This window comes from Lontra canadensis, unplaced genomic scaffold (genome assembly GCF_010015895.1).
Source record: "Lontra canadensis isolate GAN:19392208 unplaced genomic scaffold, GSC_riverotter_1.0 scaffold50, whole genome shotgun sequence".
NCBI classification, from domain to species: Eukaryota; Metazoa; Chordata; class Mammalia; order Carnivora; family Mustelidae; genus Lontra; species Lontra canadensis.
The window spans coordinates 10,170,298-10,242,386 of NW_022631044.1; the positions used below are offsets into that span (position 1 = coordinate 10,170,298).

The 72,089-nt window shown below is 39.8% G+C and overlaps 1 long non-coding RNA gene across 1 annotated transcript; it reads left to right on the top strand.

The window, feature by feature from the left end:
• Window positions 1-935: 935 nt before the first annotated feature.
• LOC116877228 lies at window positions 936-44,551 on the top strand. Its single transcript, XR_004384584.1, has 4 exons — window positions 936-1,023; window positions 11,870-12,036; window positions 38,623-38,694; window positions 44,463-44,551. It is a non-coding gene; the product is annotated as an uncharacterized LOC116877228 (long non-coding RNA).
• Window positions 44,552-72,089: the final 27,538 nt, after the last annotated feature.

Sequence of the window (72,089 nt, forward strand, 5' to 3'; positions counted from 1 at the left end):
GTAGTAGGTCTCTCCCCTCCCCGCTTTCCCGGCCCTTGGCTAACCCATGCAGCAGCCGGTAGCTGGCCTGCCCTTCAACCTGGGCCTGGCCTTCCCTTCCTCCTCCTCCGCAGTCCCACGTCTGCAGTGGGTCCGGCCTCAGGGAGGGGGTGGTGGTGGTGGAGAAAAACTTCGCTTGACTCCTGCAGCCCACTAACCACGGGTGCGGGGAAGATTAAGACGCTCCCAATTCAAGGACAAGCATGAACCAGTCACTCCCCTCCCACCGCCCAGGTCTTCAGACCGCGCCGGGACTAGGGCGTGAGAGTGACAGGCCCGTGAGCGCGCTCCCGCTCGGCCTCCCGGCGCGCGCTGGGCCCGAGGAGCCGGGCCAATCAGAGCGCGCTTCGCATCTACGCCCCCAGCTCCGCGTGCGTCCGTCCTCCGGTAAGGGCAGTTTCCTAATACAAAAGCCTGCTAGCGGACCTTCCCTTTGCTACGTACTCTCCAGTCCTCGCCCATAGAAACGCCCTTCCCCGAGGCGGCCTTGAGGCCCCTCCCGAGGGAGGGAAAGCGGGTGGTGGGGGAAGGGTGGGAAGTGAGGAAGGGTTTTTCACTTTCAAGAAAACACCTTTCCCTCTTCATACTTTTCCCCGTTCGCCTCTCTGGATAGAAAGTCCCTACACCGGCTTAAGTCAATAGCAGATGCTGTGTTAAAGGAAAGCGGTATTAGTTTTTCTTTCAAATGGTAAGTTCTCGTGAAGTAATGCGGCCTCCGTGCATTACCCAGAATTCCCAAGGTCCCGCGTGGCGTGTTTCCGGTCTGCGTGCTGAGGCGGAGCCGCAGGCGAGGCTCCCGCGTTCACGAGCCTTTTCACCCCGCCCCGCCCCTGCAGGTCCTCGCCCCGTGCCCGCCCCCCCACCCCCCCCCGCGTCCGCCCCCCCCCCCCCCCCGCGCCCCTCAAAGTAATAGTTTCCTTGTATTTTATGATGGTAAGAAGAAAACTGCTTTCAAAAAAGTGCCTGCTCCTTGCAAAACTGATAGTAAGTACATAAATGTTTATAAAAGAAAGTTGAACTCACCACTCACCCACAATCTCATCACCCAGAAATAACAGTATTAACACCCTGCTATTTAAAATTGGGAGACTTCACCTAGGCACATAAAGTTTTGTTTTGTTTTGTTTTTAAAGACAGAAGTGTCTCATAGCGTTCCGGGTAAATTTAAATAATCATTTTTAATGGCTGTATGGATATAATTTGTTCAACCAGTCCCTAAATTGTTGGACTTTTAGGGTATTTACAGTTTTTTTACAGTTTTTCACATGTACAAATAATAGGAGATGTCATCAAAAGGAATGAAATCTCGCCATTCGTAATGATGTGGATGGAGCTAGAGTGTATTATGCTAAAGAAAATAAGAGAAAGACATGCCATATGATTTCACTCATAAGGAATTTAAGAATCAAAACAGATGAACAAAGAAAGGAGAAGGAGAGAAAAAAAGAAGAGAGAGGCAAACCATAAGAGACTCTTATCTGTAGAGAACAAACTGAAGGCTGCTGGAAGGAAGTAGATGGGGGATGGGCAAAATGGGTGATGGGTATTAAGCAGGGGACTTGTGATGAGTACTGGGTGTTAAATATTTATTTATTAATTTTGAGAGAGAGTGTGTGTGTGCAAGCAGGATAGGAGCAGAGAGAGAAAGAGAGAGAGAGAAAATCCAAAGCAGACTCCGTGCTCAGCACGGAGTACCATGAGGGGCTTGATCTCACTACCCTGGGATCATGGCCTGATCCTGATCGGAAATCAGGGGTGTGCTGCTAACTGACTAAGCCACCCAGGTGCCCTTGTTTTTGTTGTTATTGTTGTTTTTAGAGATTCGTTTATGACAGAGATAGTGAGAGAGGGAGAAGCAGGGTACTCGCTCAGTGGGGAGTCCAATATATGGGGCTCCATCCCAGGACGCTGGGATCACGACCAGAGCTAAAGGCAGCAGTTTAACCTACTGAGCTACCCAGGTTCCTCACCCAGGTGCCCTTGTACTGGGTGTTCTATGTAAGTGATGAATCACTAAATTCTGCTTCTGAAACCAGTATTACCCTAAATGTTAAATAACTAGAATTTAAATAAAAACTTAAAAAAAGAATAATACTCATTTTAAAAACTCTGCTAGATAATTATTCTCATAGATAAATCTGTACATATTTCTGATTATTTCCTTATAATAAATTCATGGAAATATCATTACTGGATGAAAGAAATACACTCTTTTTTTTTTTAAAGATTTTATTTATTTATTTGACAGGCAGAGATCACAAGTAGGCAGAGAAGCAGGCAGATAGAGAAAGAGGTGGAAGCAGGCTCCCTGCTGAGCAGAGAGCGGGATGCGGGACTTGATTCGAGGACCCTGAGATCATGACCTGAGCCGAAGGCAGAAGGCGGCTTTAACCCACTGAGCCACCCATGCGCCTCAAGGAATACACTCTTATAAGAAGAGTCTAGATGATGTTACCAGACTCTCCCCATGAAATATATTTATTACTTTTCTACCTGTGTCTTCAACTTCTTGCTAATCTTCAGTACTGTTAGGCTTTGAGATCTTTATCACCTTTTGAACATTTTTATCATCTTTGTCATCTTGTTTTAATTTACATTTTTATTGACTATAAAACAACATCATTCGTATATTTATTGGCTCTGTTTTTGTGCATTGCTCGTCAACTACTACTGGTTTAAAACTGAAGTATTTACATTTAAAAATTACAAGTGTTTTTGTATATCAGGAATATTAACCTTTGAATGAAATGTAATTACAAATATTACCATATTTTTAAAGATTTATTTATTTATTTCAGATAGAGAGAGAGCTTGAGAGAGCACAAGCAGTGGGGGGAGGGGTAGTGGGAGAAGCAGGCTCCCCACTGAGTAGGGAGCCCAATGTGGGGCACAATCCCAGGATCCCAGGATCATGACCTGAGTTGAAGGCAGATGCTTAACCAACTAAGCCACACATTATTACCATTTTTTTTTTTTCTTAAACGCAGCTACATCTTCCACCTTATAGACATGGTGGGGGTTCAGTTTAGAGAATTCAACTACGGGTATTGTTTTATTTTAAAGACTTCATTTATTTGACAGAGATCAGAAGTAGTCAGAGAGGCAGGCAGAGAGAGAGAGAGAGAGAAGGAAGCAGTCTCCCTGCTGAGCAGAGGGCCCAATACAGGGCTCCATCCCAGGACCCTGAGATCATGACCTGAGCTGAAGGCAGAGGCTTAACCCACTGAGCCACCCAAGTGCCCCATTATTACCATTTTTTAATATGGCCTATGTTGGTCATTTGCTGAAGGAGAGAAAAGTCTTACAAAAAGGAAGAACATATGTCAGATGGACTAACATAGCAAAGAATACAATTCATCTCTAAGTTATTTGTATGTCAAAAGTTTAAATTAAAATGCAAAAAAAATAGATCTTAAGAAAATGATACTAAAATTCATTTGAGAAAGTACAGTTGACCCTTGAATAACACAGATTTGAACTGCTTCCATCCACTTATATGTGGATTTTTTTTGATACAGTATAGTATTGTAAATGTATTTTCCTTATGATTTTCTTAATATTTTTCTCTGGCTTACTTTATTGTACAAAATATGTGTTAACAGTTTATGTTGTCAGTAAGGATAGTCAGTTTATTATTAATAAAGTTTTTTGGGGTGCCTGGGTGGCTCAATTTGTTAGGTATCCAACTTTTGACCTCAGCTCACGTCTTGATCTCAGGGTGGTGAATTCAGGCCCTCTGTTGGGCTCCACACTGGACATGGAGCCTACTTAAATAATAATAATAACAAAGTTTTGGGGAAGTCAAGAGTTACGTGTGGATTTTCTACTTGGGAGGGGTTGGTGCCCCTAATTCCTGTGTTGTTCAAGAGACAACTGTAAATGGTCATAACTGTTTTTTTTTTTTTTTTAAGATTTTATTTGTTTATTTGTCAGAGAGACAGAGGAGAGAGTGAGGGCACAAGCAGGGGGAATGGCAGGCAGAGGGAGAAGCAGGCTCCCTGCTGAGCAAGGAGCTTGATGTGCACTGATTCCAGAATCCTAGGATCATGACCTGAGCCAAAGGCAGAGACTTAACTGGATGAGCCACCCAGGAGTCCCTGGTCATAGCTTTCTTTCTTTCTTTCTTTCTTTCTTTTTTTTTTCCTGGTCATAACTTTCAATGAAACTTACTTAGAAGGGGGAGAGGGAAGTGGAGTAGAGGAGAATGGACTCTCCTGACATGATTTGTACACTAAATATAAAGATAACTAGGAATACAAGAAAAAATATGTGGTAAGGTTATATAAAGTGTATACCATAAAATTATGCACAATTTTGTACTATGTAAAAACTCAGTATATGTAGAATTAATCAGAATCAGAACCCATAAGTAAGTAAAACAAGTAGAAGTTTAAGGTGATGGGATTTTTTTTTTAAAGATTTTGTTTATTTATTTGAGGGGCGCCTGGGTGACTCAGTGGGTTAAGCCTCTGCCTTCGACTCAGGTCATGATCTCAGGGTCCTGGGATCAAGTCCCGCATCGGGCTCTCTGCTCAGCAGAGAGCCTGCTTCCTCCTCTCTCTCTGCCTGCCTCTCTGCCTACTTGTGATCTCTCTCTGTCAAATAAATAAATAAAGTCTTAAAAAAAAAATAACATGAAGCAAAACGCCAGCCTAAGAACTACAACATTACCAGTAACTTGCATCAGTCTATGTTCTCTTCCCATTCTACTCTGTGTCATCCTTGCCATAGATACAGTGTTTCATTGTCTCTTTTATAGTGACTTTAAACTTACTTTATCAAATTAGAAGAGTTGTGATTTTGATTGAAATTGCATTAATTTTTTGGATTAATTTAGGGAAAATGGGCATATTATAAAAATAACTCTGTAGGTTTTTTTTTAGTGCTGTTTGTGTTTTTTAATCTACAGAACTCGATTGTTACCATCCTCATTTTACAGATGAGGAAATTCATGCATAGATTACTTGTTGAGGTCAGGAAACAGAGCCTGTGCTCTTTACCTCTATGTCATATTGCCTCTCCACAATATGGAATCTGCTCATCTGTAACAGACATGCCCTTCAGCTTGTCCGTACTACTCCCTCATATCCCAGTATGCATCTTTATCTTCTATTAATGAGTAGATGCCTACTTGACCCTCCCCTCCTCTGCTATAGCTGATTAGACTAGCAGGTTGGTAGAAAGCTGGTCCAATCAGATTGTTTCTCCCAGAAATTTGCAATTAGTCTTACCTGGTCTCTTGACCTAGAAAATGATGACACAAAGGTAAAGCAGGGAGAGAGGTTTGACCCACAGATAGGTATCGTAAAGAAAGTGGGCCCTGAGAGGCAGTCAGGAGAGAAGCAGAGCTAAGAAGCCGGAAGAGGGTGTCAGGGCAGCTGCCTGGGATTCTGGGGCTTTCCATGGCCTGGTTTGCCCCTACTAAGACCTTGTTACCCTTTCTGCTCTTGGGGATTTATACAAGGTATCTCTCTTCCTTCAAATAAACTTCTTTCACTTTAAATTCACCTGATTACTTTTCCTTTTGAAACCAATTATGCCATCTAAAAACATGGCCCCTTGATTTACCCATTTTCTTTTGGTTTCCCAGTAGCATTTTCTTTACATAAGTCCTGCACATTTCAGGGCACCTGGGTGGCTCAGTCGTTGAGCGTCTGCATTCAGCTCAGGTCATGATCCCAGGGTCCTGGGATAAAGCCCCACATCAGGCTCCCTGCTCAGTGGGAAACCTGCTTCTCCCTGTCCCTCTCCCACTCCCCCTGCTTGTGTTCCCTCTCTTGCTGAGTCTCTCTCTGTCAAATAAATAAATAAAATATTTTTAAAAATCCTGCACATTTCTTGTTCAGTTCATTCCCACATATATTTTAGTTGTTTTTTGCTCTTTATAATGATAATATGTTTACTGCTGTTCCCTTTACATCTTAATCTATAAAAATTTTACTTTCATCAGCTGAGACTGCTAGATGTCAGTGGTTTGTAAATGTGAATTAGTCTTTTAAATGCATTTTGAAATAGTGTTCCTACTAAATATATTTTTTAGTTCTATACTTTAAATTGTTCTGCTTATGACTCATGTGAGGATGATGATGATTCATCTGATGGAAATGAGCCATAAGGATCCCAAGAAGTATAGCATTTCCTGTAAACTGATTTAAAAAGTCTCACATATGAATAAGAAACATGGAGTTTTCAACAATGTTTAGCTGATATTAAAACAGATAAAACAAGGAAAGCACTTTTCAATAAGACTACTTTTTCAGATACAAAATAATAAATATAGGGTATTATTTGGGTACATATTTTGCATATAGTAGATAAAAAAATAGAGAGTAAGAGAAATCGATATCTCATACTTAATATAGGCATTCTCCTTTATCTAAAACCCTTGGGCCAGATGTGTTTCAGAACTCAGAATTATTAGGATTTTAGACAGGAATATAATGCACATACCATATTTTCTGTAATACCTCAGTGGGTGTGGAGTAGCATCTTATAATGAAACATATTAATATTCATGCCAATAAGAATGCATTAGTATTAACCCTAAGTATGATAAAATAAAGGCTATATAATCTATATAATATCTGCATATATATAGATTATATATCAGGTCAGATTTGCTGCTAAATGAGTTTGCCTTAGCCTTGTGAAAAACTTTAGGTTTCTAAAGCTTATCTGGATTTTGGAATTTCAGGTAATGATTTACAGACCTATGCAAGCAAATATGTTCAGATTTCAACAACTGGCCAGCTCTGGGGGTCAGTGAAAGACTTCTTTGAAGTCCTGGCTGTGTTAGATAGTCCTGTGATTTGGGATGTTTAGTCTGAAGGCAAAGAAGTACATTTTTAGAAGAACAAAATAGATTTTGAAATGATTATTGAAAAAGTAATGGGTAAAATATCTTAACTTGTATTCTCTTTTTTTTTTTCCCCTAAGATTTTGCTTATTTATTTGAGAAAGAGAGAGAGAGTGGGGAGAGTGGAAGACAAAGAGGGAAAATCTTAAGCAGACTTTGTGCTGAGCCCAGAGCTTGGAGCCTAGAGTAGGACTCCATCCCAGGATCCTCAGATCATAACCTGAGCCAAAACCAAGAGTCAGACACTCAGTGCTCAACATACTGAGCCACCCAGATGGCCCATTAACTTGCATGCTGAGCTTTGTCATCAGTCATTATTTCAGTGTGTGATGTTTTAGTTGAAAAGAATTGCAATAAGCACTAATAGTTCCTAGAAAATCTTAACTTAAAAAATTGCTGTATTTTTCCTTCAACTTATCAATGAAGGGATCCTTTTTTTTTTTAATGTTTAAAAATTTTTTTTCAGTGTTCCAAGAATTGAACGGATCCTTGATGTTTTTATTTCTACCACATAGACTCCTTTCCTTCTAAATATCCTCTGACTATGATGGTACTGTTTCAGTCGATTCTTTTTTAAAGTACCCAGATTAAGTAACCTATTCAGTCATCATACACATTGAGTGCCTACTCTGTGTCAAACAGTGCGAGGTGCTGAGGATACAGGCTGGTAGTAGAGAAGCACACATAAATAGGATACTGTAATATCGTGAGATAAGTGATGTGATAGGGTAAGTACAGTGTGCCAGGGAACACCCTGTTCTGGGGTGAAAGAAGGACTGAAGGTTAAGTAAAATATTAGGCAAGTGAATGGGGGAGGGAAATAAAAAATGTTCTAACAGGGATTTTCAAAGTGTTATTGGTTCATGGACCAGCAACATCAACATTCACCTGGGAACTTGTCAAAAATTCAGGTTCTTAGGCCCTATCACAGATCTACTTAATCAAAAACTTGGGGTAAAAGCTAACAATCTGTGTTTTTTTTTTTAAAGATTTTTATTTATTTATTTGACAGACAAAGATCACAAGTAGGCAGAGAGGCAGGCAGAGAGAGAGGAGGAAGCAGGCTCGCCTCGAGCAGGGAGCCCGATGCGGAGCTCGATCCCAGGACTCTGGGATCATGACCTGAGCTGAAGGCAGAGGCTTTACTCCACTGAGCCACCCAGGTGCCCCAACAATCTGTGTTTTAATAAGCTTGACCATCTAGGGCACCTGGGTGGCTCAGTTGGTTAAGCCTCCGACTCTTGGTTTCAGTTTAGGTCATAATCTCCTGGTCCTGAGATCAAGTGCCCCATCAGGCTCCATCCTCAATGTGGAGTCTACTTGAGATTGTCTCCCTCTCCCTCTGTCCCTACCCCTGCCTGCTCTCTCACTTTCTCACTCTCTCTCTCACACACACACACACTCATTCCCTCTCAAATAAGTAAATAAAAAGTAAAATCTTTTTTTTTTAAGATTTTATTTATTTATTTGACAGACAGAAATCACAAGTAGACAGAGAGGCAGGCAGAGAGAGAGGGAAGCAGGCTCCCTGCTGAGCAGAGAGTCCGATGCGGGACTCGATCCCACGACCCTGAGATCATGACCTGAGCCGAAGGCAGCGGCTTAACCCACTGAGCCACCCAGGCACCCAAAAAGTAAAATCTTAAAACAAAAACCAAAACCTGACCATCCAAGTGATTCTCATGTACACCAAAGTTTGAGAACCCACTGTTCTAAACAGCAAATGTGATAAAACAAGAGTGTATAGGCGATCTCGCCATAAATGAGGTCTGTATGGGATTCGGGTAGCAGAGTAGGGGGTGTCATGGACGTGCCAGATGAGATTGCAAAGGTGAGCATGCTTCATTTGGGGTCTTTTAGGCTATGTTAAAGAGTTTGGACTTCATTTATTCAACAAATATTTATACTATGTCTACATTAAGGGTATAATGTGCAAAACGGATTCCCTGCTGTCAGGGAACTTAGCAATAAATATATATGTTAGGTGGTAAAAAAAAATGCTATGACACAACAACTTGGATGAATCTCCAGAGAATTGTGCTGACTAGAAAAAGGCAACCCCGAAAGGTTAATACTGTATAATTCCATTTATATAACATTCTTGAAATAACAAAACTATAGAAATGGAGAACAGATTAGTGGTTGCCAGGGGTTACAGCTGGGGTGGAGGTTGGAGGGAAGTGGGTGTGGCTCTAAAAGAGTGACAAAAGCCCTGTGGTGATGGAACTGTGGAAATGTTCTGTATCAATGTCAGTATCCAGTCGGGATACTGTACTATAGCTTTATAAAATGTGACCATTGGAGGAAACTGAGTAAAGAATATGCATAATCTATCTGTATTATTTCTTACAACTGTCTATGAATCTACAATGTTTCAAAATAAAGTTGTTGGGTTTTTTAAAAGATTTTATTTATTTATTTGACAGAGACAGAGAGTACAAGCAGGGAAGTGGCAGGCAGAGGGAGAGGAGAAGCAGTCCCCTCACTGAGCAGAGAGCCTGACACAGGTCTTGATTCCAGGACCCTGGGATCATGACCTGAGCCTAAGGCAGATGGTTAATCAACTGGGCCATCCAGGTGCCCCAAGAAAGTGTGTTTTTTTTTTTTTTTAGTGTTATAAATCAGGATAGGGGACTGAAAGAGATGAGAGGATTTATTTTATTTGGGATATTTAGGAAAAGCCTAGCTGATAAAGGAAGTTAGAGAATAACATATGAATATCTGGAAAATATTCAAAGTATAAAGGCCATGAGAATATGCTTGGTGTGGGTAAGGAATAGCAAGGACACCATTGCAGATAGAGTGGGGTGAGCAAGGACAGCAATGGGAAATGAAATCAGAGAGTTGATATAGATGGTGGTTGTAGAGACAGATCGGATTCGGGCTTATAGGTCACAATTAAAGACTTTTCATTCTGAGTAAAATGGGAAGCTATAGAATAGTTTGAAGCAGAAAAGTAACAATCGAATTTACATTTTTAAAAAAATTTATTTGAGAGGGAGAAAGAGAGAGGGTGAAGCAGGCTCCCTGCTTAGCAGAGAGCCTGATGGAGGACTCCATCCCAGGACCCTGGGATCATGACCTGAGCCAAAGGCAGACGCTTAACTGACTGAGCCACCCAGGTGCCCTCAAATTTACATTTTAAAAATATCACTTCACTAGGTAAAAAACTGAGTGGCGGGAACATGAGATTATGTGGGTTTGGACTAAGGGGGCAGAAGGTTAGTGGTTTAGTTTTGGGCTTGTTGAGGTGCCTACAGATATCTCAGTGGCGATATTATATAGCCTATTGGACATGTAAACGTGTCTGGAGTTTGGGTGGGAGTTGGGCTAGAAATATGAATTTAGCAGGCAATAGCATATAGGTATTTAAAGTTATGGTCTGGTGCTCGCTTCGGCAGCGCATATACTAAAGTTATGGTCTGGATGAGAACTCCAACAATGTGTGTGTATATAGATTGGGAAGAGAAGAGGATATCTACTTTTTAAAGGTTGGGAAGATAAAGGAGAACTCTACAAAGAATGCAGAGAAGAAAAGGACATTGAGATAGGAGAAAAACTGCGGGGGGCGGGGGGAGGGTATCTTGGTATTTCAGGAAGAAAAGAACAACTAATAGAATGAAGTAAGAAATGAGATTTATCCTTTAGATTTGACTGCACGGAAGTCATTGGTGATTTTGGTAAGTGCAGTTTTGATGACAGTAGGAGGAAGACCTGATTGGAGTGAGCTCAAGAGAGAAAGGAGAATCACTAGAAATTAAATATAGGCAGTGCTTTGGAAGAATTTTGATCACAGGAAAGGAGGTGCAAAGAGAAAGTAGCTTTATCCTATGAACAATGGGGGAGTTAATGAGCTCTTGGTGTCCCCCCTTTCAAGGACAGTTTAAAGTATTTGATATGACTAGGCACCTGACTGGCTCAATAGAAAGAGCATGTGACTCTTGATCTTGGTGGTCGTGAGTGTGAGACCCGTATTGGATGTAGAGATTACTAAAAAACTAAACTTCAAAAGTAATACATACATACATACATAAAACACTTGATATGACTGCTTCATTAATGTGTCTTTATTAGCTATTACATTGGGAGAGATTATGCTAGCTAACATCTTTATGTACAGTGAAAATGTCATCAAAAGTCAGTAACTCACTAAAGACTATTGGATATCAGATTTTGGTTGTCTGCTTTAAGTAATAAGATTTGTTTTTTATCTGTGAGTGTTCATATACATATACATTTATACATATATGTATATACACATTAAATATATGTACTATATAGGTATATAGTGTGTGTGTGTGTGTGTGTGTGGTGTGTGTATGGATACAAATACACACACATATATTTGCTAAAAAAGATATTTATAGTCCCTTTCATGTAGGTTAGACTTAAAATACTCCTTGGTTCCAGAGAGAAATAGAGAAGTGGAACCAATTTTAGTAATTTTTTTTTCTTAGGAAGGAAGAGAGAGAAGGGGGGTGGGGGAGGAGAGGCAGAGGGAGAGAGAGAATCTTAAATGGGCTCCACACCTGACTTAGGGCTTGATCTCACAACTCTGAGATCATGGCCTGAGTGGAAATCAAGAATCAGACACTTAGCCAACTGAGTCCCAGTAGGTGTTTTCTAAATTACATAATTCTATTATTGGTTAGAATTCTGCTTTTAATGGACTAGTCTCTTAAAAGGTACAGACATAAAAACTAGAGGTAGGAGGAAGGGAAGGAGGGATCCTGTGGGAGGAAGGGAGGATCATTCTCTTGTGAGGCAGGAGTTTTGGACATTTCTGCCATGTGGGCTGAATAGTATATAAGCCAGTTTTCAGAGAAAATAGTTATATGTAACATTTACCAAAGATGTACTGTCAAACTACAAGGCTCTGTGCAGAGAGGTAACCTGCCCAAAGCCCTACAGCCTATAAGAAGTAGAATCAGGCAGTCTAGGTCAGGAACCTAAGAGTTTCACCATCAGTCTCAGCAGATAAACAGAAAAAAATGGCAGCAGTACTGCTTAAAATTGCCTAAGCGGAAAGCAAAAAGGGAAGTAATCATAAAGACAGCAAACCTGGGTGCCTCCTGGGATTCAAGAGCAGGACCCGAACAAAGTCTCTGGAAGGACTGAGTTGGTGATTCATCAGGAAGCAGGTAGGATGTTCTAATTCCCAAATGGCAGACTCCGTATGTACTTCAAGTGGTATATGTTTCGGGCTTCTACAAATAAAATGTTTTATCTTCAATTAGGTTCTTTTCCATAAATGTACAACAGCATACAATAGGCAAAATAACATATAAAAGCATAGCCTTTCATCAAGTGTAAGAGAAGCAGCACAGCACCGTCCTAGGTCCCTAAAGATTTGGGTTTTGTTCATTCATAAATGCTCATGGAAACTTTTGGGAGTGATGGATATGTTTGATATATTTAATGCCTTGATTGTGGTGTTAGTTTCACAGATGTGTACATATGTCAGAACTTAACGCTTTAAATATGTGCAGTTTACTGTAAATCATTTTTACCTCACCAAAGTTGTTTAAGATAGTGACTGAGTGCCCACAGGGTTGCTGGCACCAGGCTACAGAGAATATAGGCAGAACCCCATCCCTCAAAGGACTTTTACTCAAGTGTGGGGCCCGGGCATGGAAGCACACAAGTCACAGAGGAACAGAGAGAGGCTGTAACATAGAGAATCATGTGCTTTGCCTCCATTTCCTTATCACATCTGTTCCCCTACCTCAAAGGATATAGTAAAAATCCAATGAAAGCACTTTGTGACAAATGCTCTAAAAATATAAAGGGGTTGTTTTCAAAACAGGATGATTTTTTAAAGATTTTATTTATGTATTTGACAGAACACAAGCCGGGAGAAAGACAGGCAAAGGGAGAGGGAGAAACAGGCTTTCTGCTGAGTGGGGAGCCTGATGCGGGGCTCAGTCCCAGGACCCTGGAATCATGACCTGAGCCGAAGACAGACGCTTAGCCCACTGAGCCACCCAGACACCCCAAAAACCAAGATGATTCCAGTTAAACAACTTATTTAGAATCCTTGATGAGCCATTTTTCAAATAATGCCAATATAAAGTAATTACTGAAGGTGTTATATCTACACCCAAAGTAATAAAAAATAGTCAGACTTGACTTTGCCATTATTATCACGGTAATTTCATTTGTGTGACTTTAGGTAAGTGACTTCTTCTCTAAGCCATCTTTATAAAATGGAAATATTAAAATGGACCTCCAGGGTAGTTGTGAGAATTAAATGAAATAATGTATGTTAACTGTTTAATATGGAGCAATAATGAAAAGTACACCTGATTTGAATTTTTTAAAGAAAAACTATTCATTCCTTTTGAACTAGTTCACATCTAATATTTTCTCTTTCATTAAGCTATTTGTACACATAGGGAATTTTTCATAATAAGTTTTACTCCATAACAATATCACAGTAATTCCAAATTTGTTTCTGTCTTATTGTAGTTGTAGGTTGGAGGATAGAAAAGATGGAGAGTTGGATAAATTTGGTTGTCACCCTGCAGTCCTTGAGTAATTCAGTCTGTTTTTATCCCACTTCGATGGCTCCAAATAATTATGGGATGATAGTTTTATATGTCCTGTTTGAGGTTTATTTGGTCCCTCTGATTGTTGCCTTTGATAGTGGAAGAAATACTGATAAGGTCAGTTAGGGTGAAGAAATAATGTATACTCAACTCAGGCCATTAGTTCCTCCTACTTCAGTGGCTGATCCATAAAATGAGGTAAGGAATACAATTTTATTTTTATTTTCTCTATTTAAATTCAATTAGCCAACATATAGTACATCATGAGTTTCAGATATAGTATTCAGTAATTCATCAGTTGCATATAACACTGCAATTTTATGTTTAAACTTTTTTTCAATGGACTTTTTTTTTATTGAGGTATAGTTGACATACAATGTTATATTAGTTTCAGGCATATAACATAGTGACTTGACAATTCTATACACATTAAGCTATGCTCACTAAGGTAAGTATAGTTATAATACATTATTATAATATTATTGGTGGTATTCATCATGCTGTACTTTTCATCCCCATAACTTACTTATTTTATAACTGGAAGTTTGTACCTCTTAATCCCCTTTACCCATCCCCCTAAACTCTTCCCCTCTGGCAGCCACCAGTTTATTCTCTGTATTTATGATTCTGTTTCTGTTTGTTCATTTGTTTTGTTTTTTAGATTCCACATATAAGTGAAGTCATATGGTATTTGTCCTTCTCTGATCTATTTTACTTAGCATAATACTCTCTAGGTCCATCCTTCTTATCCTGAAAGGCAAGATTTCATTCTTTTTTAAAAAATTTTATTTATTTATTTGATAGACAGAGATTACAAGTAGTCAGAGAGGCAGGCAGGGAGAGAAGAGGAAGCAGGCTACCCGCTGAGCAGACAGCCTGATGTGGGGCTCGATCCCAGGACCCTGAGACCATGACCTGAGCCAAAGGCAGAGGTATTAACCCACTGAGCCACCCAGGCGCCCCGATTTCATTCTTTTTTATGGCTGAGTAATATTCCATTAAATATAATCCTATATATATCTATATGTATTACATCTTCTTTATCCATTTATCTATTGATGGACACTTAGGTTGCTTCAGAGTCTTTGTTCATGCTGTTTCCTCTGCCTGGAATGCCCTTCTCCTTGAATGATTAGCATCCTTTGGATTCAGTTTGTGATTTATCTCCTTATTCATTTACTGAATGCCTGCTACATTCCAGGCATGTTCTAGATGCTAAGGAGAGAGCAGTGAAGCAAAGAGACCTCTCCTAAGTACCCAAATGAAGCCCTCTTCCCCATTATTATCCTCCTTCCATCCTTGTTTGTGTCCCTTTTTAGTACTCACTGCAGTTTGCAGCTATTTTACTTCTTTGCTCGTCTGCTTCTCCCTCAACTGAAATACAAGTTCCATGATGGCTGGGGCCTTATCCATTTGTTTGTATCCCCCATGCCTGGGATGTGGTAGGTCTCAATAGACACTAAATGAGGAATCATCAGCATCTAAAGAAATTTTACAATGTCATCTGCTAAGAACTAAAGCTAAAGAAGATGTGAATTATGTTTAGTGCAGATTCAATATAGAAAATTAGTAGTTTAAAAAAATGAGTAATCTATAGCAAAGTCCTAGCTCATAATAAATGCCCATCAAGATAATATTTGAATATATAAATGAATGAATAAGTTTGAATTTATTGCCATAAGTCCCATATGGGACATTTGTAATAACTTGAATACCAACCAGTATTTTTTTTTTCATCTCACCTGATTTGATCTCATTTAATGTTCAAATTCTTGGCCAAGGAGCCAGCAAGTGCAATAATTCCCTTTAATAAACCCGTAAATTTATTTTCTATGGTACTTTTTTTTTAAGATTTTATTTTAAGGTTATCTCTACATTCAATGTGGGGCTCGAATTTACAACCCCGAGATCAAGAGTCACATGGTCCACCAACTGAGCCAGACAGGTGTCCCTTCTATGTTTGTTTTTTTTTAAAGTAGGCTCTACTGGGTGATGGACACTGGGGAGGGTTTGTATTGTAATGAGCACTGATATTATATAAGACTGATGAATCACAGACCTGTACCCCTGAAGCCAATAATACATTATATGTTAATTTAATTTTTTTTTAAAGTAAAAAAAAAGAAGAAAGTAGGCTGTATGCCCAGTGTGGAGTCCAACATAGGACTTGTACTCATGACCCTGAGGTCAAGACCTGAGCTGAAATCAAGAGTGGGATGCTTAACTGACTGAGCCACCCAGGCGACCTGAAAATCACCATTTTACAGCTATCTTAGTGATAACTGATTCAGACTATATTCAAGGATACTAAGGCAATTGGGCAAAAGACTCGAGCACAGAATATTCACACAATCTTACATTTACTCCACTGATCAGGTATTAATTAATTAGCACATATAAAGATAAAGAGATAAATGAATCATCAAAATTTTATGGAAAACTAACCCCCATGTAAGAAGAGCACTGAATTTGGGGCACCTGGGTGGCTCAGTTGGTTAAGCATCTGCCTTCAGCTCAGGTCCTGATCCTAGGGTCCTGGGATTGAGTCCTGTGTCGGGCACTCTGATAAATGGGGAGCTTGCTTCGCCCTCTCCCTCTGCCTGCTGCTCTTCCTGCTTGTGCTCTCTCTCTTTTTCTCACTCTGTCAAATAAGTAAAAATCTTAAAAAAAAAAAAAAAGGCACTGAATTCAACAAATGGAACTAAGCTCTCAAGAGAGTTGATACAGCAAACAAAAGGACTCTGGGTGAGGAAACGAAATTAGTATTTTTAGTGTGTTGTGAAAGAATTCTTCAGCCACATCAAAGAGTCAGTTTGAAATCTAGGAAATTAAATTTTTGGTTTTTGAAATAAATCAGTAGAAGGTTTATTAATAGAAGAGAGGTGGCTGAAGAATAAATTAGTGAGTGGCGGGTTGAGGCCAAGGAATTCTCCTTCAGTGCATTTCAAAATAGATCTGAAAATTTAAATATTCATTTATAGAAACACTAGAAAAGAGAAAGGAGAGCATGTAGAGGAGAAAATAAAGTAACGATAAAAGTAGATTGCTCAGAGTTTAAGAAAGATACAAGTCAGGGGCTAAGAGGATGGGCAAACTGGGTGAAGGGGAATGGGAGAAACAGGTCTCCAGTTATGGAATGAAAAAGTCTTGGTGATAAAAGGTACAGCCTAGGGCATATAGTCAGGCATTGTAAACGATGTCATATGGTGACAGATGGTAGCTACACTTGTGGTGAGCATAGTATAAGGTATAGACTTGTCAAATCACTCTGTTGTACTCTTGAAACTAACGTAACATTGCATGTCAAACTATTTCAGTGAGAAAAAGAAAAGCTACAAATCTTCAAATTGAAAATGTTAACCAAGATGAATGAAGTAGAACCAACACCTAGACTTGTCATAGTGAAATTTTAGAAAACTAGGAATAAGGATCAAATCCTAAAAGCTTCCAAAGGGGTAAACAGGTTAAGCTTAAAGGAATGCAAATCATGGCATCAGGTTTCTCATTGACAGCACTGCTGGAAGATGATGGAATGGTATCTTGAAAGATGTGGGGGAAAATGATACTGAGAAAAACTAGGTTTTAAGTAGAAGTATAAAATAAAATTTCTTTTGTATACCCAAAGGTCCAGAAATTTTACCTCCTACAGATCTTTGTTGAAATAATTAGTTGAGAATGTACTTTAGCAAAGTGAACAATGAATCCAAGAAAAAGGAAGATGTAGGATTGTGAAAGGGAGAGTGGGTAGGCTTAAGGTATAGTGTGTTCTAAGTTACTGCTAATTACCCTGTATCCAGAGCCTCCAAGGCCACATCAAATAGGACACATTCCAATCCTAGATGATACTTAGGATGTTCATCACCAAAAAGTTTCTCTTTTATAAAGATAATTAAAAATTTTGTTGGATGTAAAGGACTCTTCCAACTTAGAACAAAATTCAAATATGGCTTTACTCTATTGTTTTTTATAGGATTAGAATTAAGGTCACATTTGCTGTGAAAATAATTACATGATACTGTGCTCATTACTGCATTTTGCCAGTTGTAAAAGTTTGCATTAAAAGGTTGTTCTTTTGGGACAGCACAGGAAATGCTTTATTTCTTTTGGGTTGTTCTTTTGGGAGCCACTTGGGTGGCTCAGTGGGTTAAGCCTCTGCCTTCTGCTCAGGTCATGATCTCAGGGTCCTGGGATTGAGCCCTGTATCAGCCTCTCTGCTCAGGGAAGCCTGTTTCTCCCTCTCTCTCTGCCTGCCTCTCTGCCTACTTGTGATCTCTCTCTCTCTGTTAATTAAATAAATAAAATCTTAAAAAAGAAAAAGGCTGTTCTTTCTTAAGAGGCATATAAAGTTGGGAACTGGTATAGCAAAGTGTTCTGTGAAGTCAGACCTATCTGGGTTTGAATTACAACTCTGTGATTTCATCTTGAGAAAAATCCTTTCTGAACCTTGGTTTATTCACGTATAACAATCATAAGATCTCCCTCTCAGGTTTGTGTAAGTATTTAAGAAGTTAAAATATGTAAAGTAGTATAGTGTGCCAAGAATTTCAACCCTCGTTGCACATTAGAATCATGGTGGGGCTTTTAGAAACTATAGATATTCAAGCCTCGCCCCTAGAGATTTAGTTTCAGTAGGTTTCAGGTTGATATATTTTACATTTTCAAAAAATTGAAGTGTAATTAATATGCAGTGTTATATTGGTCTCAGGTATATAATGATTTAATAATTGTATATATTCTATACATGCTCAGCACTCATCACAATAAGTGTACTCTTAATCCTCTTTATCTATTTCAATCATTCCCCCACTGACCTCCCCTCTGGCAACCACCAGTTTGTTCTATGTATTGAAGAGTCTGTTTTTTTTATCTCTTTTTTCTTTGTTTTCTTAAATTCCACATATGAGTGAAATTATATGGTATTTGTCTTTTTCTGTCTGACTTATTTCACTTAGCATAATACCCTTTAGGTCATGTTGTTGCAAATGGCAAAATCTTATTCTTTTTTATGGCGAGGAAATATTCCATTTTATGTATATACCACAACTTCTTTATTCATCTGTGGATGGACACTTGGATTCCTTCCATAACATGCCTATTGTAAATAATGCTGCAATAAACATAGGAATACATATATCTTTTTGAATTGATGTTTTCATTTTCCTTGGGTAAATACCTAGTAGTGGAATTACTGGATCATATGGTAATTCTATTTTTAATTTTTTGAGCAATCTCCATGCTATTTTCTACAATGACTACACCAATTTCATTCCCACGAACAGTGCACGAAGGGCCTTTTTTTCCACATCCTTGTCAACACTTGTTATTTCTTGTCTTTTTGATTTTAGCTATTCTGAGAGGTGCCAGCTGTTATCTCATTGTGGTTTTGATTTGCCTTTCTTTGGTAATTACTGATATTGAACATCTTCTCATGTGTCTGTCAGTCATTTGTATGTCTTCTTTAGAAAAAATATTTATTGAGGTCCTCTGCCCATTTTATTAATTGGACTTTTTTGGCATTGAGTTGTATAAGTTCTTATATATTTTGGATGTTAACCCTTTACAGATAATATCATTTTCAAATATCTTCTCCCATTCAGTAAGTTGCTTATTGTTTTGATGATGGTTTCCTTTGCTGGGCAGAAACTTCTTATTTTGATGTAGTCCCAATAGTTTAATTTTACTTTTATTTCCCTTGCCCTAAGGCCTATGTCCAAGAGACTACTACCTATGTTTTCTTTGAGGAATTTTATGGCTTCAGGTCTCACATTTAGGTTTTTAATCCATTTTGAGTTTACTTTTTGTTTGCTAAATTTTTAAAGCTTCCCGAGTGATTCTAAAGTATTGACAAGGTTGAGAAAAATTGACAAGTACATATATGGCTCGCACAAAGTAAGCACCTAATAAATGGTAACTTAAAAAAAAATTGGGGAAAATGTAATAGAAAACTTCTAGACAGAGGTGGATTTAATTTGAAGCAAATGATTCTTATGTTTCATGACCCTTAACAAGGACAGTCTCCTCCTAAGGCTCAGAGAGGTCAGCAGCCTAAGCCCTGTGGAGAGCTGCCCTACACAGGGCCACCTGCCTATGCTACCTAAGTCTCTTTCACTTCCCTGTTTCTGTTTCTTCCAACTGCAGAAGGAACTTTCTTTATTTCTTTTAAGATTTTATTTATTTATGTGACACAGAGAGAATGAGAGCACAAGCAGGGAGAGTGGCAGAGAGACAGAGAAGCAGGTTCCCCACTGCTCAGGGAGCCTGATGCGGGGCTTGATACCAGGACCCTGGAATCATTACTGAGCCCAAGGCAGACAGACACTTAACCAACTGAGCCAACGAAGCACCCAGAAGGAACATTAGACAATAAGAATTAGCAAGATTTCAGAACAAGAATAAAAATTATGTCTGTGGTAAGACCTTAGTATACTCCACAAATGGGTAATTCTTGTTACTCTATTTTACTAGTGTTGAAACCAGCACCCAGAGATGATATGATCTGCCTCAAGTCCCAAATCAGCAAATAGTAGCAGTAGCAGCCGCACAGTAATAGTATCTGTGAGTCTTGTCTTACAGCCCTGTGCCTAAGGGCACGGATATATCTCTTGAGCGACTGTGCAGGTCTGTGCTGGCTAATCATGCATAAACTCCAGAGGATGGTATCATTGACCTTTCAAAACTTGCCCCATTCCTTGAGTAATTGATATGTCTTCATGCCCTACTAGTTTGTGACCTCAAAACAAGGCCATGTGCCTTAATATCCAGACCATAGCTCTGAGCCCATGGAGCTGAGGAGTCTGTTCCTTTGCTGAATTTATATGCTCCACCCCACCTCCCCCAAATCCAAGGAGTGCTTAGGAGCGCTTGTCATCTCCATCAGTCCCTCGCTTCCAAAGTGGCTTCCTCTAAGGCCCTGGGAGAAGCCCTCACAGTACATTCAAAAGGGTATGTGTTTTTTTAGAAGTTGTATTTTAATTGCAATAATTTCAGACTTCTGTCTATTTCTACTACTACTTTTGCTCCTTTATTCTCTCCCTGTCTGGGGTAGTATTGGAGTGGCTGTGGGCCTTTTTATAGGATCTGGCTAAGAGGAGAGTGAATACTATATATGTTGTACCTCCTTTTTTTTTTTTTTTTTAACAGAGCAAGTTAATTTGGAAATATGCTGTTTTTTACACCTTTAATGTCAGATATTGACATACAATAGAGGGCTTATATTTAAAGTGTATAATTTGATATGTTTTGATTCATGTAGAGCCTGAAAAACCATCACCAAATCAAGATGATGAACAGACCCATCAACCTTAAAAGGTTTCCTCATGCCTCTTTGTAATTCCTCCCCCTTGTTCTCACTCCCATCCTTAACCACTGATTTCTGTCAGTTTAGTTTGCATTTTCTATAACTTTCTATAAATGGAATCATACAGTATACTCCTTTTTTCTGGCTTTGTTTGCTCAACATAGTTATTTTGGGATTCATGCATGCTGTGTGTATCAATAGTTTGTTCCTTTTTATTACTGTTATATTCCATTTTATGAATATGCTGCAATTTCCTTATCCATTCTACTGTTGAGACATTTGGATTTTTTCTAGTGTAGGGGTTATTACTAATCTGTGAAAATTTGCATATAATTCTTTGTACCTTCATCTCTCTTGGTTAATACCTGGAAGGAGAATGGCTGGGTCAGATGGTAGCTTTATAGTTAATTTTAAAGAAATTGCTAAGTCTTCCAAAGCGATTATATCGATGTAACAATGTATGGAAGTTCTAGTTGATCTGTATTCTTGCTGATTCTTAGTATGGTCAGTCTTATATTTTAGCCATTCTAATAAGGGTAGCAGAATTTCACTGTGATTTTAATTGACATTCCCTAATAGCTAATGATGTAGATTTTCATTGTGTTTGACATCTTTATATCTTCTCAGTGAAGTGTCTTTTCAGATATTTTCACATTTAAAAGTTTTTTGTGGTGTTTGTTTCCTTATTATTGAGTTTTAAGAGTTCTTTATATATTCTGAATATTCCCAGATGTGGTCAGGCTCCATAAGGCCAAAATGAAGCAATCAGTATGGATGACAGAGTATTTCCAAAGCTGATTACTGTGTCTTGAATAATGCCACTGTGGGACACCCCCTACCATAACCTGCAATGTAGTTCATGCAGCACTGGGCCAAAATACCCAATATGGGAAAAATACTCCCTGTGTTTTTCCTCTACTCTCACACTACTGCCACACTTCACTTCACTTCACTTCACTTGTGGATTTCCCACACATCAGGCAATTCTCTGACACCAGCTGGGTGTTCCACAATTAAACTCAATTCTGACACTATCTACTTGGAATTAATATCAGATCCCACATGTTAAGGTCTCAGTCCCACAAGATTGCCTACCCCCACTTCGGATGCCGATCTCAAGTCCCAAGTGGTCATCTGTACTTTTGACTGACCATCTGTAAATCTCATGTCACACTCCTTGGGTTTGATAATTTGCTACAGTGACTCACAGAACTCAGGAGAAAGCTAAATTACCTTTACCAGTTTATTATAAAAAGCTATGATAAAGGATACAAAGTGACATCCAGATGGAAGAGATGCCTAAGGCAAGCTATAGGGAGTAGGGCTCAGAGCTTTCAAGTCCTTGCCAGGTGCCACCCTCCCCAGAACCTCCATCCTCCATCCACAGTGTGTTCAGCAAGCTGGAAAATCTCTGGAACTCATACTTTTGGTTTTATGGAGGCATCATCACGTATGGAGGGTTGATCAACACCTCAATTTTTAGCCTCCTCTTCCTGGAGTGTAGGGGATATGGCTGAAAGTTCTAAGTTTCTAACCATGGCATGGTCTTTCCGGTGACCAGCCCCCACCTGGAGCCCACCAATCATTGACTCATGAGTACAAAAGATACTCTATCACTTAGGAAATTACAAGGGTTTTTAGGAGCTCTGTGCTAGGAACTGGGGACAGAGGTCAATATATACATTTTCTATTATTTCACATACTCTAAGTCCTTTTCACAGCTTTTCTTCTAGCATAGGGGAAAGAGAAGTTCAGACATGCAGGTTATCCTGCCTACTGTCTAGTCTTAAAATCTCCCATTAACAAATACTTTAATAAAAATACAAATATGTCTTGCAAAAACAAATACCTCTTGCAAGAACCATCACTTTTAGGGACATTCCAGTCTATGTAGGCAGTTAGTAAAACAAAGGAGAAAAACATCTCTCTTACTCTGAAATCATGTAGTCCTGCTAATAATACTCCCAATTTGTATCCCTAAATGAAAGGCTTAACATTTTAAGTTTTCAAATGCTTTACAACAGCCTGCACATGTCTTCACAGTTGTCTCCAAGAGCAGTTGATGGATTCCTGTTTGTCGTTTACATTTTGCACGTTCCATTTTCATCTCTACTTCTAGAGACAGAATATTTGTAATAAATATCACCTCTTCCATTTCTCAAAACACTGAACTTCCTTATCCGCTTGACACTGAAATGCACGTACACGTGTGTGTGTGTGTGTGTGTATACACAAATGTATATACTACTTTATATATATGTATATGAGTTGTGAATGTTCCATATAGAAAAGTATATAGGGGCACCTGGGTGGCTCAGTGGGTTAAAGCCTCTGCCTTCGGCTCAGGTCACGATCTCAGGGTGCTGGGATCGAGTCCCGCATCGGGTTCCCTGCTCAGCGGAGAACCTGCTTCCCTTCCTCTCTCTGCCCGCCTCTCTGCCTACATGTGATCTTTCTCTGTCAAATGAATGAAATCTTTTTTTTTTAAAAGTATGTTTATTTGCAACTTTCCCTTTTAAAGAACTTCTGTTGGGAAGTCTCTGGGTCAATGAACAAGTATTTTGGAGGTTTCTAATGGTCCTAAATGTATGAGCCTGGCATCTAGCCATTTTGAAACACTGGCAAAACTGAGGAGTAAGGGAGTTACCCTAAATGGGGCCAAGCAGTGGGTGGCAGAATATTCTTTCCATCCTAAACTTTTCCTTGCTGCTATAACCTTTACCTGTGCAAAAACAAAGGTTTTACAGAGGGGCGTAGAATAGGAACATTTATTGTAGAATTTTGAAAGACTTTGGAAACTAAACCAAGTCAACCAAAGGAATTTTTAAAATCCCAGTTGTTTGCAGAACATTTATTATAGGATCAAAAAGCATTATACCCCTCAACATCCTCTGACTACCTTGTCATATTCAATATAGCACTGTCATCATCTTCGTCATCGTTATCACATAAGCATTGGTTTTGTTTATTAGCATTGGTCAGTTACCAAACTACATGCTTTATACATTTATCTTTCAGTAACTCAGAACAGCCCTATGTGTTAGATATTATTATCCCTTTTCACAGATTAAAAAGCAGAAGCATGGAGAAATTAATTTCCCCGCAGTCACAAACTAACAAGTGAAGTTAAAAATCAAACACAGACCCATTTAAACAGAGTCATGCTCATAATAAGCCTACCATATTCACCCCTTCACTCAATAATTGATCTTTGTAGAAGCAGATTTACCATGAACTAGTAAAGCTTAAGTTCAGACCCCTTCCAAAGCCTTGGGCATGTGGGTCCCTAATGATGTGTCCACATGGCCATGTGCCTTTGTAAAACGAGCTATCAGTTAAGATGCTTTTCCTTCCATTCAACTCCTCCTCCATCACACTTTCCCTTACATCAGAGGGCATTGGAATTTGCTGTGGACATTCTAATACTGAACTGGAGATTTGGGGATACATTTAGATTGGGTTTTGTGTGATATTTTATGTAGTTCACAATCACTTGTGTACAAACAGTTGCTATCTATGTTGGTATAAGAATAGCTTTTAGTAATACTCTAATCACTGATGGTGCCAACTCACCTGGTATTGTAACATTTAAACTAAAAGAGTTAACTAGCAGCGAGGGAACCAAAGAAAATGGAATTAGAATGAAAATTATATTTTTGACATCTTAAACTAGTATAAGAATTCATAAATCTTAAAATTAAGCTCCTTACTATTAGAATTAACTGATTAAACCGTTAATGAAGTTAAGTACAGTATAATCTCTAATACATTTTAGAGAGATTTTTATTAAGTGGTTTATATAAATGAGCATCATTTTTCTGAGCAATGTGCTTATAAGAAGCAGCTCATTCCCCTGGTGGTGCCTGATGAAGCATAAATTTGATGAGAAAGAACCCTGGCATATGATCATATGTGATGTGTGATGAATTTGTAACATTGGCCCTCCCAGTTTAAACTGTCAGATGAGCAGTGAGAAACCTGTCTGGCACATATTTAAGGAGGCATTTGTCAAACGAATGAGCAAATGAATGAGTGAATGAATCATTAAATTTGTAGGGTTTACATATCATTCGATTTACATGATCAAGACCCTCTGGTTCAGAGAGGCTGAGTGTGATTTACTTCCTAACATTCAGTGGCAGGGTGAGATAAGGACTCAGGTTTCCTAACTCACAATCCTATGTTCTTTTTTTTTTTTTTTTTTTAAAGATTTTACTTATTCATTAGAGAGAGAGCACAGGTGGAAGGGAGAGGCAGAAAGAGAGGGAGAAGTGGGTTCCCCACTGAGCAGGGACCAGATGCACCCGATCCCAGGACCTGGAGATCATGACCTGAGCCAAAGGCAGATGCTTAATAACTGAGCCACCCAGGCACCCCTCAATCTTCTGTTCTTTAATAAGATTTCAGATTGTGAAAATTTTCTAGAAGGCTTTAAAGAATCTCTACCAATTCCAACAACTAAAAGTACCTCTTTTATATCCTAGAGAGATTATTGTCCTATGGAAAAGAATTCTTCCTTAGAAAATACAAGAAATTAGGTAGTGGTTGTTTTAAATATTCCCTCATGTTATCTGACCTGGTTCTGATAAACAAATGCCAAAAGAGTCTTGGGGGGCCATTTACTTTTATTTTAAAGATTTTATTTATTTGAGAGAGAGTACAAGCAGGGGGAGTGGCAGGCAGAAGGAGAGGGAGAAGCGGGCTCCCCAGGGAGCCTGACACAGGGCTCAATCCCAGGACCCTGGAATCATGATCTAAGCTAAAGGCAGACGTTTAACTGACTGAGCCACCCAGGTGCCCCTTTTACTTTATTTTATTTTATTTTAAAAAAATGGGGGGCCCTTTAGATCAAGGGTTTTCAAACTGAGGGTCTTGACCTATTAGTGGTTAGTGAAATCAATTTAGTGGCTGAATTTTTTCACTAGAATAAAGAAGAAAATTCAGATTGTATTGCCACATGGTAAGAGACTAGTTTAGAGAAAACTTTTGTATGCAACCAGTCACAATATAATTTTGTTTGTTTTGTTTTGTTTACTGTGGATCACGGTCAAAACTGAAAACAAATCACAAACTAGGAATGGTGACCCGAGTGCCTAGAACAGAATAAGAATGTAACATCAGTGAGTCACCTGGGTGGCTCACTTGGTTAAGTGTCTCCCTTTAGCTCAGGTCATAATCCCAGGGTCCTGGGATCAAGTCCTGCTTAGGGCTCCTTGCTCAGCCAAGAGCCTGCTTCTCCCTCTGTCTGTCACTCCCCTTGCTTGTGCTCTCTCACAAATAAATAAATTTTCTTTCTTTCTTTTTTTTTTTTTTTTAAGATTACTTATTTATTATTTGAAAGAGAGAGAGATCATGAGCAGGCGGGTGGGGGAAGGGAGAAGCCGACTCGCCGGTGAGCAGGAAGCCCAATGCAGGACTCCGTCCCAGGATCCTGAGATCATGATCTGGGATCATAACCTGGGATCATAACCTGAGCTGAAGGCAGACACGTCACCAACTGAGCCACTCAGGCTCCCCACTCTGACAAATAAATAAATTTTAAAAAATCCTAAAAAATATATATATAACATCAGCATAATATGTATTTGGGGGGAATAAGCCTGGGGACATAAATTTAATTATTTGGGGTTGAAGAGAAGAAGAGGAGGAAGACTACCACAGTTAGGCCAGCCCTTAAGCTCAGAGCCCTTGTGGTATGGTTGGAAGTCAAGGCCTGGAGGTCTTTACATAATTGGTTGGAGACTTAGGACCCCGGGAATTCTCTCATTGGGTCCAGATTCAGCCTGAGCTTGGGCCTCTAATGGAATCTGATATGGACAGGTTTGCAAGGGGCCTGTTTAGAGCAGAGATCTCACTGGGCTTGGGGGACAATCAAGGTTGTTGACTTTAAAGTTGGTTGAGCTCCAGTTATAAGTATAGTTGGGGAGCTGGGTGGCTCAGCCTTCAGCTCAGGTCATGATCTCAGGGTCCTAGGATCAAATCCCATGTCAGGCCCCTTACTCAGCAAGGAGTCTGCTTCTCCCTTTCCCTCCGGCCTTCCCCACTGCTTGTGCTCACTTGCTCTCTCTTTCTCTCCCTCTGTCTGAAATAAATCTTAAGTAAAAAAAAAAAAAAAGCACTGTTGGTTTTATTCAGTGCTAGATTCTGAAGGAGTGGCCTTAAGGGTTGTATCTACAGATTTGTGGAGGATTCTATAGGCAATGGAGTGGAGGTAGGCAAGGATGATACAATGGGATTAGGAAGTTATCACTATTACCTATTTTTCTTCAGACTGCTTACTTAGTACACAGAACAGTTATATATTAAAATATTGTGCTATTGAGAATAATATCCAAGTAGAAAAATGATTATAGAAATGCTATACCCGCCTTTTCATTAGCATATTTCTAGTAAAACTTTTTCCATTCCTTTATTTTTTTCCTTTGACAGGTTGTTTTAAGTGTGTCTCTTGTAAATAGGAGATAGTTATTTTTATTTAATTAAAAAATATCAAAATATTAAACAGTACTTTGATTAGAAGGGTGACTACCTGTCAAGATTCAAATATCTTAAAGAAGCAATTATAATAATTTAAAATGGTAATTATAGGGGCACCTGGCTGGCTCAGTCGGTAGAGCATGCGACTCTTAATCTCAGGGATGTGAGTTTGAGCCCCATGTTGGATGTAGAGATTAGTTGTTTTTTTTTTTTAAGATTTTATTTATTTATTAGAAAGAGAGAGAGAGAGCATGCATGCGTGCACACAGGGGGAGGGGCAGGCAGAGGGAGAAGAAGGCTCCCTGCTGAGCAGGGAGCCTGGTGTGAGACTGGATCCCAGGGCCCTGGAATCCTGACCTGAGTTGAAGGCAGATGCTTAACCGACTGAGCCACCCAGCCATCCTGGGTGTAGAGATTACTTAAAAATAAAATCTTTTAAAATAAGTAAATAGATAAAATTCTTAATTATATAACTGGAAGAGTTAAAACAAATAATTCACCAACTAGTTTGAAATACAATTTGGAAATCTGAATCTATAAAATTACAATTACTATATAATAAGTGACCGTAAAAGAAAGAAAGAAGGGTGGGAGCAAATGGTATTATCAGGTCTTATTAAACCAATTGCAGATTATTAGGGATTTGATATCTACCAATATAACTGAGAAGAAAAAAAATAAATTAAAAATATAAAAAGTACGGCTATTATATTTATAGAAAAATACAGTTTTATGATTGCACTCTCAAGAATGCAAAGAGGGGCGCCTGGGTGGCTCAGTGGGTTAAGCCTCTGCCTTTGGCTCAGGTCCATGATCTCAGGGTCCTGGGGATCGAGCCTAGCATCCAGCTCTCTGCTCAGCAGTGAGCCTGTTTCCCCCCCTCTCTCTGCCTGCCTCTCTGCCTACTTGTGGTCTCTCTCTCTGTGTCAAATAAATAAATAAAATTTTAAAAAAGAAAAAAGAATTCAAAGAATTGAGTATAGTTTTGTTGTTCCTGTTTTTACTTGTTTTATCCAGTAGCAGGATGGATTTGGGTTGAAATATTGTGCTCTTCTACCTGATCCACTTTGTCATGTTGTGAAGATCCTGGCTAAGGATCAGAACCAGGAAAGTCACCTGGCCCACACTGGCATCGAACATGTGCGATCATATGCATCAGATAACTTGGAGCACCTGGGAGGCTCAGTTGGTTAAGCATCTGCCTTTGGCTCCGGTCATGGTCCTAGGATTGAGCCTTGCGTTGGGTTCCCTGCTCAGTGGGGAGTCTGCTTCTCCCTATCCCTCTGTGTGCTTGCTCTCTCTATCTCTTTCTCTCTCTCAAATAAATAAATCTTAAAAAAAAAAAAAACCCAAGCATCAGATAACTCTTTAAATGGACCCACTATAAATAGCTATAAAATATATTATTATGCACACTGCCATAATTCCAGCAGCTACATTTTCTGTTCTGATTATCTTTGCGGAGAGTAAATTTCTTCTCTGTTTCAGGGTTAACAGAAAGTGGATTAAAACTGGATCGTCAGTGTGGTTAAACATAGACCAATCCAATGGGGGCAACAGATTCCATAAGGATTCATTTTCAAACCCACGCTAAGGCAAAACCTAACTCATAATAGTCATATTTCCAGGTAAAACAGAAATACCTTGTGGGCTCTAGTAAGCTAACTTAAACAGTAGCATTTATTAGTATATCAAATGTCCCCTGCACTAGTCATGGTTAATTAGTATAAGGCAATAACTGTGCCCATGTTATGGAAAGACCAAGATAATATCTGAATAAAGTGGTAATTATATCAGAAAGGATTTAAAAGATAACTCTATCAGAAGTCATGTCATCAAACTTATTGGGAAATGATTATTGTTGAGGCTGAATGATACTCAGAGGTTTAATTCTCTCTACTTTTGTGTATCTTTGAAATTTTCCATTAAAGAAGTGATAAGCAAACAACAAAAGTGTGGAAAAACCTAAATCACTTTTTTACTTCTGTGGAAGTAAAAATAAAGTTTTAAGTGATAGGTTCTAGAAAAAGCAAATACTACAATGAGTTTAAGTGGCCTTTACCACAAATCAAATTCAAGTCATTAAAATTTTGCATTGATTTTTGTGTGTATATGTGTGGGCTTCAGTGCACATAATATATGTGGCAAGTTTGAGTAAAATATTTTTATAAAATGTATGTCACAGTATAAATGTCAGATATTATTTATTTTGAAAATTACCAGTGACCAATGTCACTGAAGCTGATAGATAGAGGGCAGCATGGTCTTGTCATTTTAGCAACACATCCTAAGAGATGGGCTGTGATCCCAGTTTTGCTTATTAAAGAAACAGACCAATCTAATCATTATTTAAATGACACATAATAAGGGTTCAACACGGTACTGGAACAGTATGATAAAATGGGTATGGCATAATGATAGGTCTGGAGTCACACTTGGGCTAGAATCCTGGCTTGGCCACTTATAGCCATGTGATCATGGGCAAATTCATTTAAATTTATTAGACCAGGCTCAGTTTCCTCTTTTCTAAGCAATAATAGCTAACTGAGAGGGTTGTTGTAAGGAAAAATTGAGATATAGCTCATTAAGTAACTAGAACAGTGTCTGGCATATAGTATGTACAATAAATGGTGGTTGTTATTATTATCTGCCCCATTGACTATGATATATTCTCTCCATAGTGGTAAGTAGAATGTAGAAATATCCACAGTGGTAAGTGGAATATACAAATAGAAATATTTTTCGATTGCTCTAGGCGTTCTAAGACAGACCATGTAGGCAGGACAGCCTAGCTCTTGACAGGAGCAGCATTATTCAAATGCAGTTTCTTTGTGTCAGCCTATCAGGCATCTGCACTTTTGGATATCTTAACATCTAGGTGCCGCAGCTTCCTGAGGCTTGCATTTTGAGGAATCAGCCAAGTAGGAAGCAGGGCTCCTAAAACCTGTTCTACCCTCTAATTTTGCACTTGCCATCTCCACAGCTGGATTGATCTTCTAGGCACCCTCAATTCCAACTGATCTGGGTCCAGGTCTGCCCCTGGTGCCATGACAATTGCCCAGAGTTCCCAAAGCCAGATGTCACCACTACTATCTTACCCTTCAGATCAGATCACCTCTTGCATGCCATTGTCTGGATGCGGTTTAGCTGCTCTCCCTGGGCTTAGATGTTAAGGCTTTATACACCTCTCTAGCTAAGAGAGGCTCCACCTTTTCAATCAGTTGCTTTCGTACTGCTGCCTGTTTCCCACCCACTTCAACCCTCCTAGCATGCTGCAAGACATGAATAAGTACCTGTCCTATAGAAGACAGTCACTAAGTATTTGTTGAATTAATGACGTTCATGTTAATGATGGGAATGGGAGGATATTCAGCTGGTATGGGCATGAGTGCAAGTAATTCTATAAGTAATTGTGTATCTAATACTTAGCACTAGACCTTATCTTGATGTCTTTCTTGTCATTTTGATTTTTAAATCTCCTTCTCTGGTATATTCCTGGGAAGGCACATGAGAACAGCAGTCCTTGATAACCATTTATTTGTGCCCTTTATATATATTTTTTTCCTCATTAAACTTTTGTTCTAATGGGTCTCAAACTTCATTTTTTAAAGACTTTATTAATTTACTTGGAGAGAGAGCAAGCACAAGCAGGGGGGCAGCAGGCATGGGGAAAAGCAGGCTCCCCGCTGAGCGGGGAGCACAGTGCAGGACTTGATCCCAGGACCCTGGGATCATGACTCAAGCCAAAGGCAGACACTTCATCAACTGAACCACCCAGGCTTCTGTGACAGATTTTTGGTCAGGTTGTTTCCATTAAAAAGCACTGATTTTAAAAACTAATAACTTAAAACTCACACACACACACACACACACACACACATGCACACACACAAATGGTCCACAAAACATTCTCCTTTCCTTCTCAAGGTTTTACAATGCATTTTTATCATTAACCAGTCTTTACTATTAAACATAAATGGCCAGTTGACGCAAACAGTTCTGAGACTGTTCTTCCATCACCAAGTAAGACCGGGGTGGCAGGTATTGGGGATAATACTCATTTAGCCTTCTGAGCTTTCTGGGCAGACTTGGTGACCTTGCCAGCTCCAGCTACTTTCTTGTCCACTGCTTTGATGACACGCACAGCAAGCATCTATCTGTCTCATGTCACGAACAGCAAAATGGCCCAGAGGAGGATAGTCAGAGAAGTTCTCAACACACATAGGCTTGCCAGGAACCATATCAGCAAAGGCAGCGTCACCAGATTTCAAGAACTTGGGACCGTCTTCCAGCTTTTTTCCAGAACGACGATCTATTTTCTCCTTCAGTTCAGCAAACTTGCAAGCAGTGTGAGCTGTGTCACAATTCAGCACAGGTACTTATCCAGCACTGATTTGGCCTGGATGGTTCAGGATAATCACCTGAGCCATGAAGCCAGCTGCTTCAATGGGTGGGTCATTTTTGCTGTCACCAGCCACATTGCCATGATGAACATCTTTGACAGATATATTCTTGACATTGGAGCCCATTTTGTTCACAGGAAGAGCCTCACTCAAAGCTTCATTATACATTTCAACAGACTTTACTGTAACATTGACTGGTGCAAAGGTGACCACCATTGCCAGGTTTAAGAATACCAGTCTCTACTCGAACCACAGGCACAGTACCAATACCACCAACTTTGTAGATGTCCTGGAGAGGCAGATGCAAGGGCTTGTCAGTTGGACAAGTTGGAGGCAGAATGCAGTCCAGAGCTTGAAGCAGTGTGGTTCCACTGCCATTCCCATTTACTGGTGACTTTCCATACTTTTAACCAAGGCATCTTAGCACTTGGCTCCAGCATGTTGTCACCATTCTAACCAGGAATTGGCACAAATGCTACTGCATCAGGGTTATAGCCAATTTTCTTAATGAAGGTGCTGGCTTCCTTAAAGATTTCCTCGTATCTCTTCTGGCTGTAGGGTCACTCAATGGAATCCATTTTGTTAACACCAACAATTAGTTGTTTTACACCCAGTGTGTAAGTCAGAAGGTCATGCTCATGGGTCTGCCCATTCTTGGAGCTACCTTCTTCAAATTCACAAATACCAGCAGCAATAATCAGGACAACACAGTCACCCTGAGATATGCCTAATATCATGTTTTTGATAAAGTCTCTGTAGCCTAGGGCATCAGTGATGGTCAAATAATACTTGCTGGTCTCATATTTCTACAAGGAAATATCAGTGGTGATACCACGTTCACGTTCATCTTTCAGTTTATTCTAGAAGCAAGCATATTTCAAGGAGCCCTTGCCCATCTCAGCATACTCCTTCTCAAGTTTTTCAGTAGTTCTTTTGTCAATCCCACCACATTTGTAGATCAGATGACCAGTAGTGGTAGACATGCCCTAATTTACGTGTCCAATGATGACCATGTTGATGTGAGACTTTTCCCTTCCCATTTTGGTTTAGATTGAGCAGTGGTTTTCATGACACCTGTGTTCTGGTGGCAAACCCATTGCAAAAAAATCTGTGCCATTTATATTTGAGTAAGTTTTGCCCCACAATGGTGATTTCAGCCTTCAATGTCTCAAACTTCTCAAAGTTCTGGTCACCCCCTTCTATCATTGGAATAGCAAACCTACCCCTACACAACAGAGGAAATAGAAGCCCCATTTTCTCAATATAAAACATAAGACTACTTCCCTCCTTCCTGTTGTTACAACAGAGAGTCTATTATTATTGCTCTTTAAAGTTAATCCCTCTTCTGTTTAGATTCCATTCCCTTCCTCTAAGGAAGATTACACTCTCAGTTATCCTTTTCTTTTCTTGTATGTTCAACCTTTCTTTCTCCTGATTAGACCCTTCTTATCAAGTTTTAAATACATTCAGGTCATCCCCAATTTTTTAAAAGGTCACTCAATCCCATATTCCCCTTCCAACTGTCATTGTATAATCTCCTTCCCTTGTGGACACACTTTTTCAACATATGATTTGTACATGCTGTGTAGCTGCTATGGGTGCCTTCTTAATATCCATCTCCCCTCCTTTCTACAGAAACTGATTCTGTTAAGAATGATAATAAGTCAAACTAAAGAGCTACATTTCCCAGCTGCCCTTATCACTAGGAGTAGCCATATGACACAGTTCTGGCCAATGATAAGTAAATTGAAGTCAGCTGAGGATTTGCATAAAATGTTTGTTTTCCTGGTATTAGGTACCAGACCTTTCTCCTTGATGTTTGTTTCTTCTGTCTATCTGAAACACTGGCTTGAGAGTTAGCAGCCATCTTGCATGCACAATGGGAAAAAAGCCACATACTAAGGATGACAGAGCATAAAGAAGTACTCTAGGACATTGGTGACATCATGGAATCACTGCCCCAGTCTTAACTGTCTCCCTCCATCATTCTTGTTATGTGAGGAAAAGAACCCTATTTAGTTAAGCTACTGTCATCAGGATCCATTACATGTGACCAAATGCAATTCTTAATCTACAATTCTCCCTACATTTCCTCACCTTCTCCTTATTCTCAAATCATTCCATTCTGGCTTCTGGCCCATCATTCCACTGGCCTCACCAATGACCTGCATGTTGTGAAATCCAGGGGATATTTTCAGTTCTCATATTTCTTAACCTCTCAGCATCATTTGACTCTTGTCCATGGCCTCCTTTTTGGAAACACTGTCTTCCCATAGCTTCCATGACCAATACTCTCTGAGTTTGTTCCTTCACTTGGAGCTGCTCCCTCTCTGTTTCCTTTGTGAATTCCTCTTCCTCTTCCTACCACACTCAGTCTCTCAGCCTCTGAGACAGACCATGGCCTTATTTACATGCTCTTCCCTCTGTTGCAAATGTTCTCCTCTCCTTCCTTTTGCCAGCTTAGTCTTCCTTAATCCTTCAGTTCTCCATCCATTCTTTGCTTGCACAGGGAGCTTCCTCTGACCTCCTTGTGAGGTCATATTTCCCCATTGTATATTCCTTCATAGCTCTTACCTAGTTACAACCTCACCTTTTTTAGTGTGACTCTTTGAGTAAGCTGCCTCCCTCAGAATGTAGGCTCCATGAAGACAGGGATGATCTACTTTTGCTCATCGTTGTATCCTGAGAATGCAAAATGTTCCCCAACACATAATATGTGCTCAATAATTAGTTCCTGTATGCATAAATGGGTGAATATATAGTTACATGGTGATTTATTTGCCTACCTGTTTATCATCATCTTCTTCCAGCTCCATGAGAGAAGGAAACATATCTATTTTGTTCACAACCACATATGCATTACCTAACACATACTACGTGGCACATAGCAGGAAACACAATACATTTTTAATGAATTAAAGAATGAAAGAGTAGGGTACCAAGAGAGACATTCCAATAGTCCCTTCCCTAAGATGTCAGTGTTTGGATATTATTTTACTATCTTTTTAAAAAAAAACATTTTTTATTAATTACTTTTTCTTTTTTTTAAGATTATATTTATTTATTTGACAGAGAGAGATCACAAGTAGGCAGAGAGGCAGGCAGGGAAAGAGAGAGAGGGAAGCAGGCTCTCTGCTGAGCAGAGAGCCCGATGCAGGACTCAATCCCAGGACCCTGAGATCATGACCTGAGCAGAAGGCAGAGGCTTAACCCACTGAGCCACCCAGGTATCCTATTTTACTATCTTTTTATAAAGTTTCTGGTTACAATAGAGTACCAGATACCTTTATTGTCTCTAGAGAAGAGTCTTTTGGAAAAAGACTGCTATCTGCTACCTTGTTCTCCTTACAATATGTCATGTCTAAAATTGGTTGTCTATAAAGATCTTGAATCTCTACACTTCCCCTTTTCATTGCCACCACCCTAGTCAAGCTCACATATTTCCCCTGGAGTGAATTGGACCACACACCTTTCTCTAAGCATGATTTATTAAATTATATATAAACTTGGATGATTCAGAGTTTTGACTGTACCTCAGGGCCAAGGATCATATCTGTTTATGTTACCTCCAAAGAAACCTAAGTACATATGGTACATATGTAATTTTTTATTTTATTGTGGCAGAGAATTATTTCTGTTCTGGATTTTAAAAATGTTTCATTTATTAAGGAAAAGAAGTATTTTTAAACTAGCAACAAATCTTTGTTTTCAAATGACCAAACCGAAAACATTCAAAAAAAGCCAATAACCTTTTAAATCCTCCTACCTTCCTGCCCCATGAATTCTTAGTCATTGAGGTACCTGAGATGCTCAGTGAGGTTGACAAGAAGAGTAATTTATGCAACTGTGACAGATTTGAGGATGCCCCCAGCCTTGTAGTCAGCATATCTGGATCATGCCCTTCCACGAAGGCCAAGCCACCTGTCTTTCTTCCTGGACAGATCTTCCTTTTACTCACTCATAGCTGTAACACCTTGACTTATCTTATCTGTCTAATAAACATATGTTTGTATATATCCCTTCTCTCCATATCCATGCCTGGGAAGGATGCAACCCATATCTTACACATTGTTGTATCCTCAGGACCTAGTACAAAGTCTCGTTGATACAATGATACAATATGCTGATGCTTATTTTCTTTTTGCTAATAAGATTTACCGAGCACCGGGGCACCTGGGTGGCTCAGTGGGTTAAAGCCTCTGCCTTCGGCTCAGGTCATGATCCCAGGGTCCTAGGATGGAGCCCCGCATCAGGCTCTCTGCTCAGCAGGGAGCCTGCTTCCCCCTCTCTCTCTGCCTGCCTCTCTGCCTGTGATCTCTGTCTGTCAAATAAATAAAATCTTTAAAAAAAAAAAAAATTTACCGAGCACCTACGACTGTGCCAGGCACTATGTTAATTTTCAGTAGGTACTATTACTGTTCCCTTTTCGTTGATGGGAATTTAAGGAACTTGCACAAGTGTTGTAGCTAGTGAGTAACAGACCCAGGGCTCAAACCCAGGTTATTAGATTCCAGACCTGGTGCTCTTAACCACTAAGCAATCCTGCCCTTCATGAATATTCATAGGTTACATACTCCAGCCAGGCTGCATTTGCTCCCAACTTTCAGAAGGCAGTAAGTGAGACCAGCTTTGCTTACAACTGATCAGGAGCATTTCAAGTTGTTTTCAAATGAAGTTATAAGTCTGCAGATAATTAAGAAAGAAACCATATTTGGAAACAGCAGGAAGAGGTGATGTATAGAGGCCCACTTTGACATTTTGAAGTGCATTTAAACACATAGCTCAGGGCTATAAAAGTCCCTACACTGAGATTCCAGAAGTATTAAAAATAAAATTGCCTTATTAATTTTTTAGAGAATTGTAAATGACAACCTTTCATCTCTGGGGAAATCTTTCCCTAGAGCTCAAAGCCTCCTAGTGTCTAGGATGAGTAAGTTGGCCTCCATCCTTGTCATGTATCCATTCTCTGTCCCAGAGGGTCAAAGAAAACCATCTCATTTTAAAATGTAAGCATTATTTGTTGAAGGTTCTAGCCAGTTAAACTGGAAGCAGGAAAATCCACTTCATGTGGCATGAGAATAGAAAGCATTTCGCTGCAGTCCAGCATAATGAGGGAAGACTAGTCAAGGTTATTATTAAGGTTTAGTCTCCTCATCTAGTTGATAAGGACAATTAATACTCTTCCTGTCAAGAAAAAAAAGCTTTATGAAGTCTTGACCATTGATACTTTTACCAGCTTGCCCTTTTGTGTTTTGAGTGAGAGGCTCTATTTCATGAACAACTGAGTTTCCTTGAAAGCTCTAGAGAATCCAACAGTTGCAGAAAAGTCCAGGAGTGAGATGACCCAGAGACTTGAACCTACAGCAAAATGGAGTTTCTTCAAATTAGGCATTAGAAGCAGCAGATAAAAGCAACTGGCAACTGGAGATATCCTTATTCTCTGGGCTACAGTCATGCTGGCAGAAGCTTTAACTAACTAAATTTAATTGTGAGTTCTCCAAAGGGAGTGACTGTGTTGCACCAGGGTCATTTTTCATAACATACTACTTTGCAAATAAGTTCCTAGGACTTTGTAATATACTTGACTTCTGAACCTCAATATAAGTATTAAAATGTCAGCATGTCTATTACATATCCCAACTATAAAAAATATGAGTTTAACTGTTCCCCGGAAATAGAAACTCCAATAATAGTTATGACTTATTAGAGTCTTCATTTTGAAAGACTTAAAGCCTCCAGGAGGTATTTATCCAAAATTAGCATCCAGTAACAACACCTTGGGATATCCCTGTTTTGGCAGCATCTGTAGCCAGATCTGGTTACAGTTAATAAACTAATGCTGGAGCTGCTGACCTTAGGAAGACAACTTCTGTCTAACAGTAGGTCCGTATTCTGGTCAATAAGAAATTTACTTGCTCAATTAAATTGGCTTGAGGCCTGTTCTGTTTGCTCTGACATCTGGCCAGCATTGTAGCCTCTTCACAAAGACTTACGGGAGTTTTCATCTCTTCTTCACATAATTTGCTCTGTAATTGATGGAGCATTACTTTTCCTGAAAGAAATATTGTTTTGTGGCTGAATACATACCATTCACTAATTTATTAATTAATCCAATATGTATTGAATACCTCCTATGTGTCAAGTACTTGGCAGGTCATGGAGATACAAAAATTAATGATGAGGAATCTCTACTAATAATTCAACTCAGTAGCCCAGTAATTGTTTGAGGGATCCAGGTCTTTCCATCTATATTTTATCCAGGCAGCCTAATCTACAAAGCCCAGTTCAGGTCTTATCTCCTCATTCGTTCATTTAGGAAAACTTTGTTAGTTTCCCCAAACTGTGAGGCACTGGAATGAAAAAGATGAGGAGAATAAGTCTCCAAATCACTGGGAGCTTCCAGCTTTATAGAGAGGTAAGCGATGTAGAGAGGACCAGATTATTGAAGATGTTTCAATCAAAAGATGTTGATTATCTTTTAGCAGTGAGGAGCTTTGTGACGTTATAAAGGAAAACAGAAGCACGGTTAAATTTACATTTTAGAAAAATCAGTTTGACAATGCCAAGGAAGAGTGGCCAGAAGGAAGGAACTCAGAGGGAGGAGGAATCAAATTCCAAAGCAGTTGAAGAAATAGAAATAACAAGATTTTAATAACATATTGAATGTGAAGACTGAGGGAGAGGATGAAGTCTAGAAAGACTTCTAAGAGATTTCTGTTCTGAGTGGCATTAGCAGCAGGAGAAAGAGAATAAAGTTAGTAGAAAAATGAGTTCAATTTTCCATGTATTTTGGGCACCTGGGTGGCTCAATTGGTTAAGCGTCTGATTCTTGATTTTGGCTCAGGTCATGATCTCAGGGTCAGGAGGCCTGCTTTGGACTCTGCGCTGAACAGGGAGTCTCTCCCTTTCTCACTGCCCCTCCCACTGCTCATGCTCTTTCTCTCTCTTTCTCAAATAAATAAATCTTTACAAAAATTTTATTTGGAATGTGTTTTGTTGCAGGTGCCTTTGGAACATCCATGTGTCAACATAAAGTTTGCTGTTGTAAATGTTTGTCTGAAACTCATGAAAGAGGTAAGGATTCAGACTCGTCAATTTGTAGATTGTAACTGAAACATTAATTACAAGTGATATTGCCAGTTCTGTAGCCATCCATATTACTCCCTAGTCTCAAATGTCTTGTACTCATCCAGTCTTCATTTTTTAATTTATTTATTATTTATTAATTCATTCTTTCCCTTGCCTAATGTGGAAGAATCTCCAGTATCAAACTCCTGGTGACATTAAAGATTCTAGGTGTACACAGATAAATAAGCTTTAATTCCCTACCCTAAAGGTAACCTGGCTGTTGATTATAAACTAATTCTCTAATTCTGTTGTGTGTCTTATTCTCTGAGAAGAAGATAAACTCTCAAAGTAAGACACTCCCTTAAGCTCCTTAAAAAAATCCCAGTAAAGACCTAGTACAAATTCTGCTCTTTGTAGATGCTTAATGTGAACCTTGAGTGATGGATTACTTATTTAAAAACATGGATCACTTTAAGAGCTGTCTGGGTGGCTTATTCAGTTAAGCGTCTGAGCAGGGAGCCTGCTTCTCCCCCTCCCTCTGCCTGCCACTCCCCCTGCTTGTGTGTGCCCTCTCTTTTTCTCTTTCTGAGTGTCAAATAAATAAATAAAACCTTTAAAAAAAAAAAAAAAGACTATTTAGAGGCCAAAGGCAGAGACCTGCTTTTTTAAAAGGCAGGTTTTAAAGTCATTTTAAAAATGACTTTTTAAAAAATAGGAAGATAGCATGTATACATAAAAGTTCATGAAAGTAAGCTTGAGGGCGCCTGGATGGCTCAGTTGGTTGAGCGGACTGCCTTCAGCTCAGGTCATGCATGATCCTGGAGTCTTGGGATCAAGTCCTGCATCAGGCTCCCAGCTCCACAGGGGGTTTGCCTCTCTCTCTGACCATCTCCCCTCTCATATTCTCTCTCTCTCAAATAAATAAATAAAATCTTAAGAAAAAATAAAAGTAAGCTTGATAAAATTTTATAAAATGAACATACATACATAAAACGTAGGCTAAGAAACAGATAATTACCAAAACCCCAGAAGCCCTCTTCTGCCTTCTTCTAGTTACTACATGCCACGGCCACTTTGTTGCTAGGAAGCTCTCTGTCAATGCCTGAGCATGGTATAGATACTAGTGACTGGATATTTCTGCCCAGCATGGGTCCCCTCTGTGAGCTGGCCAAGATTTTCTCAGAGCTTCTTCCTACTCTGTCTGAGGCTCTTCCTACTCAGTCCTCTTTTCTCTCCTCTCTCCTTTCCCAGGTGTCATACCTACATCATGGTCTAAAGATTTACCATGTCTACTCTTTTAATAGATGTTACCAGCAATAAATCTCTTGCAATTCTAATTCTGCCTTGATGTCTGCTGCCCAGAGAACCCATCAACACAGATGGTACCTGAGCTGAAGGCAGACACTTAACTGATTGAGCCACCCAGGCACCCCAATTCAAACCCTTTTAAATGCAGGTGGTCAAGGGAGGGAGAGACTACACAGAAGGATAATGGAATTGGCTGGGTGTTAAATAGTTGCATTGACAGCCTACAGAAGAAAAAGTGGAAATCGAGGGCAGTTAACAGACAGTTATGGCTAAATATGAGAGCCAGCAGGCCTCTTTGATAGCTTATGAAGTAGAAAAACTAGTACCACCCAGGACCAAATTCAGGGTTTGACAGGTAAAAGCCCCCCAAACAGTGGAATGCTCTGCCATACCAGGTCTGTTATACCCTGGTTGAGAAAACCTAGGACCCTGAAATGGGTTGGGAACGTCTGGGTGGATACCCTCAAAGATAGTGGCTCTGCAGTCTTCCTTGGACCTCAGATGGATGTGGCCAACCCCTCCCTGTGCAGGAAGACACTGTAGAGGCCTCTCTTCAAGGCAACAGATGCTCCCCTTCCCACCAGGAACTGTGCCCACCTCCTCTTCTGGCTGCCAGGTTGATAATTACCCTTAAATCCCCACATAAACTGACTGGGACACAGTGGACCTGTTGAGGGTACTAGTGTTCCTCCCTCAGCTCATACCTGTGGCCATAGGGGCCATCCAGTATAATCAGTTGAAGGAGAAGGGAAAAGTCCAACCTTGGTTTACAGATGGGTCAGCTCAATTGTGGGTCAAACTTTGTCTTTGGAACTGGCACAATGGGGACATGAGTGGAATGGCCACGGTGGAAGAGACAGAAGCTACATATGAGGCTAAAAGCATGGACTCCCACTTATCAAAGCTGGCCTCATTATTACTGCCTCTGAATATCTACCCTGCCAGCAAGAGAGACCAATATTCAGGCCATTATATGGCTCTATTCCTTGAGGAGACCCACTGGTAATAAGTAGACTAATTGGGGCCCTTGGGCCCCAGAAGACACAGAGATTCATTCTCACAAAGATAGACACTCAAATATGGATTTGCTTTTCCTGTCCTCAAGAGCTTCAGCCGTTACCACTTTCCAGGGTTTTGCACAGTGATCCACAGGCATGGAATCCCACATGACAGCATCTGACAAGAGGACCTTGTTCCGAACACAGGAGGTATGAATATGGGGCCATGACCTTGGGATTCACTGCAGCATCCAGAAGCTGCTGGCCTGGTAGAGTGACAGGATGACCTGCTGAAAGCATAACTAAAATGTTACCTTGGAGACAAGACTCTTAATGATTGGGCAGTCCTCCAGGATGCAGTATATGCCCTGAATCAGAGGCTTCTATATGGCACTGTGTTCCTGGGAAGAAGAAAATAGGTGCCTAGGAACCAAGAAGTGGAAGCAGGAAGGACTCCACTTACCATTTCTCCAGTGACCCACTGGAAGATTTTATGTTGCCCATCCCTGCAACTCTGGGCTCTACAGGGTTGGAGAGCCTGATACGGGGATGCACTCTTGCCATTGGACAAAATGAACTACAAGCTGTGGCTGCTACCTGGACATCTTGGATTCCTGTGTCTAGGGCCCAGCAGGCAAGAAGAGTCACCATCTTAGCAGAGGTCATTGTTCCTGATCAGCAGGTGGAGGCAGGGCTCCTATTACACGTGGGGACAGGTAAAAATATGTGTAGAATTCAGGTGGCCCACATGGGTGCCTCTTTGCGCTTTTTGTTGAATTGCAAACTTGGGTGAACAAGTGCAGCCATCCCAGCCAAAGAAGGATGTGGTTAACCAAAGCTCAGACCGCTCCAAGTGGAGCACCTGCTCCCTGGATCTGTGGAGAGAAGTAAATCTGTGTGGCACAGGGGTGGGCTATGGCAACCACGGATGGGTGTGCTGTTCAAATGCCCCTTCAAGAAAGAACTTAGTGACCAGTTGAGAGAGGAGCAATTAACTGACAGCTTCAGGTTGCAGCACCTTTGGGATCTGCTGTGGTTTTTGAGCTGAGACCAGGATGTTTTTCAGCCAGCCCCAGCCAATGACTGAGCATGTACCCAGCTCTCTTACATTTGGGGACTTCTGTACTCCAACCCCAACTATGGGGTTCCCTTTCTTTAACCTTTCTCTCTCTCTCTCTCTCTCTCTCTCTCTCTATATATATATATATATATATATATATTTACTTGACAGACAGAGATCACAAGCAGGCAGAGAGGCAGGCAGAGAGAGAGGAGGAAGGAGGCTCCCCGCTGAACAGAGAGCCCAAAGCCTGGCTCGATCCCAGGACCCCGGGATCATGACCTGAGCCGAAGGCAGAGGCTTTAACCCACTGAGCCACCCAGGCGCCCCTTTTTTCCCCTTTCTTTTCTTTTTAACTGTAACTGAGAGAAGAGTCTCTCTAGTAGGGAAGGTCTAAGAGGTAGACTCCACAATTACTGGTTTCTGGCCACATGAAGAAGCCCGACTACAGTGAGTGAGAATGAAGTCAACACACAGAGAAGTACAAAGACAAGAGACAGAGAGTGCATGCAGCATTCAGTTGCTTGAGGTCCACCTGTATCCAGCTCTTCTAGATTTGATTGTTCTAAACTTAGACTATCTAAAGATAACTTTAGACTATCTAAAGATCGTCTAGTATGCTTCCAATGAATAATCTAATCGGAATCAGACGTCCATGATATGTGATTGCTTATGTTCTGGTATTTAGGAGTATCCTACACCTATTTTATGTTAAAAGTTGACATTGAGGGCACCTGGGTGGCATCTGCCTGTCAGTTGAGCATCTGCCTTCCACTTGGGTCATGATCCCAGTGTCCTAGGAGCGAGTATCATATCAGGCTCCCTGCTCAGCGGGAAGCCTGCTTCTCCCTCTGCCTGCGTCTGACCTCTCCCCTCATGCTTATGCTCTTTGTCTCTCAATGTCTCTCAAATAAATAAATAAAATCTTTTTTAAAATTTTAAAATTGAACACTCTTGAGGGGTATAATTGGATAGTTAATACCTTCCGTATATCAAGGGCAAGAAGAATAAGAAGGATGGAGGGGAAGAAAGAATGAAGAGGCTTAGAGTAGTAAGAGGCGGGGAAGGGCTTCTAACCCCACCACTTAATGGGAGCTTCTGTTAGTGCCAGGACCCTGCCTCTAGAACAAGGCTGTCCAACAGAAATACAACACCTGCCACGCATTTAATAAACATGTTTCTAGTAGCCACATTAAAATTTGTTTTCTAAAAACAGGTGAAATTAATTTAAAAATATAATTACTTAAACCAACATACGAAAAATATTGTCATTTCAACATGTAGCCAATTAAAAATTAATAAGCTAATTACATGTATAGTAATAACAATTCAGATGCTCACTGTATTTAGATTTCCCAATAACTGAATCAAGTATCAGTTTTTAAATTTAAAATTAAATAAAATTTAAAATTTAGTTTTCAATCACAGTAGCCACATTTCAACTGCTCATTAGCCATGTGTGGCTAGTGACAAACTTATTAGCACAGATAGAGAACATTCCATCAGTGCAAAGTGTTATGGGACTCTGCAGGTCTAGATGGACTGGTTGACTTCCAGCTGGTTAATTTACTTCTCTGAGCCTTAGTTTTCTCATTAACAAACTGGTGACAGTATTTTAAAGGATTGTTGTGAGTAATAAGAGAGGGAATGTGCAGAAGACATTGAGCACAATGCCTGCCAAACAGAAAGGAATGAATGATAGTTATTTGAAAACTAAGTCTCTGTATATGCTTTCTATATGCTTCCACCACTCTCTGCCACCTATGCCTGGTTATTCCTTGGTATTCTTAAGCGGGGCAGGAATTAGTGAGGATGGCAGTGAGAAGTAGGGAAGGGCCCAGCATCTGGGTACTTGCATGCACCCCAACTCAGCCCTGTGGTTAATTTATGAACACTGTTTGCTGCTACTATTATCTTTGGTTCTTCCCTTCCCCTTATCTATTCAGATGGCTTTTGCTCTGGAACTCCAAGTCCTACATGCCCCTCCCCCTTCTACTCTGAACTAGAATAAATGATTAACCACACAAAGCAGTCATCAACAGTCTTTCCAAGGACATCAATGACCTCATTAAGTTCATGCTAAGGGGCACTTTCTCCTCAACCTCTGCAGTGTCTGACACTGTTACTTCTTCCTCCTCATCCTGGTTTTCCTCTAACATCCTACAGATTATTCCAACTCCTCTTTCTCCTCCTCCTGCTTTTGCGAAGGCAAACGTCTTCACTGCTCCCTAGGCCTGAACCTTCCCTGGGCACAATCTCATTTACTCCTAAACTCAGTTCTCCTAAACTGATAGCTCCCAAACCTATCCCAGCTTCCACTTCAGCTTCAAGCCCAACCTACTGCTCTTTTCTGGCCCCTCCTCCCGCATGACCCACCTCTGAATTCATGCTTATTCCCCTCAAACCAGGTTCCCAGGTTGCTGTCAGTGGGGGAAGAGAACACACACTGACTCCAAGCTCCTGTGGCCACATCTTGTACTAGGTCCTTCATTTTATCTTCACAAGTACTCTGTGAGGAAGGAACTGCGATCTACATTTTACATCTAGGAGGGAAAAAGGACTCAGAAGAAGAAGAAACCAAAATCTAGGTCTATCTGAATCTGGACTCCATTTTCTTTCTAATACATAGGACCACCTCCCATAACTCAATCAGTGAATTGATGCTTTCTGCCAGGACTGGTAATATACCATCTACCCCCTAACGGTTTGCACTTTAGTGAGAGAGACAGAGAAGATACAGGTAAATTCAATGATATGATAGTGCTATGATAAGTTCCAATGGGAATGCACAGGGGGGAACCTAACTCGGGCTTTGGGGTCAGAAAAGCCTCTACCAAAGAGAAAATATCTCTGCTGAATCAAGAAAGACTAGTAAGAATCACAAAGGAAGAGAACTGGGTTAGGAAGCATGCTCTCAGGCAGAGGTTGTAGTGAGAACAAATGCGTGAAACAGGGAGAGTTGGAAGGCTGCACACAGTTCAGGGTGGCTGGAGCCAAACCAGAGGTAGCGTGAGACAGAGGTAAGCAAGGCCAGCTGGAATCTAGGTTGAGGGTACAGGAAACCATTAGATCCTTTTAGCAGAGGAGATTTGCATATGAGATTTGCATATGAAAAAGAATCTCTCTGGCTAGAAGGTAGAGAATGGACTCTAGAGGGAACTAAAGAAGAGAAAGCAGGGAAACCCATTAGCAGGCCAAGGCCACAGTCCAGGTAAGAGATGATGACAGTGCAAATTAAGGTAATGGCCCCCTAGATAAGGAGGGGTAGAAGGAAATCCAGGTTGGAGACTGCAAGGGACTTGGCGGTTGATTAGATGTTAATAGATGTGGAAAATAGCTAAAGAATCAAGAATAATATTCATGTTATGAATGTTATCATATTCATATTATGAATATATCAATATTCATGTTATAAAGTGGGCAACTGTGTGGATGGTAGAGTTAATTAATCACAGCATTTCTTTCTTTCTTTTTTTTTTAAGATTGTATTTATTTATTTGACAGAGAGAGAGATCACAAGTAGGCAGAGAGATAGACAAGAAAGGGCAAGTATGAAGGAATATTGATGCCTTTCACTTGGAGACATGTGGAAGCGAGGTGCCAGTGGGACACCCAGAGCAGGCTGTCTGATAGACAGTGGTCTACAGGTTTGTGGCTGAGGAGAAGGAACTGTCGGGATAGAAGCAGAGGTTTGAGTTTCATCAATGGTAACTTAAGCAGTAGGGGTATATGAATACTCCAAAAGATATAAAAGGAGGGGAAAAGTGGGTTGAAGAAGGAACTGAGACACACAAACATTTAGGAGTTAAGTAGAAGAAACACCTTCAAGGAGACTGAGAAGAAGCCAGAGAAGCAGGAGGAAAAACTGAAAAAGTATAGATTTGTATAAGCAAAGGGAAGATAGGAGTAGAGGTAAAGATGCTGACAGTATAACTAGTTTCAACAGTAGGGAGGTTATGGGTGTACTTTCTGAGAGCAATCTAAGCCAGTCAGCAGTGGGGTGAGGGGAGACTGGATGGTAAGCAAATGTAGATGGTGAGCCTAGAAAACTCCTTCAAGTTTGAGCTTCATGTTGGGTGTAGAGATTACTTAAATGAATAAAACTTTAAAAAAGGAAAAGAAAAGAAAACTCCTTCAAAATATCTGTTTGCATGGGATTGTGAGGGAAACAAACCATAAGAGACTCTTAATCTCCCAAAACAAACTGAGCATTGCTGAGGGGTGGGGAAATAGGGATAGGGTGGTTGGGTTATGGATATTGGGGAGGGTATGGGCTATGTTGAGTGCTGTGAAATGTGTAAGCCTGATGATTCACAGACGTGTACCCCCGGGGCAAATAATACATTATGTGTTAATAAAAATAATTTTTTAAAAATCTATTTGCAATAAATTCACTGTAAAGATTAAATGAGATGATGAAAGTAAAGCAATGAGCACAGCACGTGACACAACAATAATTCAGTAAATGTTAGCTACCACTACTATTATAATATATTAAGGAATGTATCTTGGGGTGTGTGGGTGGCTCTGTGGGTTAAGTGTTCAACTCTTGATCTCTGCTTAGGTCTTGAGCTCCTTGTGGTGAATTTGAGCCCTACCTTGGGCTCCACATTGGGCATAGAGCCTAGTTTAAAAAAAAAAAAAAAAAAAGGAATATATCTTCAGGAAGAGGAGAGACAGTGGTAAACCATGAGATGTAAGGTTAGGGAGGATTTTTTTTAAGGCCTCTCTCTACCATATTGAAAAAAAAGGGTAAAAAAATTATTTATTTATTTATTAGATTTATTTATTAGATCTTATTTATTTATTTTATTTATTTGAGAGAGGCAGAGCGTGAGCAGAGAGAGAGATATAAGGAGAAGCAGTCTCCCCACTGAGCAGGGAACCTGATGTAGGACTCTATCATAGGACCCTGGGGTCATGACCCACCAAAGACAGACACTCAACTGACTGAGTTACTCAGGCGCCCCTCGCCCAAAAAAAGTTTTTAAACCGTCATCAAAGAAATATATGCAGATGGTTAAATAAATAAATAAATAAATAAAAGCAACAGTCCCCTGAGCAACTCTTTGCTAGCCCAGAAGCAAACACTTTGAACTGCTTCTGTGTTGTGGTAACCTCCTTTCACTAATAACCTCCTAATGACTGTTTCTTGGTTTATCAGCCTTAGACATTATCTACTAACTTTCTGCTATGCTAAGTTAACTTATACCTCTCTCTTCTTTGTCATCCAAAGTGGTTGTGTCACCATCCACTAGCCACAAAACCTACATAAGCTCTATTTTTCATTCCATTAATCACAGCATTTCTTTCTTTCTTTTTTTTTTTTTTAAGATTGTATTTATTTATTTGACAGAGAGAGAGATCACAAGTAGGCAGAGAGGCAGGCAGAAAGAGGAGGATAAGCAGGCTCCCCACAGAGCAGAGAGCCCAATGCCAGCTCGATCCCAGGACCCTGAGACCATGACCTGAGCCAAAGGCAGAGGTTAACCCACTGAGCCACCCAGGTGCCCCTAATCACAGCATTTCTTGACTCCCTACATTTAAGGTGAGGATGTTAGTAGCTTACTCTTCCCACAACCTCTCAAGGGGAAAGGTTAGTTTTTGTTTGTTTTGTTTTTTAAATGTGAGAGATTCTTGAATAAGGTTAAATGGAAAGGAATCAATGGAAGTGAACAATTGTAGATTGCAAACAGTTGTTGCCCTGGTCCCTGGAGAGACAAGAGGATGACTTCCGAGTCCAATATGGGATATCTCCTCCGTAATGGCATAAGTCTAGGAAATTTCCAGAACATGAGGAACTCCTTTGCACCCTAGATCCAATCAGCTATAAAATTCCATAGATTCCAACTCTTCCATTACCATCTTTCTATTCATTTCTCTTCTGCCCATGTCATTGGCCTTTTAATATTTCTGACTTGGACAGCAGACTTCTAACTTATTTCTCTCTTTCTCTTCACTTACCCCACTCACACAATGGGTCCCAGCCCAGCAGGGGTTATTGAAAAGGTGCAAGCTGGGAGTAATGAGGTAAAGGCCAGGGCAAATGGAGCATGTTCCCCAGGTACAAGCATCGTTTCTCAGGACTGCCCATTCCAACAGAGCTTCAGGGCCTTACCAGAAGAGGTAAAGGCTGGTTAGGCCCCCCAAAATGTGCCTGTTGCAAAGTCAAGTAACCATAGCATGGGCTCTGGTTGAGAAATTCTCTTCATATATCCTTCAGAATATCACAAAAGAAGAAATACAAACGCCAACCAACATTTAAATGTTCAATATCACTAGTGTAGAGTGACAGCCATGAGAAAAGGTGTGTATTATTTTTTGAAGGGCTTCTTTTGTGCCCATGATTAAATTAAATTAGTAACTGGACAGCTCAGCTGGGAGGTGCTTTCCCCTGCTTCTCTGGTCTCAGTCCTTTGGGAACTGGATACGCCTGGCATAGGGCTCTAACTGCGGAGAGCATGTGAGGCATGTACCTCTGTGTCACGGAAGCTCTGACACTGAGCGAGATTATTTTTAGAGGTGACCTTCTAGGTTCCAAGGAAAAGTAAACAGACAGATGCACATGATTTCCTCTGAGAGACTCTCAGTAAACAAATTGGCATGTGTGCACTCACTATTATCCCATGTTCTGAATTCAGGGCTCTTAAAGAACAAGCTCAGGGGAAAAGCTTTGTTGAAAGCCGTAACCAACCAGAATAAAGAAAGGGGAAACTGGGTGAAAGTTCAGTTTCTAGCTACTGGGTCAGAAAACCACAGATGAAACACCTTATCTAGTCCAAATTCTTGGAAAACATGTTTTATTTTATTTTTTAAATATTTTATTTATTCATTTGAGAGAGAGAGAGAGAGAGCTAGAGAGAGCACAAGCAGGGAGAGAGGCAGAGGGATAGAGAGAAGCAGACTCCCCACTGAGCTGGGAGGTGACATGGGGCTCGATCCCAGCACCTGGAGATCATGACCTGAGCTAAAGGCAGACGCTTAACCATCTGAGCCACACAGGCACCCCAACATGTTGTTTTAAATAACATTTCAACACTTTCTCATAAAAACATTGCTAAAATTTATTATTTAATTTCTTACCTTTTATTTTTTATTACTCTTTTTGTTTTACCTTTGTGGTTTTTCCTGTCTGATGCTTATTATTTTTAAGTGAACATTGTAAGAAAATGTAGAAAGGAAAAATATTTCCATAATCCTTCTGCTTGTTAATACTTTGTTATAAAAAAGAATGCTTTGTTATATATCCTTGAGATTTTTTTGCACATGCTTTTATCTGTATATCAACAAAAGAAAATGTACTGTCTTAAAACTTTCTTTTGTCATCCAGTACTGTATCTTTTTTTTTTACAATTTTATTTATTTATTGGACAGAGAGAAAGCACAAGCAGGGGGAGTGACAGACAGAGGGAGAGGGAGAAGCAGGCTCCCCTCAGAGCAGGGGGAGCCCAATGTGGAACTGGATCCCAGGATCACTTAACCAACTGAGCCACCCAGGTGCTCCAGTACTATATCTTGACATCTTTACTTGTTGGTATATATAGGTCTCTCTCATTCTATTGATGGTTGTATAGATCATTTCCAGTGTTTTACTGTTAGAAACAGCATGCATAAGGAAGCAACTTTGCACAGATACATTTGAGCACTTGCATGAAACTTTCTGTTGGACAGGTTGTGGGAGAAATTTCTGGATCAAAATGTTTACATGTTTTAAAATTTTGATGTAATTATTGTGCTCCATCTGTCCCATGAAACATGAAAATAAGCTCATTTCTCATGAAGACTTAGCACTTAACACAATACTTGGCACAAGTTTATTAACTGCTGGTTAGATTAAAGCATCAAATATTAGTTACTGTTATGGCTGTGAAAAAGTAATGCCTTTGACTCTAATGAAGCACATTGCCCTGCCTGCCTACTCTTAATTGTCCTAGGCAATGGAGGTGTTTAAGTGATGATAAAATGCTAGATTCATTGTAGCAGTTGTCATCATAATAAATATAATAAACAAGTGCATTCCAGAATACATAGCACTTCTGATTGTCTCCTTGGTGATAAGCTATTGTTGTCACCTGAAATCATAGAATTTTATCATAAACAGGAGTCTAGATATCAAATAGTCTTTTTAAAAATATATATATATGAAGAAGCAAAGTTGAAAAGTTTTCAAACTAATAGATTCTACTTAAAACACCCCTTATTCCCCACCATACTTTCTTGACTTAAATATACAGATTCAGCATAATTTTATTTCATTTGATTATGTCATATAAACAAGGCAGATTATTGACTGAGATATGTTTCTTCAGGTCTTCTTAGTTCTGTCACTTTACCTGCCTAGATCTTTCTGTCTTGCCCTTCTAATTTCCTACTTCAAGTCAGCCAAGGATTGGAAATAAGATAGGCTTAATAGAACATATGTCAGGGTGCCTGGGTGGCTCAGTGGGTTAAAGCCTCTGCCTTCGGCTCAGGTCATGATCCCGGTGTCCTGGGATCGAGCCCCGCATCTGGCTCTTTGCTCAGCGGGGAGCCTGCTTCCTCCTCTCTCTCTGCCTGCCTCTCTGCCTACTTGTGATCTCTGTCAAATAAATAAATAAAATCTTTTTAAAAAAATAGAACATATGTCAATTGGTAGTATCTGAGTGTATGTCTAAGCTTTTCTTCTGAGTGAAACATGGGAGTCTTGGTACAACATTTTGTCAGCTATTTTAGCTATTCGGGACAGCTTGTGTGTGTGCATGTACATTCACATGCACTTCCTAAATTTTAGCAGCTTAGAAACATGTTGCCATGTTCTGGAGAGATGAGATGATACTGTATATAAATATTTATATGGCATATAATACCTGGAATACCTGGAACTTAGAACCCTTCAGATTTAAAAATTTGCCCAATTCTAAGGAGACAAATGGCCAAAGGGTTTGTCTTCAAATGCTCTTAGCATTTGATGCAGGTCTATTTAAAGGACAGTGAAATAATCTTTTTTTTCATCCTTTTGCTGATACCATCCTTTTGATGATGCCAACTTTGGGTTCATCATCAGTAATTTCAGGAATAGTGTCTGTGGCAGGCAGAATAATGGCTGGTCCTCATACCTGGCAACCAGGTCCTAATTCCTGAAATCTGTGGACAGGTTACCTTAGCAAAGAGATTTTGCAGTTATGATTTAAATTAACGATCTTGAGGTAGGGAGATTATCCTGGATCATCCAGGTGAGCCCAGAGAAATTACAGGGGTCCTTAAAGAGAGAGTCAGAGTCAAAAGAAAATATGTCAACAAAAGCAGAGGTCAGAGTGATACTATTGCTGGAGGAAAAGACCATGAGCCAAGGAAGGCAGTGGCCTTTAGAAGCTGGACAAGGCAGGGAAATGGATTCTCCCTGAGAGCTTCCAGAAAGGAATGCAGCGCACTGCCAACACCTTGATCTTAGTTTAGTAAGAACTTTTTCGATTTCTGACCTCCAGAACTGTAAGATAATAAATTTGTGGGGTTTTTTAAGTCCCTGAGTTTATGGCAATTTGTTGTAACAGCAATAGGAAATTAACACGGTGTCTTACCATAAGGTGGTACAAGTTTGAGTTTTGATTGAAAGACACTATTCTTTTGCACTTTAATAAAATACTTAGGGAATGTGAAAATTTTTAAAGAAAAAGTTGAAAAAAATAACCACATAATAATAGTTAACATCTACTGACCACTTACTATATACCCAACATTGTGATTCACAAAATTTCATTTAAGGTTTACGACAATCCTATGATGTTATAATGGCACTAATCTGTTTATTTGACAGATAACAAAGTAAATATAAAAGAGGTGAAGAATTTAATTAACTTCAAAAACAAAGAGATTATCTGAACTCTCCAGTGGGAAAGTGTACAATTCCATCCTCTCAAATCAAGCAGGAAAAAGTTGAAAGTAGTTACCATAAAAATCAGGCAAAGGTAAAACTTGCAAGGGGATAGATGATGCCCTAAGTTGTAAAAATAAATCCCATCTGAAATGCTTTGAGTTCCTACCACAGGGCAGGCAGTTCCCAGCTATTACAAGCTATTACAAGTTCCCAGTGATTACAAGCTGGGACTGGCAGACCTGGTAGAACCTTCAGAAGGTGCACTCCTTCCTCTCCCACCTAACCTTCCCCTGTCTGGAATCTTTGACCAAAACCCCCAAACCATAACCCCAATCTCACATTTTTGACTGAACCCTGAACATATCAGATTAATAGTGCCAAGATAAATCTACTGTCTTCTTCCTTGGATAATGTCACTGGATAATGATTGTGGCCCCACTAATACACACATGCTGATGAAATTAGCATCATTTTAATGCCGCCTTCTATTTACAAGATGTAGTAACAAACTTACAACTCACTATGTTGCCTGTGTACATATTTTCTGTATTTAAGATACTTGGAATATTTTAGAGAGTCTCACAGATTGGGGAAAAACTGTGACAATAGACTGATTTTTAATTGAAATATATATATTTTTAAAGATTTTATTTATTTGAGAGAGAACATGCATGCAGGCACCCACAAGCAGGGTGGGGGGCGGGGGGCAGAGGGAGAGGGAGAAGCAGACTCCCCATGGAGCAGGGAGTCCACTACATGTCGGGCTTGATCCCAGGACCCCGGGATCATGACCTGAGCCTGAAGGCAGACACCTAACAGACTGAGCCACCCAGGCATCCTTTTTGAAATATTTAGGATTTGACCAATTAGGGGTGTAGTGAATATTTCATTGATTAAGTGAATTTGACTTAATGTATAGGTTTGATTTTTATGCTGCACAGATGCCTAAGACAATTTGATCTAGTAGATTTACACTAACACTATAACATTTGTTGAGCACTTAGTACCCTCCCGACACTGTTTTAAGTGCTTTGCATGCACTAACTCAGGTAAGGCTCACAGCAACTCTGGGAGTTGTGTACTATTGCTACCCCCACTTTCAGGTGATAAAGCAGAGGCACAAACATTTACGGGACTTAACCAAGGTCACACAGCCAGTTAGTAGCAGAGCAGTCTGGCTGGCAGCCGGCCCTTCTAACCGGTGTCCTTTCAGTGCTCATGGAGTATTGATAGGAATACTCTGTCAGTGCTCTGGACTAGGCAGAAAAGGGGCCATAATGATTTAGAGTGTAAATCTGCCTTGTTAGGGGCATGAAATACGCGAGACAATCGGATACAGCAATGTGTGCTTTTGACATATTTTTAGGGAATTTAATAAACTAAGTTTATAAACTGCAAATGTGTAAGACAGTTTGATTTGTTGGATTTGGATGCTTTTGTTACTTTAATATGTAATGCTTAAGAAAATTCTATTGCATTTATAATAGTGTTTATATGGCAAGTTTACTATGTCAAATTAGTTCACTGAGTATGAAGCAAAGAACAAGTGAAAGTGTTTCATTTTTAACACAAAACTGATAGATTTATAAATGAATTTGAGATTTGTGTTTACATGCTTAATACCAGCTAGGCTTAAAATTTATAACAATAATAAATTTAAATATCAATTAAAAAACAAGAAGCTTTTTGGGTTCTTTCCCATGCACAAGAAGTCCCTTCTGACATTTAAATCTTCAGTGACAGTTCATAAAGTTATAGACCTATTTTACAGAGGGGAAAACTGAAATAAAGAGGAGTAACTTCCCAAGTGGGAAGTGGTGGATCCTGCATTCTGGCGCAGCCAACACCAGACCACCAAAGCCAGCACATTCAGACATTTTCCTGTATTGCCTCAATGTTTAGAGAGTCTATTTTTATAGAAAACAAATTCCAAATACATAACCTAGAGAAATATATACCCATGTAACAACGCTGGTTTTGCCTGGACTATAATTCTAAAGGGCTCTTATTTTAATTTCTGTATTACTTAAGATTTGAGTAAAAGGAATTCTCTTCCCTCTCACCCCATTTTTCAACTAATCTTTTTGCTGCCAATTTAAAATTAATAGAATTCTGTGCCTCTTTATATTTTAATTTCTTCTGTGTTGTCAGTCAGCATTTTGTGATCATTTATTAATGTCTACCTCCTGAGCTTTTTTTTTTTTTTTAAGATTTCTGCTTATGTTTCTTTGTTTCAAATACCCCCTCAATGGACATCATTCCTGAGTCAAATCTTTCCTTATACACTCATCCCCATAAACTTGTAGAATTAGTCACTCCTTCGATTAGGCTACTTTTGTACTTAGTATATGCTTTTATTAAACATGTAACATTGAATTAGTTTTTTTTTTTATTAATAGGCCCATCTTCCCTATTAGTGTCTGTGATATATATTTCTTTTCCCTGGATCTAGCACAGAATTTGGTCAGTTAAACCAAACTTTATTTATTCATTTATTTATTTTTTGGTGCAAAAAAAATGGTTTTATTAAAGCATGAAGACAAGATCCATGGGCAGAAAGAGCTGCTAAACCAAACATACTTTGCAGTTACAGAAGCTGAAGAATGCTTCAGATAAGTAAGCTGAGGTATTTTTTGTTTGGGTTTGGTTTATATTTTTTTCTTATTCTCTAGGAAGATTCTTTTACTTTATTAGTCTCTGAATGGTCCATATTATATTTTCAAAGGGGTTATTTTAGAGTCTGTTCAGAGCCAATGATCAAAGACAATGTGGTTGTGGTTTATGAGGTATGGGAAGAGATGCTGTGTTAGTGGGTTTCCACTGGCTACTGAGTGGAACATCCTTAAAGAATTGATCAAGCCACTCACTGTCCTTTTAGCGTTGTCAGCACCGTAACAGGTATGGAGAAAGGGGAAACCAACAGAAAGCTGCTGCCAACCTGGGTGTGGCTTAGTCCAGAATTGTGCATTGTTTTGAGTGCTTGTCTTTAGGAATATCAAATGTCGGGGTGCTTTAATTTTGCTCTTATAGTTTTTCAGTTAAAGTATGCTTTACAAAGACAATTATATACCACCACCCCCCACCCTTTAAAGGCTCATTAGTCTCCTTTGGTCCTTTCACTCTGGTCCAGCATTGGAGTAGATGACACAAGACTTAAGTTAAACGCGAAGGAATTCAGTTAAGAAGCAGTTCCAAAGCCAGAAAAATTGAATTCTCTGAAAACACCGATCATTTGCAAAGAGAGTGGAGCCATGTCACATTTTAGCAACTTGGGAGGAAGGGAAAATCTTGTTTTTGCTTTCCTTGAGGTGCCCCTGTCCAGCTGCTTTCAAGCTAACCTAGCCACCACATCTGGTATGTATTTTTAAGTGTGAGTTATCTACTTAAAAGAAGAAAAGTTAACCCCTTAACTAGAACAATATTTTTAGGTAATTGGGGGCCAGGAATACTTCAGTTACTTATCATGACCCCAGTACATTTGCATTTTATCCCAACTGTTTAGAGGTGGAAATCTTGGGAGTAGAATGGTGTTTTGTATCCCCTCGCTTGCCGCACTTAGGAGGCCGGTTTGGGAGCGGAGACGGTGACAGCGGAGAAAGGGCTGGCCCCCGCCACTTTCTCCAATCCCAAGTCTGCAGACCCATCGGGAAAGTGAGAATGAAAACAGAAGCTACTCCGATGGCCTCGTATCTGGCTGAGACCCGCATTGGTCACTTAGGCTCTGTGAGAGGATGGGAAGCTCCGCGAGTGCCTTCTCCTCTGGGTAAAGGGTGTGTGTGTGTGTGTGTGTGTGTGTGTGTGTGTGTGTGTGTGTGTCCGCTTACCGCGCGGACTGGTGTAGCTTGACCAACCATTTTGGGGAAGTATGATGACCCCCACCATCCCCGCCTCGCTGATTCCCCACCCAGTGAATAACCACTCCAACGCGGTTCCGCCCGCCCTCTGCTTCCGCCCTTGAGGCCACACCTCCTTGGGGGGGGGGCCAAGCCAGCGGGGGGGGGGCGGAGCTTCGATGGGGGCACTTCCTTTTCTTCCTCCTCCTCTGTTCCATCTCCACCTCGGTGTTGCGGGAGGGTTGCAGGATCCGAAGGCCTGGCAGAGACTGGGACCGGAGAACCCAGGGTATTTTCTCATTAGGGCCGCGTCTGGGCCTGATCATCCGGAGGCGGAGGGTTGAGTCGCTTTCTCCCGGGCGCATCTGTGCATTGAGAATCTGGGGGGCTGTGGGGGATCCTGAAGAACCGTTTGGGCACTTCTTCCTCCTGATGCGCCAACCCCACCCAAGTGGAAGTGACAAGAGGGAAATAGATTGTTGAAAGGAGAGTGCCCCTGGATTTGCGAAGTGCCTAGCTGAAGAAAAATCAGGGAGTAAGGACATAACAGTACTAAAGTTTTTTGAAGTGAGTTCAGTTAAAAAATACAAATGGCTGGAATCACCATCAAAGTATTGCTAATTTCAAACTGCCTTTTAATTAATTACAGCTAACAGGATGCCTGTTAATTACAGTTCACACCAGTCCTAATACTTGCAGACCAAGGTCAGATCGGATTATTTAGAGAAATGCAGGTAGGAAGCAGGAAAATGGGGTATTGATGTTTTCAGAGTTCCTTTCAGGTACCTTAAAGATAGTGGGGGGGGGACTTCCAACAAATATATATCCCAGGCATATAGAAGAACAGCTTAAAGCCACTGTCATCTGTGTTTCTCCATGTCTGACAGCAGTTTGTATTCACAAGTTGCTCACTGGAGTAAGCCCTTGTGATCAAAGTGAAGCTAGGTGATTGAGCACATACAGTTGTTTGCCTATGTTCTCAGATGCTGAATAACATTGCCTAACACACTTGTAGGGAGTTTAAAAGAGAAAAAAACACCTGGTTCAAGTGCTTAGAATTGTACTTGTAGAAGCTATCGTTTAGCTTCTGTGAATTTTTGCCTAAAGAAATATGTAGTTGTGAGACTTATTTTATAACTACCTATTCATTCTGAAACTTTGTCCTTTTAGAAATTATTCGGCAGTGATTGGTGGTAGAGTGAAAGGTGCACACAACCATATATGCCTGTCAGTGCTAACAAGGATACCGTGAAAATTCTGAGGGTTGTGGGCAAATGAGATACAAGATCATGCTGTTTCTCCAGTGTTGCTTCTGCCTCTGACATAAGGAATAAATGAATATGGGAGTCCCAGACAGTTCAGGAGCTGCAGGCTTCATGCAGACATGGCCAAGTCCAAGAACTGTACCATAGACAACCAGTCACAAAAATGGCACAGAAACAGCATTTTAAAAAACCCTGGTCACAAAGATCAGAATCTCTTAAGAGGATAGACACTGAGTTCCTGAGGAACATGTGCTTTGCCAGGAAGCATAACAAGAAGAGCCTGAAGAAGGTGCAGGACAACTCCACCAAGGCCGTGAGAGCATGTGCTGAGGCTGTGAAGGCCCTAGTCAAGCCCAAGGAGATCAGACCCAGCATACTAAATGGCTGTAGGTATAAGCTCAGTCAACTTGCCTACATTGCTCACCCCAAGCTTAGGAAACGTGTGGGTGCTGTATTGCCAAGGGTCTCAACCTTTGGCCTCAACCAGCCAAAGGCCAAGGCTCTAACCAAGGCCCAGGCTATGCCTGTGGCTCAGGCTCCCAAAGGTGCTCCCAACCCCCCATAAAGGCTCTAGTGTAGACGCGTGTGTCTGCCAATGTGAGGATACAAGTTCTGGTGTTATACCCACCCCCTCCCTGGGCTTCTGTTTGCATGGGGCTAGTGTCCTCCTGTGCTATTTGTACAAAGAAAACATGAGACAGGATCTGTCAAAAAGAAAAATAATAAAAGAAATGAATATGGTGAGTAGTCAGAAGTGAGGAAGAAATGATGAGTTCATGGATCTCTATTTGAAAGACCCCAGGTAGAACTTTTAGAAATACAAAGTTCATTTTTTATCTCGCCGACTTCCTGGTGGTCTAGTGGCTAGGATACGGCACTTTTGTTTTTTATCTCATCTAGTAATAAAAGGTGAATTGAAAATAGACTATATTCCGGACACTAACTGTTCATTATTTCACTGTACCTTTACAGTTACATGAGATCATCATCCTCATTTTACAGGGAAACAAATCAAGGCTTTGAGAAGTTAAGGTAGCTTACCCAAGGTCACACGGCTAGTAAGTGACCAGTTTAGGATTGAACTCAGGTCACCCATTTCTCCAAATCAGAAACCATGCAGAGGGACTCCTGGGTGGCTCAGTCAGTTGAGCGTCTGCCTAATGCTCAGCTCAAGATCCCAGGGTCCTGGGATGGAGCCCCATGTCAGTCTCCCTGCTTAGCCGAGTTGGCTTCTCCCTCTCCCTGTGACCCTCCCTCCTGCGTGTGCTCTTACTCTCTCTCTCAAATAAGTAAATAAATAATGAGGGTGTATCATTTATCTAAGTGCATCACAATGTATAGGTTAAATGGATACATTTTATGTAAATTGTACCCCAGTAATGTTAATTTTTAAAAAAAATCATGCATGGGACACCTGGGTGACTCAGTCAGTTAAGCATCTGCTTTTCCCTTAGGTCACGACCTCCAGGTCCTGGAATGGAGCCCCACGTTGGGCTCCTTGCTCAGTGGGAGTCTGCTTCTCCTTCTCCCTCTGCTTCTCCCCACTTCATGCTCCCCGCCCCATGCTCACCCTCAAATAATAAATAAAATCTTTAAAAAATAATCGTGCAGGATGAATGTGATGTTTATATGATAAAGAAACATTTTGGGGGCACTTGGGTATCTCAGTTGGTTAGGCATCTGATGATTTCAGCTCAGGTCATGATTGAGGGTCATTGGATGAGGACCTGCATTGGGCTCCGTGCTCAGCAGAGTCTGCTTGTCCCTCTCCCTCTGTTCCCTCCCCTGTACTTGCTCTCTCTCTCTCAAATAAATAAAATCTTTTTTAAAAAACCAACATTATGATGTTTCAGAGATGGAGGTGAGATATACATAATTAACATGCACACTGAAAGATGGGTGACACCACAGTTAAGGATTGTTCATTTAGTTGATCTTCCCAACTTAAGATACAGATGTACAGAAATAACCGGGATGCTACCGTGGCTAAGGGGCATGCAAGTCTGTTGGGGAAATCAATCAAGCAAACTTTCCAACAAAACTGGGAAAGACATCTGAAGTTTGTGATATTAAATCTGTATAACAAAAGTATGTTCCACGTAAAGGACATTAAAAAGATACATTTGGGGCAGCTGGGCAGCGCAGTCAGTTGAGCATCCAACTCTTGGTTTTGGCTCAGTCGTTTTCTTTCTTAGTTTTTTTTTTTTAAAGATTTTATTTATTTGACAGAGAAAGAGTTAGGGAGGGAACACAAGCATGGGGAGTGGGAGAGGGGGAAGCAGGCTCCCTGCTGAGCAGGGAACGTAATGCAGGGCTCCATCCCAGGACCCTGGGATCATAACCTGAGCTGAAGGCAGTCACTTAACAACTGAGCCACCCAGGTGCCCCTGTTTCTTTTCTTTAAAAATGGGAATAATACCTATTTGGGTGGCTGTAGGAAGGACTGGCTGATATCACATATGGAAAAAGCTCTTTGGAAACTAGTCTATTCAAATGATAGTGTCAGAGGACAGAATATTCTAACTAACCATACTTTTATTTCAACAAGATACAAAGTGATTTAAATATTTTTTTAAAGATTTTATTTATTTATTTGACAGAGATCACAAGTAGGCAGAGAGGCAGTCAGAGAGAGAAGGGGAAGCAGGCTCCCCACTGAGCAGAGAGCCCAATGTGGGGCTCGATCCCAGGACCCTGGGATCATGACCTGAGCCGAAGGAAGAGGCTTTAACACACTGAGCCACTCAGGCGCCCCGATTTAAATATTTTTAAGACTTTATTTATTTGAGAGAGAGAAAGAGAGAATGAGTGGGGGAGGGGCAAAAGAAGAGGGAGAAACAGACTCCAGGACCCAGAGCTGAAGTCAGATGCTTAACCAACTGAGCCACCCAGGTGCCCCCAAAGTGATTTAAATATTGTATTAGAAATAATGTTTAGGGGTGTTTGGGTGGCTCAGTCTGTTGGGCATCCAACTCAATTTGGATTCAGGTTGTGACTTCAGGTCCTGGGATAAAGCCCCAGCTCTGGTTGGAGGAGAGTCTGCTTGAGATTCTCTCTCTTTCCCTTTCTCTCTATTCCTTTCCCCCACTAAAATAAATAAATCTTTTTAAAAAGGGTGAGTTACTTTGGCTGGTGTTGTGCATTAAAGTCACATTTTCTGTGTATAATAATGTACTGTACTAAGCATTGTGATTATAAGCTGTATAGCAGAATTTACACATTTTTATTTTCAGTTAAAACTTATTTGGCTCTCTAAAAATAAATAGATAAAATTTTTTTAAAAGCTTATTTAAACAGTTGTTGAAACAAGCAAGGCACACAATTGCTTTTGTGTTTAAAGGCTATTTTTGGCTGTTTAAAGAGAATATATTGACTCCTTTTTCATTGTATGACTCTCCATTTTGAAGTTTCACCAATTTCAGAAACATTTTGAATTTAAAGCTTTAATTAAAATTTACGAATCAAATATTTTGTGAATTGGGTATTCTGAACAATTATGGTTACTTATGCACATGTAGAAACAGGGCACAGAATAGCTCAGTTCTTTCCAAAAGTAATAAAACTAGCTTTCTGGGGTGCCTGGGGGGCTCAGTGGGCCAAAGCCTCTGCCTTCGGCTCAGGTCATGCTCCCAGGGTCCTGGGATTGAGCCCGGTATGGAGCTCTCTGCCTGCCTCTCTGCCTACTTGTGATCTCTGTCTGTCAAATAAATAAAATCTTTTAAACAAAATGTTTAAAACTGACTTTCTTAGGATGCTTAAACTGATGGTGGCTGTCCCCACCCAATAGATGTATATGTATTGCTCAGTTTAACAGCAGCAGTAATGACAAACTCCACAAGGCCTCAGGATAGGAGATATGACCAATGAGATTTCATGGTTAGGAATTCTGCACAACTTTAACTTTTCCAAGAGAATATTCTCTTCAGTGGCTATTGTGAAGATAGTGACATATCTTGAGTGAAAAAGAAAACTATAGTGAGAGAAAGTGTAAGTCTTAGGGCAATTTGATTAGGATGCATATTTACCACCCTTTGTGAAATGCAGAGGAAAGTGACCCAGTGCTGCCATCAGGAGAGTACTTTGCAAGTTTGAGCATAACAGGAGAAAATGACCATTCTTGTTAATTAGATATAACCAGGATTGATGGTTGGGAAACAGCACAGAGTCTGAGATGAGACCTCTTTGTGGAGCACTTAGCCTTCCTGATGGTTGATACTCTCTTTATTATTTTACTTCTCTAACATTTGTTTAATATTAGTGCAATTTAATTGGCAATGAAAGCAGCTGCATCTTCTCAGAAATGCATAAGCCTATAATTGATAAACTACTAAAAATGTTTCTACTCCAACTAATTCGTAGTATGGTTTTCTTAATTTATTCATAGAAGTTATAATGATTCATTCCAGAAATGTACCATTTACTAGAACCATTCTGAACAAGAGGCAGCAACTTTAATAAGGGGATGTGTTATCCATTATAAATGACCATTTCCCCCATCCAACAGCGTATCACCTTGAATTCCTATGTCTGTATGATAAAAATTGAAATACAATTTCAAAACTATACTTCTAGGGCACCTGGGTGGCTCAGTTGTTAAGTGTCTGCTTTTGGCTCAGGTCATGATCCCAGGGTCCTGGGATAGAGTTCCTCATTGGATCCCTGCTCAGCAGGAAGCCTGCTTCTCCCTCTCTCACTCCCCCTGCTTGGGTTCCCTCTCTCACTGTCTCTCTCTCTCTGTGTCAAATAAATAAGATAAAATAAAATAACCTGCTTGGGTTCCCTCTCTCACTGTCTCTCTCTCTCTCTGTGTCAAATAAATAAAATAAAATAAAACTATACATTGAATTCTTTTTTTTTTTAAGATTTCTTTTATTTATTATTGAGGGAGGGAGAGCGCAGAAGGAGAGGGAGAGGGAGAGGCAGACTCTTGCTGAACAAGAGACTCGATCCCAGGAGCTTGGGATCATGACTTAGTTGAAGGCAGATGCTTAATCGACTGAGCCACCCAGGCACACCTATACTTCGAATTCTTAAGATACTTTTTGGCAAGGTATTTTAAGAATCTTTAAAAGCTCATGACCTTTGATTCAATAACTACCCTCCTAGAAATCTACCCAAAGAAGATAGAAATTAAAGCAAAGATTAGATATAAAACACATTCACAGCATTTATAATGTCAAAGATTGGAAAATTTAACCTAAACATAATAATATCTTTAAATAAATTGATATATCAATTTATGCTTATCTTAAAATATAATCATTTAAAATTTACAGAAATTTTAAACTGTGTTTCAAATACATGTGATCTTATAGAGTATCATTCAAGTTTGTAAAAATACATGTATATGCATAGAAAAAGGACAAGAAACAACTAATAAGAATGTTATCTGTAGTTATTGTTGATTAGTAAGATTATGGGCCATTTAAATTTTCTTTATCTTTTAATTTTTTCATATTCTTTATAATGAACATCCTTTTTATAGTCAAGAAAATAAATGCTACTTTTTAAAAAATATTTTGTTTATTAGAGAGAGAGAGAGAGCGAGTGACCATGCACAGGGGGAAGGGGCAGAGGCAGAGGGAGAAGCAGGCTCCCCGCTGAACAGGGAGCCAGATGTGGGATTTGATCCAAGGATCCTGGGATCATGACCTGAGTCGAAGGCTTAACGGACTGAGCGAGCCAGATGCCCCATAAATACTACTTTTTAAAAAGAAAATGATTACAGGGCTTAATAAACACTTTTTGATTCATAACTAATAAAATGAGATATTAGTACTTAGGCATGGTAAATAGCCCAGAAATAATCCCAAACAATGACTACTTTAGAAACAAGCAGTCTCACTCTGCCTTCTCCTTTCTTTCATTCTTATCCTCTTCTAGTTGTTAAAAATGTTTCCTGTAGTGGGGTGCCTGGGTGGCTCCATCACTTTAGCATTTGACTCTTGATTTCAGCTCAGGTCAAGATCTGAGTCATAAGATCAGTCTCTGTCTGGCTTGCACTGGGCCTGCTTGGGATTCTCTCCCTCTCCCTCTGTATTCCCAAGGCAAGCATGCAGACAGACACACACACACACACACACACACACACACACACTCTCTCTCTCTCTCTCCTCTCAAAAAAAAAAAAAATTTTGTTTCTTATGGTTGAAAGCCTATTATTACCAAAGTAGAATAGTATAACATGAATTAAATACAAAAGCTTATACCTACATAAGCCTAAAGTGCTAACATAAAAAAAGATTAATAACACAAGCCCCCAAACAAAGGTTATGTATCATGACATGTTTCCTTCTTTCTAATAGCCTGAGAGCCCCAGGCCCTGTGCTAAATAGTGCAGAACTGCCATAACTGAGGGGTTTTTTTCACCTAAAATATTAATATACACTTAAATTTAAACATGTTCTAGGAAAATGCCTGGAAGCCTACCCCTTGATATCAAGGGGTGATAAGTCTCTGGGTTGGTAGAATCATTAATGTTTTTAGAACATTTTTGTCCGTATTTTCAGACTGCCCTGTAAAGTGCAAACATAGCCTTATGTTAAAAAAAAAAAAATGCTATCCAGTGCTGTCAGAATTAGTCTCTTTAAGACCTTGCTAACTCACAATTAGGAAGACAAATTACCAATTACAATATGGAGTTTTGACAGACTAAATAATATGGCTTTATATTTGGTCTGCCCAGTACTTGGGAAAAATATAATTCCTTTGAACTCGTCTATGAAGCAATTTAGGAAACCCTCTTGGAAAACTCAGTTGTACAACAACTATTTAAAGAGATTAAATTTATATCTTCCATTGGCAATTATTTCATTGGAGTCATACGTTGATGAATGATTTAAAACAAGACAGGTACTCTAATAGAAAATTAAACAAACACAAAATCCCATGAGGAAACCAACAAGTTTCCTAAAAGAACAGGATCAAGTTAATAACTGGTGTTTAAATAAAAACCCCTGGGACATTTTTGCATATCAGAGCTTTTAGAGATGGAACATTACTAGTGGGTTGGTAACAAGGTCCATTTTACAAAGTATATTAGTACAGAGTTTGACATATTCAGTAGATATTCAGTATCTTCTTATAAAAATTTGTTTTGATTCAAACCTATGCAATAGAAAATGATTCCTAAGTTTAATTTACAAATTAAGTTTGTTACAAATTAAGTTTATATGTTCACTTAAAACATATAGTTTTAAGTTTTCTCCCTAAATTTGAACATCTAGATGAAAAAGTTTCAATCAATTTGAGTATACACCTAACAAAATGAAACAAAGCCATTAAGATCGAGGCAATATTATGCACTGAAAAACACTTTGAACACTGGGATCTACTCCTGACATTGAGCTAACTAGCTTATAATCTTAGGGTTCATTTTCTACTACTTTAAAGTAAGGCGATTAAACAGGATCATCTGCAAAGATTTCTTCATATTTAACACTCTATAATTTGAAAACAAACATAGGAAGGTACTAAAAGATGGAGAGAAGGTAGATACTAAAAGGTGGAAAGAAGGTAGCCACTAGCACAAATTAAAGAAAACCCCAGGGGCACCTGGCTGGCTCAGTGGATAGAGCATGTGACTCCTGATTTAGAGGTCCTCAAGTCTGTGCCCCACCTTGGGTGTAGAGATTATTTAACAACAACAACAACAAAAAGCCCCAACAAAAGCCGCCTCTTTTTAGCCAAAGTACCTGAAAAAGGGCAGCCTAGCAAGACAGACTTGTAAGCAACAAGAGCCCTACTCTAGCCAAACAGGACAGAAACAAACAAATAAACAAAACTGTGGCCCCAACCCCACCCATGTCAGTGGAGGCCTAGTGGAGAGCTCAGACTTCTACTTTTGCCGGGCAGTAATGAAGTAGCTTAACCCTCCCCACTCACCACCACCACCAGCGTAGTATCAGAGGAAGCCTAGTGTAGAGTCAGGACTTTCACAACCACTGGCAGTAACGAAGCCAGACGTCACTCACTCCCACTGCTGAGTTGTCACTGGAGTCCACATGAGGAATGTTAAGGCCTATTACCCCTCCCTACCAAGGATGTATCAGTGGAGGCCTAGTAAAGAGCTATAACTCACATCTCCCTCCTTAGGTAAGGAAAAGCACCTCCCACCTACAGGCTGAGTGGAGGCTGAAATTCCAATACCCAAATGAACTTCTACACCCCAACTCACAATAATGCTGTGATCACTCCCCCATCTCCCATCCTTCTCCTGTTGGAGCCCTGTCAGAGAAAGCCAGCTAAAACATAAGGTTTAAATAAGATCCATATGGTTTCCTTTGAAACACAAAAGTTTTTAATCCTGATGAAGTCAAATTTATCTCTCTTTTTTTCTTTTATTTCTCATGCTTTTGGTGTAATATCTAATAATCCTTTGCCAAATCCCAAATCATGTTTTCCCCTTATGTTTTCTTGTAAGAGTTTCATAGTTTTAGCTTCTACATAGAGGTCTTTGATCCATTTTGAGCTAATTTTTGTATATGGTATAGGATAAGATTCCATCTTCATGCTTTTGCCTGTGGCTATCTAGTTGTCTCATCATTTGTCAGAAAGAACATTCTTCCCCATTGAATAGTCTTGGCACCCTTGTCAAAAATCAGTTGGCCATAGATGTATGATTTAGTTCTGGACTATCAATTCTATTCTCTTGATCTATATGTCTCTCCTTGTGCCAGTACCACATTGTCTTGATTACTGTTGCTTTGTAGTAAGTTTTGAAATCAGGAAGTATGAGTCTTCCAACTTTCCTCTACTTTTTCAAGATTAATCAGGTTATTCTGGGTCCTTTGCAATTCCATATGAATATTATTTTATTTATTTATTTTTAAAAGAATTTTATTTATTTATTTATTTATTTGACAGACAGAGAGAGCACAAGCAGGGGGAGTGGCAGGCAGAGGGAGAGGGAGAAGCAGGCCCCTCACTGAGCAGAGAGTGTGACATGGGGTTCCATCCCAGGACCATGGGATCATGATCTGAGCCAAAGGCAGACGCTTAACCAACTGAGCCACCCAGGCACCCCTATTTTTCCTCTTGTTAACATTATATATTGATTAATTGATTAACATTGATTAACATTGATTAATATTAACATTGATTCATTTGTGAATACTGAATCACCCTTCCATCCCAGGAATAAATCCCACCTAATGATGGTAAAGATTTTTTTTAATGCATGGTTGACCTTAGTTCTAATTTTTGTTGAAAATTTTTGTATCTGTGTTAATCAGAGACCATTGGCCTCTTTTTTTATAATGTCTTTATCTGATTTGAGCATTAGGGTAACGCTGGCCTTATAGAATATTTTTGGAAGCTTTGCTTTGTTTTATATTTTTTGGAATAGTTTGAGAAGAATAGGTATTAACTTTTCTTTAAATGCTTTGTAGAATTCACCTGTGAAGCCATTAGTTTTTTTTTTTTTTTTTTTTTGATGTTTTAAAGATTTTATTTATTTATTTGACAGAGAGAGAGCATAAGAGGAGAGAAAGTCAGAGGGAGAAGCAGATTCCCTGCAGAGCTGGGAGCCCAGTGTGGGAATTGATCCCGGGACTCCGGGATCATGACCTGAGCTGAAGGCAGTTGCTTAACCAATTCAGCCATCCAGGCAACCAAGCTATTGATTTTAGACTTCTGTTTGATTGATGGGGTTTTTTTGATTGTTGATTCAATTTCATTACTGGTAATCAGTCTGTTCAGATTTTCTATATCTTCCTGATTTGGTTTTGGGAAATTCTATGTTTCTAAGAATTCAACCAGTTTCTTCTAGGTTGTCCAGTTTATTGGCATATAATTTTTCATAATATTCTCTTATAATACATTTAATTTCTGTGGTGTCAGTTGTTATTTCTCCTCCTCTCTCCCCCAACTTTCTTTAACCTCATTTTCTACCAGGCATCCCTATATACTGTGTTTCATACAGGCTTTTGTGCTATTTTTTTTACACACCAAGCACATTCATCTCTTAGAGCATTTGTATTTTCTGTTCGCTCTGTCCAGAACACCCTTCCTCCAGATACTTGCAAAGTTTCCTCTTGCTTTCAGGTCTCTGGTAGAAAGTGATGGTTCTGATAGAATATCATGACTGCCTATCAACATAGTCACTCTCTAGCTCCTGTCTCTTTCTACATAGCACTTACCAACACCATTACATACCTGTTTGCTTATCATCTGTCTTGTTTTCTAGATCATAAGCTCCATGACAGCAAGGATTTTGTTCACTACTAAATCCCAAGAGCCTATGTCAGTATTTGGACTTTTATTTTTTTATTAATTTGACAGAGAGAGAGAGAGAGAGAGAATAAGCAGAGTGATCAGGAGGCAGAGGGAGAAGAAGAAGCAGGATCCCCAGTGAGCAGGGAGCCCCATGTGGGACTCGATCCTAGGACCCTGGGATCATGACCTGAGCTAAAGGCAGCCACTTAATCGACTGAGCCACCCAGGTGTCCCCTATGTCAGTATTTGGAACATAGAAGATGCTCAATAAATACTTGGTAAATGAATGACTTAAGATAATAGGGGAAATGGAACACTAGATTTTCCATAGAGGCTACCAAGCAAAAAGACAGAAGTGAGAAGAACATGAAGGAAAAATCATACCAATATGCTTTGAATATGCTCAAAGTGAGTTGACTGCTGCCTGAGTAATAAAGATTGTGTTCCTGCCTTCAAGTTCAGGAGTTGACAAGGTAATAGCCTGACAATATCTATACAGAAGTAAGACAACGTACAGAAGTAATATAATTTTATGAGACAATAGAAGTATCAGTGTTCATATTTTTGTAAATCTTTCTATGGAATTATAAATGGTGAGTATGAGGAAAAAGCTTATTTTGGGGTTATATAATACATAAGACAATTTTGGATGATGGTTATGACTATGGCTTGCCATAAACTTTGGTCACATTTTCTGAGTAGTTTTGATTCCTTACTAAAGAGTGTGAAAGCAAGTTTGGCCTGATTTAGCTTCCTAAGACAGCAGTGAGCCACCTACTTCATACCAGCATAACCTACTTTTAGACTAATTTCTAGGTAGGTAGATGGTATCAAGGCCCTCTTGTGGGTGATTCTTGGATTTAGAAATTTTTTTTAAAGATTTAATTTTTTTTATTTTATTTATTTTTTAAGATTTTATTTATTTATTTGAGATAGAGCAAGAGTGAGAGAACACAAGAGGGGGAGCAGCAGGCAGAGGGAGAAGCAGGCTCCCCACTGAGCAGGGAGCCCAATGCAGGGCTGGATCCCAGGACTCTGGGATCATGACCTGAGCCAAAGGCAGACACTTAATCAACTGAGCCACTCAGGTGCTCCTCAATTTAGAAACTTATGATTGCTTCTGATACCACATTCCAGCTCAGAAACACTGGAATACTTCATATCCTTAATATTCAATGTCCAGTCAAGCAATATGTCATAGAACCTGGACCTGGAAGATCCAGAGCCAGGATCTAGCCCAGTGTGGGAGTATAATTGACCCAGATGATATATCAGCAGCTCTGTTCCGAAGGTGAAATAATTATATTTGTATTTATATCTTATATTTGGTGGAATTCAGTAGTGAAGCCATCTAGGCCTGGGCTTTTCTTTGTGGGTAGTTTTTTATTACTAATTTATCTATTGACTTGTTGTAGATCTATTCAAATTGTCTATTTCTTCTTGAGTTAGTTGTGGTAGTCTGTGTCTTTCTAGGAATTTGTGTATTTCATCTAAGTTATCTAGTTTTTTGGCATACAGTTGTATGCCATGGTATTCCTCTTCATAGTATTCCTCCTTATCACTTAGGGCTAAACTGAACTAAATATTCCTCATACTGGCTCATGGTTTCCTGCCCTTTCATTTTTGCACTTGGATTACCCTCAACTTAATCTCTACCTATTAAAATGTATTGGATATCTACTGGGACCAAAACATTCTTCAAGTTCTCTAGGGAATGCGTGAACAATAGATATGATAAGGTCTTGGCTTTGGAATAGATAGCTGTCAACAATGTTAAGTGCTGCAAGAGAGGTCAAAGAGACCAAGAAATGGCACCTAAATTTAACAATCTTGAAGTCAGTGTCAGCTTTGAAAAGAACAATTCCAGGACAATGTGGAAGCAGATAAGAAGAAAATAATGAGTAAGTAGAACAATACATGAGCTCCAAAAAAGTAGGGATTTTTGTTCCTTTTATTTACTTTGTTCCCCATCATGTAGACCATGCCTGGTATATTGAAAGCTCTCCATAAGTATTAGTTAAATGAATTAATTAATTAATCCATTGGTAAGTGGTGGTTAGAAAAAAATAGAGGCAATGGGAGTAATAAAGGAAAGACTAGAATAATGTTGTAATTGAAGAAAGGCGCAAGTTGAACATGCTTTTAGTGGGAGGACTCCCATGGAAAAGTGGAAATCAAAGATGTTTAAAAAAAGAGAGAGAGAGAGAGAGATGGTAAAAGAGTTGGGGTGCCTGGCTGGCTCAGTCAGTAGAGCATGCAGCTCTTGATCTTAGGGTCATGTGTTCAAGCCCCATCTTGGGTTGGAGTAGAGATTACTTTTTAAAAAAGATGTAAAATAGGGAAAACTATCATTATGCAATGTTATCATTAAAGCAATAGGAAAACAGTATCATTAAAGCAATAGGAAAAGGTCACAAATAGTGAAATAGGAAGAGGCAAGTCCCACCTAATGTGTAAATAGACTCATTTGCAACTCTTTGCAAAAAAAAAAAAAATTATTCCTCAAAATGAGTTCCCTATTCCCCATAATGAGTTCCCTATTCCCATTAACTACCAGAAAATCCAGTCAAGCACCCAAGCTAGAGACTCTGGTTTTCTTTAACACCTCCTTCTCTTTTGTCTTCTTGCCTGCTTAAAGGAAAAGAAAGTTATCTCAATTTCACTTCTATAATGCTCCATTTCCACTCCCATCTTCCATCCCCACTGGCCCTACCCTAGATAAGCCATCAACATTTGCTTTCTTTCTTTTTTTTAAGATTTTATTTATTTATTTGACAGAGAGACACAGCAAGGGGAACACAAGCAGGGGGAGTGGGAGAAGGAAAAGCAGTCTTCTCACTGAGCAGGGAACCTGATGCGGGACTTGATCCCCAGACCCTGGGATCATTACCTGAGCTGAAGGCAGACCCTCAAAGACTGAGCCATCCAGGCACCCACATCAATATTTTCTTTCTTTCTTTTTTTTATATATATTTTATTTTATTTATTTGACAGATAGAGAGACCACAAGCAGGCAGAGAGACAGGCAGAGAGAGGGGGAGAAGCAGGCTCCCTCTGAGCAGAGAGCCTTATGTGGGGCTCGATCCGAGGACCCTGAGATCATGACCGGAGCTGAAGGTAGAGGCTTAACCTGCTGAGCCACCCAGGCACCCCCCATCAACATTTTCTTGACTGGAATTTTTTTTTTTTAATTTTGTTTTTAAGATTTTATTTATTTATTTGACAGAGATCACAAGTAGGCAGAGAGGCAGGCAGAGAGAGAGAGGGGGAAGCAGGCTCCCTGCTGAGCAGAGAGCCTGATGTGGGGCATGATCCCAGGACCCTGGGATCATGACCTGAGCTGAAGGCAGAGGCTTTAACCCACTGAGCCACCCAGGCACCCCTTGACTGGAATATTGATGAAGGATAGTTGGAAGGCAGGCAGGCAGGGACAAGGGGCCCCCATCCTAAGAGGAAACCACCCTTAAAAGGATTTTACACCACCCTCAAAGGAGCCCTACCCCCCCCCTTTCCTATGTGATAAGTGACAAACCTGATTGGATGACAAGTGCAGGGAGGGTTAATCAGATTAAAATGCCCTCTAACAAGTTCATAAAAACCCCTAGACTTAGAAACTCTAGTGGCAACTTTCTCGGGTCCCTTTCCTCTTTAGGAGCTTTGTACCCTAAACTTTACTATCACTCTGTAAACCTTGCTTTGCTGCCCACCACTCTGTCTGGTCTACCCCTTCATTCTTTGAAGTGTAGTGACCAAGAACCACAGGCACTGCTGACAGAAGAAAAAAATCCTATAACAATATTTTAATGATTTTCTGATGATACTCTGAATTCAGTAGCTTTCAGCTCTCAGTCCCTTCTTTATACTGCCATCAGAATTATAGTCTTAAAACACAGATATGATCATACCATTTTCCTCTTCAAAAGAGCCATAATAGATCATTTCTGTCTTTTACATTTCTTCATTTATTGAGTGCCTTGCATATGCTAGGTGCTGGGGTTATACTAGTGAGTTATAATAAGGGGGATGTTTCAAATTAGGGGTAAAGAAATGGTCACAACAAAATTAAGACACTTAAGAATGAAGTGTCATTTTTCTCCTTTGAGATTGACAAAGATTAAAAAGAATGAAAATACTCAGTGTTGGCAAATATGTAGGAAAACAAGCAACCTTATCCACTACTGGTGAACATTACTAGATACCAACTTTTTAGAGGGCAGTTTAGCGATACTTGTTAGGACAAATTGGTATCATCAAAATTTTAACAGTAGTTATCTCCAGGGTTGTGGATTTATGAAAGACTAACTTGCTACTTCTCACAGTATTTTTCACTACTTCCTATAGTATTTAAGTGTTTATAATATTTATATTTTTCAATTTGAAAAAAATGAAGAGACAAAAATGGAAAAAATTACCTTTCTTAGACAGTTTCACACTTTTTAGGTCAACATTCAAGGCTGTTTAAAATGAGTCCCTTATGTAGTCCCACCTTCCACCATTCCCATTTTTTACCCAGGGCTGTCCAGGCAGTGCTTTTCACTCTTCTGTGCCTCTTATATTCCTCTAACTAGAATGCCTTCCTCCTCTCCTTCATTAATCAAAACAGTACTCATCTTCCCAGAACAACTTAGGAGTCACTTCCCTTTCTCTGTGAAACTTGTCTTCCCATCTGGTTTAAAATGCCCCTCCTTACTGCTGAGGGGGTTGTTTGTTTATACCTCGAACAGAGCACAGCTTGGCTTCCGTTGTTGTTACTTGTGTCTGATGTCTCCCTTGCCATCTTTTATTCCCCACTTTATTTGCTTTTTCTTTGAGATAAATGTTAATTTCAAAATACTACTCAGATTCCTGTATGTTCCATACCTAAATCCA